Consider the following 72,089-nt stretch of genomic DNA (forward strand, 5'->3'; position numbering starts at 1 on the left):
AATAAAACAAAACAAAAAAAACCTTACTCCGTTTCTGCACTGTGCTGGAAATCTGTACCTGCAAGCCCGTTTTGCTGTGCTCCGATTGGATCTTTCTTCTTGTGGATTCTCCAATCAGAGCACAGCTTTCTTGACAGACAGTAAAATTGACCAATCAGAGCACAGATGCACACAGGGATCGGGAGATTTTGCAAACTGGAAACAGAAATAAAGACTGAAAAGAAGAATCTGCAGCTGTAACTTTACCTAAGAACCAACTCTCAACTTTTGCTGCAGTTTTCATCCCACAGGTACTATACACAGGTACTATACCCAGGTACTATACCCAGGCACTATACACAGGTACTATACCCAGGTACTATACACAGGTACTATACCCAGGTACTATACACAGGTACTATACCCAGGTACTATACCCAGGTACTATACACAGGTACTATACCCAGGTACTATACACAGGCACTATACACAGGCACTATACCCAGGTACTATACACAGGCACTATACCCAGGCACTATACACAGGTACTATACACAGGTACTATACCCAGGTACTATACACAGGTACTATACACAGGCACTATACACAGGTACTATACACAGGCACTATACCCAGGTACTATACACAGGTACTATACCCAGGTACTATACCCAGGTACTATACACAGGTACTATACCCAGGCACTATACCCAGGTACTATACACAGGCACTATACCCAGGCACTATACCCAGGTACTATACCCAGGCACTATACCCAGGCACTATACACAGGTACTATACACAGGCACTATACACAGGTACTATACACAGGTACTATACACAGGCACTATACACAGGTACTATACACAGGCACTATACCCAGGCACTATACACAGGCACTATACCCAGGTACTATACCCAGGTACTATACCCAGGCACTATACCCAGGCACTATACACAGGCACTATACCCAGGCACTATACCCAGGCACTATACCCAGGTACTACACCCAGGCACTATACCCAGGCACTATACCCAGGTACTATACCCAGGCACTATACCCAGGCACTATACACAGGTACTATACCCAGGCACTATACACAGGCACTATACACAGGCACTATACCCAGGCACTATACACAGGTACTATACCCAGGCACTATACCCAGGCACTATACCCAGGCACTATACCCAGGCACTATACCCAGGTACTATACCCAGGCACTATACCCAGGCACTATACACAGGTACTATACCCAGGCACTATACACAGGCACTATACACAGGCACTATACCCAGGCACTATACACAGGTACTATACCCAGGCACTATACCCAGGCACTATACCCAGGCACTATACCCAGGCACTATACACAGGCACTATACCCAGGCACTATACCCAGGCACTATACCCAGGCACTATACACAGGTACTATACCCAGGCACTATACACAGGCACTATACCCAGGCACTATACACAGGTACTATACCCAGGCACTATACACAGGCACTATACCCAGGCACTATACACAGGCACTATACCCAGGCACTATACCCAGGCACTATACCCAGGCACTATACCCAGGTACTATACCCAGGCACTATACCCAGGTACTATACACAGGCACTATACACAGGTACTATACACGGGCACTATACACAGGCACTATACCCAGGCACTATACCTAGGCACTATACCCAGGTACTATACCCAGGCACTATACCCAGGTACTATACCTAGGCACTATACCCAGGCACTATACCCAGGCACTATACCTAGGCACTATACCCAGGTACTATACCCAGGCACTATACCCAGGCACTATACCTAGGCACTATACCCAGGCACTATACCCAGGCACTATACCCAGGTACTATACACAGGCACTATACACAGGTACTATACACGGGCACTATACACAGGCACTATACCCAGGCACTATACATAGGCACTATACCCAGGTACTATACCCAGGCACTATACCCAGGCACTATACACAGGTACTATACCCAGGCACTATACACAGGCACTATACACAGGCACTATACCCAGGCACTATACACAGGCACTATACCCAGGCACTATACACAGGTACTATACCCAGGCACTATACCCAGGCACTATACACAGGCACTATACCCAGGCACTATACACAGGCACTATACCCAGGCACTATACACAGGTACTATACCCAGGCACTATACACAGGCACTATACCCAGGTACTATACCCAGGCACTATACCCAGGCACTATACACAGGCACTATACACAGGTACTATACACAGGCACTATACACAGGTACTATACCCAGGTACTATACACAGGTACTATACCCAGGTACTATACACAGGTACTATACCCAGGTACTATACCCAGGCACTATACCCAGGTACTATACACAGGTACTATACACAGGCACTATACACAGGTACTATACACAGGCACTATACACAGGCACTATACACAGGTACTATACACAGGCACTATACCCAGGTACTATACCCAGGCACTATACCCAGGTACTATACACAGGTACTATACACAGGCACTATACACAGGCACTATACACAGGTACTATACACAGGTACTATACACAGGTACTATACACAGGTACTATACACAGGCACTATACCCAGGTACTATACCCAGGCACTATACCCAGGTACTATACACAGGTACTATACACAGGCACTATACACAGGCACTATACACAGGTACTATACACAGGTACTATACACAGGTACTATACAGTTCTAAAGAATCACTAGCTGACATTAAATTGTTTTTTGCCTGACCTGACATCTATAATAATTTATAATCTCTCCCCTACCCTAACACATGGAGGGTAAGTTAACTCTTTCCCTCTGAAAAAGCTCATTGTGTGTTTATATGTTTGTTGTTGTTTTTTGCACTTACTATTTTTTTTTGTCATTGTTTTGTTCATTTATAGTAAGTTACAGTGGAGCCAATGCTGTGTATCAGTGCCAGTGTTATAGTGCCAGGGCCTGAATGTCTGCCATCAGTACCCACTGCTTCTCACTGTATATAATGTGCTGGGTTTGTATATACAGACTGTGTCTCACTGTATATAATGTGCTGGGTTTGTATATACAGACTGCGTCTCACTGTATATAATGTGCTGGGTTTGTAAATACGGACTGTGTCTCACTGTATATAATGGGGAGTCAGTACCCACTGCCTTTCTTGCTATAAAACAGAAACACATCTAAAGGGGTGGTTCACTTTTAAGTTAACCTTTAGTATGTTATAAAATGGTCTATTCCTAGCAACTCTGCAATTGGTCTTCCTAATTAATTTTTTTGAATAATTTGCCTCTGTTCTGCCTCTATACAGATTTCAAATGGGGGCCAAAAAATATTGCTCTGTGAGGCTACAATTTTATTATTATTATAATTTTGTATTACTTATTTTTCCAAGTAGGCCCCTTAACTATTCATATTCCAATCTCTTGTTTTAACCACTACCTGGTTGCTAGGGCAAATAAGACCCTAGCAACCAGATAGCTGCTGAAATACCAAATGGAGAGCTGCTGAACAAAAAGCTAGATAACTGAAAAACCATTAAAAATAAAAGTGAATTCGATTGCGAACTACCCCTTGAAGCTAACTGATCACAAACACAAATGTTTGCAGATCCCCTCACAGAAGTGCGCGTATGAATACTTTTACATCCTAAACATTTTAGGGTAAAAAAAAGCCCCCCCACCCGCACTTTTGTACAGTATCCCTGGGAGTCAGTGGGAACGGCAAGAGGTAGTTGGGAGGTTAACTTTTTATGCCAGCAGCGAATCCACTAAGTGTCACATTAGCTGTAGGTCAGTCTGTGTATGGGCCATATTTAGCCTCCCCAAACAAAAGTCACCCTCCGCCTATGGCCTGGGGGTTCCATACACAGCCTGTTTATAATAGTGAGTGTAGCCCACTTTATAAACGGTTGTGGCACTACCTGCTGATATGTCACTGGTTGGCGCTTCCAGGAGTCCTGAGCCCCGCTTACTATGGGGGAAGCAGGGATTTCTTTGATAATGGCGTGCCTCCACCCAGGGCTCTGCTATGGGAGAACTACAACTCCCACCCTGGGAACTGATGTAGTGTATTAACCCCTCAATAGGATCCACTGGCTGCAGGCTGATTTGCCCCTCCCTGGGGTAACTCCTTACCAGTTGTAGTGGTCCTGGGTACACACACACGGAATACAGCAGATTGCAAATGAACAGATTGAGCTTTATTGGGCAGACCTCTCCAGGAGTGTATCATCAGACAGTCAGGGCACATCCACAGGTTACATCAATGCACAAGACCCTCGCTCAAAGGTACCCAGGGTACTCACGCCAGAATGATCTCCTCTAGGAGGTCCCTACGGTACTACACGCCAAGAGACCCTCTCTTAGGGCTCTCCCCGGTACTCTCGCCAAGCAGACCCTCCACAGAGACTCACCCCCGGTACTACACCCAGGCTACTCTTTAGCAGGATCCTCTTTCTCTTGGAGACTATCTCTCCCTTACCTACACACTGTGTGCCCTAAACTTCCAGCTGATGTAATGCTGGTAGGATCTTAATCCTCTACACTCCTGGAGGGGCGATGCGGCCCATTCTTACCTACCACTCCCTACATGGCACTCCTAGAGTGTCCTAACACAGGGAAACTACTATCTACTCACAGGGGAGCTCCTCTCTCTAGAGGCTCCCAACTTAAGATGGCTCCCAGCACATGGCTGTTTCCCTTATATGGGCCTATGCACCACCCTGTGGCCATAACCCGAACTGCGGGGATACTCCCCATTAACTAGAGATATACCAGGCTATACCCATTGTACCTTAACCATTACCCTCCCAGGGACCTATCCTAGGGGTATACATCCTGTGGGGCCCATTTTAGCAAACCCCTACATGAGACACAAACTCTGAGCTCAGTGTCAGTCACTTTGCAAATCAGCATGCCTGGGAAGGAACATAGTGTTTGTGCAGAGGTTCCCCTGTACATGTTGTTCTGCCTATACACCTACTGGCACAGTTTGGCCTCTCCCCGTGTGTAATGCACACACACCCCCATGCAACTGCTTCATAAACACTTTGACAGAAGTTGGGGAGAGTGTAAAGTGCATATGTACTGTAAGTCACTGTATTATATACAGCAAACCTTTACAATGGGGCAGTTTATTCCCAGAGGGGCTGTTTGTAACAGCAAAGTGACTGGAACTTTTGTCACAGCTTCTGCCTCTGTTTCCAACCTTTGTAACTTATATTTGTTACACAGCTCAGTATTTGGGATCATTACAAGGGGGAAAGAGAAGCCGCACTAAGGATTCAGCTAAAGTCTCGCCCCAAGCTCAAAGTGCCAGAGCAGGACTTGAGTTTTATAGGGAGCAGCCAGACAGGACTGTGATTGGTTGGCCTGTATGCATGTTTAATAGGGAACAGGCAGTGACTAGAGCAAGCATAGGAAAGAAGAATATTGTGAGTGGATCCCTAAGCTCAGGTCACTGACATCAGCCAAGAGCAGTGATGAGTGAATTTTTTCACCAGGCATAGATTTGTGGCGAATTTCCGCATTTCACCATTGGTGGATAGTTGTGCAAAACTTCCATGAAAAATCACCACAGAAAAATTTGGCGTGCAGATTTTTTTCTTGCAGCGGTCGTGTCAAAATTGGGCGCAGATGACAAAAAAATAGATGCAGGCGACAAAAAAGACATGGGTGACAAAAAAATTGCGCGACAAATGTGTTTCGCAAATTTTTCACCGTTTTCCTAATTTTCTTGCCGCTTCGCTCATCACTAGCCAAGAGCAGACTGAGCATGTGCAGTAGTTGGGCAAAAGATGGAGAGCTACTGTGGGCATCTTCAGGGGCATGGGGCTTTATTTCTATAGAGCTTTGGGGATGTTGGGCTGGTACAGGGGCCCAAACACACAGCTAAACATTTCTAGCCATATTCTTTTTTGGGCTTTAGTGTCACTTTAAGGTATGAAGATCCAAATTACGAAAAAGACCCCTTATCCGGAATACCCTTGGTCCCGAGCATTCTGGATAATGGGTCCTATACCTGTATAAATTAAGGGGGTTGAGTAGCATTTTCTCCTTTAAGCATTCACAGAGAGCTGTTAATGGTGGGGTAGCGGGAATCTACTGGCACCGCACTGAGAGCCACAAAGTGGGTGTTTCACTTGGGGCGTGGCCACATTGTGGGTGGGGGCAGCAGATTATTTTGTCCCTCTTTCTTATTCTCAAAAGTTGAGAGGGAAGGGACTGAGAGTCCAAATCACTGAGGGACTGAGAGGAAAGTCAGGAGGCTGAGTGACCCCCAAAATAAGTATTGTGAGTACTGGTCTGAGCCCAAACATTGGTTTCTGTTACTGATAGCCCACAAGGGGAGCAGTGTAGGGAGGGAACTGTAAGAGGGGAGCACCCAGTAGGCAGCACTTATTTGTATCGTTTGTGTTTTTCATGGGGGGCTGGTAGCACTGGGGGGTCTCAAATAGAATGAAAAATAAACAGAGAGATGGATAAAATCTGCACTAAACCAAACCCACTATAAAAGGTTGGGCCAAGTACCAAACTCAATAAAACACCCTAATTATTATTGTTATTATTATTATTAACCTTCGTTTATAAAGCGCCAACATATTCCGCAGCGCTGAATTCTGATAATACTCCTGTTTGAGCAGAACCAACAAAACTGCTGATAAAATGTTTCACATTATCTGTGAACCAGATCTGTCTTAGTAATTGTCCCAGGGCTTTAACCCTTCCCTGCCATGAACGTAGGTACTACATTGTATTAAAAAAGCCACTTCCTGCCAACACCGTAGTACCTACGTTCTTTCTGCCTAAGCGATTCTCTCTGCACTGGCGGCAAAAGCCGCCAGTGCAGAGAGACAGATGTGCCCCCAACCCCTTCGGCAACGAGCCAAGGGGGTTGGGGGAATGGTCCTGCCATGCGATTGTCATAGGACCATCCTACAATCAGCATCACATCTGCTGCTTGTACTGCTTACTGCTTCCTGCTTCCCCCCCAGAGCCACCTCCCACCTACTGCAGCATGGAGGAGCAGGGAACCGATCTGACCTTCAGGACAGGTAAGTGTGATTTTATTTTTATTTATACACACTTTTAAACACACTTACATACATTTATATACAGTTATACACACATACAACACAATTTAGCACAGGGTTTTCTTTTATTTTTTTTTCTACTTTGCACACCTATATACACTCATATACACACTGTCACACAACTTTTACATGTGCACATGTATACACAAACTCACAAAAACTTGTTTTAAAAATTTTTTTTTCATTTTACTTCTTTTTTTAAATTTTATTTCCCCCATAAACTGTTTATTTTGACAGCGTGACTATTGGATCAGATATTCTGACCACTAATTATGCTGTCATGTGACTTATTTTGTTGTTTCACTGATTTGCACAATTTTGTGATTTTATCCCTATATTAGTATTCCTGATCTGTTTTTAGCGTAGCTTTGCCATGTGTAACTTTGGTGTACAAAAAACTTTATCTATTTTGAATTCATCAGAATGTGTACTTTCTAAAAATATATGGTTTTCTGGGGGTCCCTGTATAGTTAGGGGGGTTACTGCACATAATATTCTGTCAGGTAATCCATATGCGCTATTTTCATTTTGGGGTCAGTACATACCACAGACTTTGGTATATCTATTCATATTGGGCATCAATATGTTCAGTAGACTGTAGGTGTTCCTCTTTGGGGTGATTTGCCTTTGTACGCCAGAAATTGTGTGAGATAAATGCGGCAAACTGCAACATTTTTATGCGATTTTCTGAAATGTCATAAAAACCACTAATTTTAGGAAAGTTTTGCGGATTGGTACTTTGGTGTAGAAAGGACTCTTTAACCTTGTTGGATTTGTCAGAATGTGTACTTTCCAAAAATATATGGTTTTCTGGGGGTCTCTGTATAGTTAGGGGGTCTTATGGCACATAATACACTGTCAGGGGGCTCTGTATAGTTAGGGGGGTTACGGCACATAATACACTGACAGGGGGCTCTGTGTGCAAAAGCTGAGTTGGCAAGAAATCCATATGCACTATTTTCATTTTGGGTTCAGTACACACCACAGACTTTGGTATATCTCTGGTGTTCCTATTTGGGGTGATTTGCCTTTGTATGCAAGAAATTGTGTGAGATAAATGCGGCAAATTGCAACATTTTTATGCAATTTTCTGAAATGTCATAAAAACCACTAGCTTTAGGAAAGCTTTGCAGATTGGTACTTTGGTGTAGAAAGGACTCTTTACCCATGTTGGATTTTTCAGAATGTGTACTTTCCAAAAATATATGGTTGGTTTTCAAAGGTTACCCTACATTTCTGCAGTTTCTATCCCACATAAATCTGCCATGTGTTTATGAATTAGGTAAAGGTAAGCCATGAAATTAGTGGCCCAAGGTATATTTGGGGGTCTCTAAGTGTCATGTGCTTTGATAAACCTATGTACAGTGGGCATCAAACTGTTCAGTAGCCCCCTGGGGTTCATATTTATGGTGTTTTGTCTTGTTACCTAATGACCTGTAGAAAATAAGATGCTGCAATATGGAAGTTTTGAGGTGATTTTTGGAAATGCCATAAAAATCATCAAAGTTAGGAAAGCTTTATGGCTTGGTACTTTGGAGTAGAAAGACACGGGTACCCATTTTAGATTTGGAGGAAAGTGTACTTTCCAAAAATATATGGCTTTCTTGGGTAGGCGTACTTTTTACTAGCTTTATCCCACATATAATGATGTAAATGTTGATTTTGCAGAAGCTGAAATGATAGATCATATGGGGGTATGTTCCCATTGGGGCCCCTACATGCCACATACTTAGGTAAACCTATACATTTTGGGCATCAAACTGTTCAGTGGACCCCTGGCATTCATATTTAGGGTGTTTTATTTGGTTACTTTATGACCTTTATGAATCTGTTTTTTCTAAAAATGTACAATTTTCTGGGATAAACCTTCTGTTAGTGGAATTTTTGGCCTTGAAATCTAAAGTATGCAGCTTTCTGGAGCAGTGCTTTGGGAATTTGGTAGTGTACTGCTGGGGGTTTTTGACCTATACAAGTGAGAAATCTCCATAAAACTATATATATTTGGTATTGGCACATTCAGGAGACATGGGACTTTCCAAATCAGGTGTATTTTCATGCATAAAATAATTTTTGTTTCTGGTATATATGTTTATATTATGGAAAATATAATTTTTTTTCATTTTTTAGACATTTAGAAGCCTATATCTTGTTACAAAATTGGAATTACACAAAAATTCTACCATATTTTAAAAGCTTGGGTTGTCCTGAAAAAAACTATATATTGTTTTCATGGGTAACCTAAAAGTCCCCCCGAGGAAAGGCCCCTAAAGCGAAACAGTGCAAAATGTTCAAAAACTGTCTGGCAGTAGAAGTTCCACTTTGTCCAAATTGGCTGGCAGTGAAAGGTTACTTGACAGTAAGAAAATTCCCATTGCCCAGTTCTGGTGTTTATCATACAATAGCTATGGGCTGTGGGCTTTGTGCTGTGGGCTGTGGGCTATGAGCTATGGGCTGTGGGCTATGGGCTGTGGGCTGTGGGCTGTGGGCTGTGGGCTGAGGGCTGTGGGCTGTGGGCTGTGGGCTATGGGCTATGGGCTGTGGGCTGTGGGCTGTGGGCTATGAGCTATGGGCTGTGGGCTATGGGCTGTGGGCTATGCAGGAGGATCACAAAATGCTAAGAATAAATCCCCATTTATTAAGGAAGGGTCCGGACTCACAGGTGGGCTAGTGGCTCCTGTCCTTATTGTTCAGAAACACCGGCTTTTGATTTGCCAACTAACAATCACCTGACCAGCAAATCTTGGGAATAGTCATGGGAATCAGGGAGGAGCTAATTATAACCATCAGATCTAAGTAATGTTGGGGCAATACAAATGGTCAGAATGTTACAGGGCGACATTGGTCTGAAAGTGCTGAGATTTATCTGAATCTGTAAATAAATGCAGAAAAGTTACAGAGCAGTTACACTATCAGCGCATAAATATCCCAGCAGGCTAAAGTTACGCACAGAGGAATGAGCAATTTGCACAGGGACCGCGTATTTATATATTTGTATTTATGAATCAGAAATGAACTCTGAGTATTTTAGGAATAATTCCTTTCCAGTAGCTTCAAGCCTCACGTAGCAAACAGGGAACGGTATAAATATATATATATAGGCACCGTGATACCCAGCCCCACTGCCCTAATGAGCAGCTCCCTGTCTGTACAGAGACATTATTCATTTAAACTCTCTGCCAACAAGAAGTCGCTGGTCTCATCCCCATAATGTAACGATACGGGCGGCGCCGGCTGTACTGAGACTAAATGAGCAAAATCTGTAAGATTCAATGGCACAAAGGCAAAATATTTTATACCTTATTGATAATTTTTTGGAAAAATCAAAAAAAAAATTCTGATTTTCACTCTTCATTTCTTTATTTTATTTTTTGTGCTATGGTAACTCAAATGTCCCTCTGCCTTCTCCCTCGAGTCACTGCCTACTCACTATTAATCATGCATACACACTAACCAATCACAGTCCTGCTATGGTTCCTTATCCCTCTGCCTTCTCCCTCTAGTCACTGCCTACTCACTATTAATCATACATACACACTAACCAATCACAGCCCTGTCTGGCTGCTTCCTATGGAACTACAGTCCTGCTATGGTTCCTTATCCCTCTGCCTTCTCCCTCTAGTCACTGCCTACTCACTATTAATCATGCATACACACTAACCAATCACAGTCCTGCTATGGTTCCTTATCCCTCTGCCTTCTCCCTCTAGTCACTGCCTACTCACTATTAATCGTACATACACACTAACCAATCACAGTCCTGCTATGGTTCCTTATCCCTCTGCCTTCTCCCTCTAGTCAATGCCTTCTCACTATTAATCATGCATACACACTAACCAATCACAGTCCTGTCTGGCTGCTTCCTATGGAACTACAGTCCTGCTATGGTTCCTTATCCCTCTGCCTTCTCCCTCTAGTCACTGCCTACTCACTATTAATCATGCATACACACTAACCAATCACAGTCCTGTCTGGCTGCTTCCTATGGAACTACAGTCCTGCTATGAAGCTTTGGGTCTCAGCTCATGGTGTAACACTCTCTGTGGGGTCACAAGCAAACTGTGTGGCTTTTCTCAATGTCTTATAATGAGTAAAGTGTTAAACCTCCCTCTCCCTATGTTATCCTGAACCCAGATACAGGGAGTTTACAAACTGTAAAGGAATAATGCTTTTCATTAGACTGCCATGTCTCACACATTATGCTGTATAAATATGCAGAATGCACAAACCCGGGGAGAGAAACGCCATGTTGAGGTAGGTGAAGAGCAAGAATATGTAGTGTTTGCACATATAACAGCAATGAGCCATTTACTAGACCTGCTGTTCCCTATCAGGCACTGGCACCATTAGCCGCACCCTGTAACCCGGTCAGTCAGTAGGAAAATGGCTTCATTTTAGCCCATGTGCCCAACACCCTCACTGAGTATTTGCTTTGAGATTTACACTGATAATAAGGTTTGTATTATTCCCCTTGCCCTGTATGTACCCGCGCCTGTCTGTATCCTGTAAGAACTGCATCTCCTTCCCACTTACCATTTGCCGGGCAAACTAATACATATAATACATAACTAATATAGTCAGTCTCTTCATACTGTATAAAGATCAGCACAGGTATTGATTGCAAGCTCCATTCTAGTTTTTCTAGTTAGGGAACCCTTCCCATTGAATTTGTAGCCAAGTGAGCACTAAATCTTCCACTGGCCAAGGATCTTGGGAAAGGAAAGCTCTAGAGATCTGTCATTCTTTTTGAAATGTATTACCCATTATATTACCCATAATAAGAACTACCCCACACAAGACCTTTCATCCTTAAAAATGAGGTGCTTGACATTATGGGGCCTTAGAGACCTGGCAAAAAGAAGAAATAAGATAGGAGACCTGTTAAAACCCAAAAAGAAGTCAGTTTAATGAGTCTAATGACTGGATATGGGTAGGCAGTAGAAACACACACTTGAATCTAGGAATGAGAATCCAGTCCATAATTGTACAGTTTTGCTTCTTACTAGGACTTAGCAAGAGAGAAGAATGGAAGGTGAGCACCAGTGCCCATTTAGTATTAAAGACAGAGAATAAAGCAATAATAGATGTAAATGGGAAATACAAAGGGTTTGGTTTCTTATACACAGTATAAAGAAGCACATCATTCACACAATTCGTATTTGACAAGAGGCCATTTTTGCCATTGGGCAACTGGACACCCTTGTTTTTTATAGGAGCTATAATTGGCTTCTAATTGTACTTATCATAGAAACACGATATAGAAGAAATATTCTACAACATAACAGCAGAGCAGATTGTATTGTATGTGTGTCTCTTTGCCATGATTAAAAAACACATGAAAGAAATGATCCAGTATGTGGTATCCAGGGGTTTAGAAAGTTGATGGTTGTATCCAGGCAATAGATCAGGGCAGGCAGCTATCAGACGTACTCAGGAGACAGAGCAGAGAGGCCCAGCACCAGAAACCAGTCAAATAGGAATTATACTGCACCCAGGAACCCTCTCAGGTAGAAACTATTTTTGGACATTGAACCTGTGTCCTTGGTGTCCGTTTATTTTCAATTTTCATGGCAAAACTCATGACACAGCGCTACAACATCACTACACACCCATCGGCGCCACCATCTTTGTTACGAAGTGGAGCGCTCCACAATGGGACCATCCTGACAGTTAGAAAATTTACGATTACAGACTTTACATGAATCACAGGAAAAGTGTAACCAGCCATATAATGTTTATAACTTTTTAACTACAGCTACAAATAAAGGAGATGATACATTTTACTTGTAAGTGGTCTCCTACCAGAGGTCTCTCATCTGACCAGCTGGGAGTGATATTGTGCCTGGCAGCCATATGGGTAACTCCCTGCAGTACTGAGCTGAGTGGGTCAGACTCACCGTGCCGTATTCCCCTGACCAAGCCCAAGTATGAATACAAATACATTCAGGATGGAGATATCATCATTGGAGGAGTGTTCACTGTAAACACTGGTGTAGTTCATATATCAGATGACACAGGGAAGCACATACCTCTCTGCATAAAGTAAGTGCTTCTCCTTCATTCCAAAAAATTGCATGTACTTTTTAGGAAAAATATAAGACAATGTTGAACAAAAAAAAAATTAATATGTACTAAAATTAATTGTTTCTGCATAATAAAGCTGTGTAATAAAAGTCCTTTACCAATATAGACATGAAACACAAGTTATTTTCCTATTGAAAACATTGATACCTATTTAGTTTCAGATCACTAATTTCTAAATGCTCACAAACAGCACTGAAGATAAATTCAGTTTTATAATATCTGTTTGAGATTGAGGGGGAGGGATATCACTCCAACTTGCAGCGCAGCAGTAAAGTGTGCCTGAGTCTGAGCTTTCAGCCAGCACTACACATTAGAACTGCTTTCAGCTAACCTATTGTTTCTCCTACTCCCATGTAACTGGAGGAGTCCCAAGCCGGACTTGGATTTCTTACTATTGAGTGCTATTCTGATACCTACTGGGAGCTGCTATCTTGCTCCCTTCCCATTGTTCTGCTGATTGGCTGCTGGGGGGGAGGGGGGGATATCACTCCAACTTGCAGCGCAGCAGTAAAGTGTGAGTGAAGTTTATCAGAGCACAGGTCACATGGCTGTGGCACCCTGGGAAATGAAGAATATGGCTAGCCCCATGGGAAACAGATTACAATGCAGGGTTCTGCTGGAGAAGCTCCATTAACTGATGGGTTTGTAACAAACAGGTTTTCTCATGATAGTATTCCTTTAATTATGCTTTTTTATTTGGTTCTATAAAATGTATTATTCAGTTACAGTATATGCCTGAAATGTTTATAAATAATGTATCGGCACTATGGGAAACATAAACACACATTTATTACAGAGAAGACTAGCAACATGGAGTTTATTCTAGAAAAAAAAAAAATAAAAAGTTGCATTGGAGATTGCCCAGTCCTAGAGAAAAGAAGTTGGAGGTCTCTGCCCCATAGAGCTTACAATCTAGATGGGAGGGGAACTTACAGACACAAATAGGAGGATAATAGTGCTGTAGGTTACATTGGGTGACACTGCAATATAAGTGCCAGTTCCCAGACCAGAAGTCTTTGAGTTGAGTTCTGAAGAACACGATTCCTTCTGCCTCTAAACTTCTCTTAATTATTCTACTTTTTATGTTGACAAGTTTCAAATTTAAATGAAATAATCTAAAAAAATTTAAAAAAACCGTAGAAAAATTTTCAAAACAATACGTATTCATTCCTGGGTTCTCTTTATCTTGAGGCAGTGATTTACACTAGGGTATTCCCATAACTGTCACGGCCAAAAGGAATTTCCCAGGGTCCGAATGCCCCCACCCGAGGGATCCCTGTGTGTTACTTATGTTCCATTATACCCATATACCCACCAACACTTGCCCCTATGAACCATAAAAACCTAGAACATGTTGAAGTAGAAGAACTGGGAAATCCTTGTGAAATACTTTCTTAGTAACAGAAATAATCTTTTCACAGTCCCTATCACGAATACTACACAGAAATTCAGACCTTACTATATGGTATTGATGAGATCAACAGGAACCCGGATCTGTTACCCAACATCACCCTGGGATACCGTGTATATGATTCCTGTGGGGATCCCCGTCTCGCTATAGGGAGTGCCCTGCAGATATTATCTGGCCCTGGGAATGTGGTGCCTAATTACTCCTGTAGGGGCAAAGGGGAAATTGCTGGATTTATTGGAGATCAGTCCTCACTCACATCCCTGCCTATAGCCCAGCTGCTGGGTGTATATGGATACTCACAGGTGTTTGTATACAAGATACTGTACAAATATTCTTGTTCAACTGTCACTGCTATTTATTTAGGAAGGAAACATTGTTTTCTTGTTGAATTTTTATGCATAATATTTCCCAAAAATTTGTTTTTAACGAAATGAGTGACATTTTATAGAACATTAGATCATAATTTGCTAAATAAAACAAATATATTGCACTTTAAAGGACACGGAAAGGTATTTTGGCATTTTACTACCAATAGATTTGACACAATAATGTAAATTAGAACCCTATATTTATTCTGCAGAAAGCTTTACCATACCTGAGTAAACATCCCTAGGAGCTCCCTTTGTTTGTTTAAGATAGCAGTTGCCATTTTAGCCTGGTCTCAGTTGCTTCCTGCTGCAGCTCTAACTGCTGGTAGCTCAGATTACACAGAGTTGGGAGGGGGAGCAAATTCTGATGGGAGGGGGAGCAGGAAAAGGGAGGATGAGAGGAGCAGAGGAGCAAACTGAGCAGGCTTGTGCTTGTGCCCTGAAGGATTTTTCTGTTAAAAGAAAGTTTGGCACTAGTGATGGGGGAAATGTTTCGGCAGGCATGGATTTGCTGTACATTTCTGCATTTCGCCATTGGCGGATTGTTTTGTGAAACGGATGAAAAAATTTGTTACGTGCCCAAAAATTGTTGCAAGAATAGTCGCGCTGCCAAAAATAGTCGCGAGACACTTTTGCCGTTTTGCGAATCTTTTAAAAGATTCGCAAATTTATTGGCGAAGCCAAACGGGACAGATTCGCTCATCACTATTTGGCACAGAAGAACATGTGACACAAAAGAAGAAAATAAATCCTGTGGTTTTTTTTATAGAGGACTAAGCATTTCTCTGACTTTTCTGATAAAGCTTATTAGTTTTTACCTTTCCTTCTCCTTTTATCTAAATCCTCTACATAAAAACATAATTAAAGATGGAAGACCATTCAATGTTACGGTTGCTGGATGAGGTAGACTGGCATTGCAGGAGTTAATGAACATACAAGCTGAAGAAATGGGAGGGACTTTTCTGCCACATGACTCACCTCTTTACTGGTCTGCACCTTTTCTGCCCATTTGGGGGTTTGGTTTGGGTTGCGGTGCCTGGGCCTACTTTGCGTATTAGAAATAACACAACTAGCCTTAACCCAATGGGATCTCTTCAGCAGCCGCAAAGGTTAGAACTAGTGATGAGCACATTTTTTCACCAGGTGAGGATTCGCAGCGAAAATCCAAATTTCACCAATTTTTTCGTGAAACTGCCACAAAATTTTGGAGCAAAACATTCACGTTCATGTAAAAAAAAAGTCACAGTTGCATAAAAACCAGTTGCGCACGTCGCACGGTACCGGCATTTTGCAAATTTTTCAGCAAACCGAAAGGGGACAGATTAGCTCCTCACTAGTTATAACATTCACCAGTGAAACTGCCGTGTATTGTGAATGCTGTTTCCCACAAGCCTTTGCTGGGTTTGAACATAAGTTTTGCTGCACTAGACTTATAACTGGAATACGTAGAGCGTAACATCTCATATCAGCGCAAAGATGGTTCTTCATAGGAAATTGCAGTCCCAGTCATTAGTTTATTGCAAGACCCGTGTAATTCCTTAACATGTTGGATTCACAATAAAGCTGAGAGAGGGAGGCACAAAGTACAGATGGTAACAGCGACATTTACACTTATTTACCCATTGTGGTAAAATTACCAATTTCTATCTTGGTTAATGCAGTCTGCCATTTAGTGTTGTTTTTTAATTAAATAATATGTTATTAATCCAACTTTTTATCAGTTGTTACAATTCCCAACCTAACTGCTCAGGTATTTCCCCACAATTCATTTTTTTAATAGAAATAAAAATATTTAATTAACTGATTTTAACTTTTATGTTTTACTTCAGTCTGTAGTGCAAATCTGCTGCACATGCTTTTTCTGAAGTGGTTGCTGATATGACATTCATTAGGATATTTACAGTGCCCATCAGCTGGAACAGACACAACAGTACTGTGCTTTCTGCCTGAGTTAACTCCTCCTCGTTTGTTCTCATTGACACCCTTACCCACAGTAGTTGGCTCAAAAATTAGTCATGGGCTGCAAATTAGCCCTTTTCTTTTATAAATTTGCCATACTAATCTATTTGCCTTCTGCAAGGTGGTGAGCATAAACCAAGACAGTGGGGATGGGAGTGGATGGGATCTACTTAGATACTGCAAAAGCATTTGCTACAGTACCTCACAGAAGGTTACTGCTTAAATTAAGAAATATTGGCCTGGAACATACTATTTGTACTTGGATAGAGAGCTGGCTGAAGGATAGATTACAAATTGTAAAGATCATTGTGATGTGTAACCAAACGTTTATTTCCTAATTGTGTGAATATAGCGAATTTGGGAAGAATTGTTGTCTCTTTTTAACTTCCTATAGGCTAGTGGATTGTAAGAGAGAAGGTCTTAGAAGAACTTGACGTTTTTAATCCTTTTTCGCATCGATAAACAATACAGAGGTCATTTAAGAAGACCCTTAACAAAATTGATATGCACAACAGGGCACAAAAACACCTCTTTATTGCTTATTTAAAAATGATTTGTGTCTAGTGTAAATAATGTACTCACATAGTACCAATAAATCAGCTGAGGTAGCACGGTCACTGCAATAGGAAAAATAGGATTTATTATTGATATCAAACACTAACATTATATACTGTATGTGCGGCACAAGTGAAGTGGAATCAGCACACAGATCCCATACGAGAGTATATATAGTACATTACCTGTAGCATATTAACCCCTCTAAATGTTTTGTCTCCAATTAGATTTTAGTTCTATTCATTTCAATGGCATTTACATCTCTGTTTCAATGTTTCCAGATCAGTTATGGCGCCACAGACCCAGTACTGAATGACAGAACCCTATATCCACACTATATGAGTACAGGACCCAATGAGCACATTCAGCACATTGCTATAGCAGAGCTGGTGGAACGTCTGGGTTGGACCTGGGTGATCATTCTGGCAACTAGTAATGATGGGGGACAGAAGGAAAGTCAGAACCTCAAGAACGAGATCAACAAACATGGCGCCTGCGTTGATCTCATCGGCACTCTAACGGGAAATAATGACACAGACAATAAAACATTAGAGAGAATACAAAAATCTACGGCAGAGGTGGTTATCTTGTGTGGGGGGCGGTCTTATAACCCTTATTTTGTATTCGTCTTAAAAGAAATTATAAACAATAAGATGGTGGTGGTTCCAGTAACATGCGTTTTCATCCCAAATGACTTTCTATATAGCGGCTCTCTCCAGTTCCAAGATACAAACATGATGTCTTTTGAGGGTTTGGAAGTAAAGTTCACTGAACATATATATGCACCAAGAGAAGATGAGTTACTTAAAGACCTACTGGCAAATGATCATTTATGTTTGACACACGATAAAGAGAAGGATGATTTATTTCAACGGGTTTATAAACTTCTCTATAGAAACTGCTCAAACATAACATCATCTAATCATTATCCGTGTCACAGAGTGACCAGAGCAATCAATGTGTTGGCACGAGCACAGCACAACTTGCTTTCTTCATCTGGGAAACACAGTAACACAGGATTACCCACAATCATTCACAGGAAACAGGTAACAAGTTAGACTTGCTCATATAAGTATAATAGTAATAATAATATATTTCTTAATGTTTATGAGAGATTTGATGGGACTGCCTGACTATGTGATAGGGCTGAACATTTTTAAATGTGAAGTAACGGTATTTTGGCATTTTACTGCCAATAGATTAGCCACATTAGTACAAGCTAGAATGCTATATTTATTCTACAGAAAGCTTTACCATACCAGAGTAACAGCCCTAGAATCTCCCTCTGTTTGTTAAAGATAGCAGCTGCCATTTTAGCTTGGTTTCAGTAGCTTCTGTGCTGCAGATCTGGCTGCTGGCAACTCAGATTACACAGAGTTGGGAGGGGGAGCAAATTCTGATGGGAGGGGAAGTGAATTCTTATGGGAGGGGGAGGAGGAGAAGGGAGGGAGAGAGGGGCAAACTGAGCAGACTTATGCCTGTGCCCTGAAGGATTTTTCTGAGAGCAGAAAGTCAGACACAGAAGAACATGTGACACAAAAGGAGATAAGAAAGCCTGTGTTTCTTTTGATAGAGGACTCTTGTAAAGATGACTTAGTTTTTAACATTTTTTTCCATTTATATTGATGCACTAAAGCTAGGGGTCACTCTTGGCACCACTGAAATACTATGATTAGGCCACAAGTCCAGTAGGAAAGAAACATCAGATGTCTGTCTGCACCATGGTGATCACTTTTGCAAACACACATACATACACACACACACACACATACACTCACACACACACAGTGTCAATTATGAAGACAGATGTGCAAGGCCTCCCCTTAGTGCTCAAGCACTAAACCACTGTATCTGTAAGGTTTTGCCAAATTTAAAAACTGGAAACAAATTTCCAATTACAATAGTTCATTGCGCTGAAATCAAACTGCAGGGATTCATCCCACTAAAACTTTATTCATTTACTGGTATCTTATCTTAAGCTTCATTCTTTCCACAGTTACACCGATACCTACAAAATGTTCTCCTAAATGAACAAAGAGTTTATTATGAGGCCTATCTGATTCTCTCCTTGTATAAAGATTCAGAGTTAAAGGGGCAAGAAATACATGTTGGCGACTATACGTGGACAGAATCTGGAAGTTCTCTTGAAATCAATACTGAAGAGATTGTCTGGAATAAAGACACCAAAGGCCAAGTAGGAAGAAAACACTTATACCTGTATATATTATTTATAATAACAAATATATTAGACCCCTTATCCGAAAACCCTTTATCCAGAAAGTTCCAAATTACAGAAAGGCTATCTCCCATAGACTCCATTTTAATCAAATAATTCACAATGTCATATAATGAAGGGAAAAAAATGCCATCATTATCTCTATATGTAAGGTACCAGCAAGGGGCCTGACACAGTGCTGGGAATCAGCATTCTCATTGGTCACTTCTCTTGCATCTATTATGAAGTTTTCAGTCAGTAGAATTCTCATTGGGGAATTGGGTTCCATGTGTAATTATGTTTTTCATCAACTTCTATAGAGAACTAGGGGGCGCAGTGGGGCAGCTTTACGGTTGGGGTTAGTGTCCCTTTAAATAACTGCTTAGCCCAAAAGGAAAATGGTGCCAAATTACATGTGTTCTTACTTATGTCTCATTATAATATATAATCACCGTATACAAATACATAGCTCCCACTATTAGATGCTGACAATGCCTTTAATTAATCTCCAAGTCTGTTTACATAGGAAATGTGATCAAATGTGTTTCTTGTATTTATGTTAAAGGGACCCTGCCATGATATTTATGGGGCACTTTTTGTTTCCAAATGACCCTGTTACACAGCAAATAATTCCCCCTGCCCTGATACTGGTTCTGCCCATGTCTGGTCTCTCTGGTACCAGCACAGTACAAACCCAACACACAGAACTCACCCAGTACATTTGTATATCCCTTGCCCACAGAAACCAACCAATCACATGTCACAAGGGGGATACTGACCCAGTCATGGATTCCTTTAAGCCTTAATCAGTCTGTTACACTGTGTAGTATTTTGACATAAGGTCCTAAAAATGCCCTAATTGGATTATTATCAACCCCATTGCATGGAGCTGGTTGGCTTCTCTTCTGGCCAATACATATATTTATTGGGGGTTTGCCCCTCTTATAGCTGAATCTCAGATATTATGACTTTTAACCAGGGATGAACCAGCTTTTCCCAAGGTGCAGTTTCAGGACAAAATTTGTGGCTACACCAATTGGGAACGTTTCATGAATCCATGATAGAATTTCTCCATGCAGTCTATTAAGGCAAAGAAAAAGATAATCAACTTATAATAAGCAATTATTATCTGGCTCTTGCCTTCCACATCAACCAATGGGATTGGAGCCCTTCCCTGCCCACCCCTGTATATTTAAGGAGCTGTCCAGGCAGTATTGATGGCAAAGTTGCTGTGTTTTAGATTTTGTTCTATGGTGGGCCAACATTCATTAACCCTCTACCTTCTCCCTCTAGTCACTGCCTACTCACTATTAATCATGCATACACACTAACCAATCACAGTCCTGCTATGGTTCCTTATCCCTCTGCCTTCTCCCTCTAGTCACTGCCTACTCACTATTAATCATACATACACACTAACCAATCACAGTCCTGTCTAGTCACTGCCTACTCACTATTAATCATGCATACACACTAACCAATCACAGCCCTGTCTGGCTGCTTCCTATGGAACTACAGTCCTGCTATGGTTCCTTATCCCTCTGCCTTCTCCCTCTAGTCACTGCCTACTCACTATTAATCATGCATATACACTAACCAATCACAGCCCTTTCTGGTTGCTTCCTATGGAACTACAGTCCTGCTATGGTTCCTTGTCCCTCTGCCTTCTCCCTCTAGTCACTGCCTACTCACTATTAATCATACATACACACTAACCAATCACAGCCCTGTCTGGCTGCTTCCTATGGAACTACAGTCCTGCTATGGTTCCTTATCCCTCTGCCTTCTCCCTCTAGTCACTGCCTACTCACTATTAATCATACATACACACTAACCAATCACAGTCCTGTCTGGCTGCTTCCTATGGAACTACAGTCCTGCTATGGTTCCTTATCCCTCTGCCTTCTCCCTCTAGTCACTGCCTACTCACTATTAATCATACATACACACTAACCAATCACAGTCCTGCTATGGTTCCTTATCCCTCTGCCTTCTCCCTCTAGTCACTGCCTACTCACTATTAATCATACATACACACTAACCAATCACAGTCCTGCTATGGTTCCTTATCCCTCTGCCTTCTCCCTCTAGTCACTGCCTACTCACTATTAATCATACATACACACTAACCAATCACAGCCCTGTCTGGCTGCTTCCTATGGAACTACAGTCCTGCTATGGTTCCTTATCCCTCTGCCTTCTCCCTCTAGTCACTGCCTACTCACTATTAATCATACATACACACTAACCAATCACAGTCCTGTCTGGCTGCTTCCTATGGAACTACAGTCCTGCTATGGTTCCTTATCCCTCTGCCTTCTCCCTCTAGTCACTGCCTACTCACTATTAATCATACATACACACTAACCAATCACAGCCCTGTCTGGCTGCTTCCTATGGAACTACAGTCCTGCTATGGTTCCTTATCCCTCTGCCTTCTCCCTCTAGTCACTGCCTACTCACTATTAATCATACATACACACTAACCAATCACAGTCCTGCTATGGTTCCTTATCCCTCTGCCTTCTCCCTCTAGTCACTGCCTACTCACTATTAATCATGCATACACACTAACCAATCACAGTCCTGCTATGGTTCCTTATCCCTCTGCCTTCTCCCTCTAGTCACTGCCTACTCACTATTAATCATGCATACACACTAACCAATCACAGTCCTGCTATGGTTCCTTATCCCTCTGCCTTCTCCCTCTAGTCACTGCCTACTCACTATTAATCATGCATACACACTAACCAATCACAGTCCTGCTATGGTTCCTTATCCCTCTGCCTTCTCCCTCTAGTCACTGCCTACTCACTATTAATCATGCATACACAGGCACATACGGGTGTGCCTCCCTATCCCATAACTTGTGCATCAATTAGATTGATAAGTTTGGGAGGTGATTGTGATAAAACAACTTTTTTGAACTTTGAGGAAAAATGTTATCTCTTCTGCTATAATGTAAGTGTGGGGCAAATGGTACATCCTGTGCTCATGTCTGTTAAATGTAATGTGTAGCCGCCTGAATTCCTGTTCTCCAAAGGTAATTGACCCCTGCTGTGAGGGCAAATAAAGCCAGGACCCTCTGTAATCCAATACGCATAGTTGGCCCCAACACCCCCTGTAAGGGCTGTGCCCTGTCTGGATCCTGCATAAAGACTAAACTGGGCATGCTCACTAAATGGCACCTCATTGACCCTGTGGTATTAGCTGTGATTGGCCCCTCTGGAAGCTGCCTTTGGGTTGGCAGAGGAATCAAACCCTGTTCTGCATTTACGACAGGGGCTGCTCCCTTTCTGGCTTACAAAGGTGGCTGCCAACAATTCCAAGTTGTTAGTCTTTATTATACACAAGGAAAATCACAGAGACTGCCCGGCTGTAACCATCACAGCTGTACCCACAAGTTCCAGTGCCTGGAAGTAGCAGTGCCCAGCCCTGGCACCCCCCGCAGGTAGAACCGCTAAGTGCAGGCTGGCTACCATAGGAACTCTGAGCAAACTGGCAATGTTGAAGATACAATAAAGAGCCTCATTTTCTAAAGGAATTGTGTGTGTGAGTCCGACCCTATGTCCACGTCCTTCGCGCGGCTCGGTGCCGTCACAGTGATGATGGGGGACACCTATCTACAAAGTCATGTATTTTTTACCTCCTCCTCCCTCCCTAGATGTGTGGGTAGGTTCTCTCCAAGCAACTTCACAAGGTAGGTGAGTGACTATACTATAACCTGCCAGCACTGACTGAGGTGTCACTGATAATGTAACACAAATTGTAGTGTCCTCACCAATTCCTCTTGTTTCATTTAAATATGCAAAGCTGAATAATTAATACATTGATGAAACCAAAAGATTTTTTATTTCTTATTTGTACATTTTAATTTGTAGATTCTAAAGTCCCAGTGCTCTACAAACTGCCCCCCTGGCTACAGGAAAGTCCCAAGGAAAGGAGCCCCACCCTGCTGCTATAACTGTGCCCCCTGCTCAGAAGGGGAAATCTCCAATTTAACTGGTAACTAGATACTGACTGATACAGGCATTATAATGAGAAATACCGTATCAATGTTGTATTGGTCAGCAGGGCCGGAACTAGGGGTAGGCAGAAGAGGCAGCTGCCTAGGGCGCAACGATGGAGGGGCGCCAGGCAGGAGTCTCTCCTGCCTACCCCTAGCGCTACTTTGTCATTGCCTCCGCCGCTTGTCATTAGCGGCGGAGGCAATGACTGAACTAACCGGGGCGGTTAGGTGGGCGGGGTTTGCCGACTGGCTTGGCCCGCCCCTGTTGGTCAGTGGCTTAAAGGTTGGAAAAGGTGCCATGGATTTTCAAGGAAGAGAGTGGATTTGTGATCTGGAAATCCCAGTCTGAATCCTCACAGACCAACTAAAGCAGGGAGTTACTAATTCTGGGCAGAAAAGAAACATTGAGGGTAAGATGTCACAAAAACTTCAAAAATTAGAAGTCTGGCAGAGAATTTTTTTGAAACAAAAGATTTTCAGGAATCAGGGATAAAAGCTGCATCTCCAGAGAGGAGCAAGAGGAACGGAGAGGGAAAGAAAGGAAAGTTATTATACAACTCAGTAATCAGTTGGATGTTGCCACAACCTTTGTAGATGGTGTTGTGAGGTGTTGCCACAACAATTATACAACTAATGCATATTAATTTCATATTGAAGTAAATGATATGTATATCTTACTCACAATATTAGTATTACATGCTGACAGATTTATTTATTTTCTTGCAGATATGGATAATTGTCTAAAATGTGGGGACTATGAATGGCCCAACCCAGAGAAAACTGTGTGTATTGAGAAGCAACTTCAGTTTCTGTCATTTGATGATTGCTTAACTCTAATCTTTATTATCTCATCTGTAATCCTTTTTATAATAGCAGCAGTTATACTGAGAATCTTTATTTCATTCCGAGACACCCCAGTAGTGAGAGCCAATAATCACACTCTGAGCTTTATTCTCCTTGTCTCCATCAAGCTGAGCTTCCTCTCTGTGTTTCTGTTCCTCGGTCGCCCTGTGGATATAACCTGCATGCTCCGGCAAACCTCCTTTGGAATCACCTTCTCCATAGCTGTGTCTTGTGTCCTGGCCAAGACTCTCATGGTTTCCATTGCATTCAAAGCCACCAAGCCTGGGAGTCCCTGGAGAAAATGGGTTGGAGTCAAGGTGGCCTACTGTATTGTTCTTTTTTGCTCAATTATCCAAATACTAATAAGTGTTATCTGGTTGACCATTTCTCCCCCATTCTTGGAGCTAAACTTTCTTTTTGAACCTGGACAAATCATCATTCAGTGCAATGAGGGCTCAGTCATTGCCTTCTATATTGTCCTCTCCTACATGGGACTGTTGGCATCTGTGAGCTTCATTGTAGCTTTCTTGGCTCGGAGCTTACCGGACAGTTTTAATGAGGCCAAGTACATCACTTTCAGCATGCTGCTCTTCTGCAGTGTTTGGATCACAATGATCCCGGCCTATCTGAGCACCAAAGGCAAATACATGGTGGCAGTGGAAATATTTGCCATCATCTCTTCATCCTGTGGCCTTCTCTTCTGTATATTCCTACCCAAATGTTACATTATTTTATTCAAACCAGAGATGAACTCAAAACGATATTTATTGGGAAATAATAAATAGATAATCATAATAAGTAATTGTTGAGTATTTTATGATATTCATACATTATGTGTAATTATTTTTTTAATTTCTAACTCTATTTGCTAGAGGAGACAATGCATATTTAGCTGAAACAGAACTGCCTATATGTAATTGTTATCCAACATCATGTATCAACAAATTTGATTACAAAATGGAATCTAATAGGAAAATTATTAAACCATTACAAGTGAACTTTGATCAGGCAAGTCACTAGTTTGGGGCCGACATTGAACAAACATCAGGATATGATCATTAGCTGACTGGATCTGCCATACATATGTAGGGAACTGGTAAATTGTGCCTTTTCCCACTCTGTGGTCCCCTAGTTATCTGGACAGCTATGAAGGGTCCTAAATGTAATAGGAAGTAAGTCCCTGTTCCTGGGTCATAGCATGACCTTTTGCAGTTCCACAGTTTGACCATAAGGTGGCACTGTGGTAATAAAAGGCTGAGCAGCCATGAGGCTGGAGGCCATTTTGTGAAGTCTCTGCCTGAGCAAGCAGGCAGAGAGTTACTGTGGAATCTGGGAATAGGTAGGGTCAGAAAGAATAGGCAGCTCCTGTTATAGGTCACACTAAGGGGCAGATTCATGAAATCACGAGTTCGCATCCCAAATAGGATAAATTCAGATTGGATATGAAAATTTCTGAAGATTGCAAATATCGCGAAAATGCTTACGAAAAAATCATATTAGTCACGAGCCGTATTGGCGATCCGAAAGTCAAGAAATTTTCGTACCGAATTTATACCTCTAGAAACTTTCTCCCTTTGTTAAAGACAGCAGTTTTTTAAAGGAACAGTAACACCAAAAAATGAAAGTGTATAAAAGTAATAACAATATAATGTACTGCTGCCCTGCATTGCTACAACTGGTGTGTTTGCCTCAGAAAGACTACTATGGTTTATATAAGTTAGCTGCTGTGCAGCCATGGGGGCAATGTAAAACAGTTCATAATAGTCACTAACAATTGTACCAGTATTAGAATCCAGAGATTTGGGTCTACTGCTATTAATGTTGAGCATATGAGAAACTCCAGTAACAGTAACAGTAACACCAAAAAATGAAAGTGTATAAAAGTAAAGGAGAAAAGGCACAGGTTACTTAGCAGATAACAGAAAAAAAAACCATTATATGGGGCTTATCTACTAGTTATCTGCTATGTAACCTGTGCCTTTTCTCCTTTTTTCCAGCTTGAATGGCTGCCCCCATGGCTACACAGCAGCTCATTTATGTAGTAGTTTTTCTGTAGCAAAAACACCAGTTTTTTGCAGAGCAACAGCACATTATATTTTAATTACTTTAAAACACTTTAATTTTTTGATGTTACTGTTCCTTTAAGTAGCTTCCTGCTGCAGCTCTAGAGTTCTTAGCATTATTGTGGGAGGGGAGAGCAGGAGAGAGAGGAAGTCTAACACAGAACATGTTTACACAAAGGAAGATAAGAAATCCTGTTTTTATTTTGATAGAGGACTCAGTGCAGCAGTTCTGTGAGTGCTTATGGCTGTATTTACATAGACCTTTCTGCTAAAGCTTACTGAGTTTTTCCCTTTCCTTCTCCTTTAATGTGGGCATGGTCTTAAATGTTCTTGAGATAACATGGGTGTGGTTTGAAGTGGGTGTGGTTTAAAAAGGGGAGTGGTCAAAACTACCTTCCATTAGCGTCCCTCCACTATGTATGCTAGAGAAATTCCTGCCCTCAGCACCACAGAAGTTGGACATCACTAACCTAGCTTAATATGTAGGGTATTTTATTCAATTTATATGGCGCTCTTTTTTGTAGCAGAACTTTCTCAGCATATGCATATTAATGTCACAGGATGTTATATTTCTATGTTACGTTGCTACTAAAATCACCCCCTAGCTGTGCCCTAAGCTACAAATAACTTGTACCACTTGGAGTTCATTGATCTGAACTAAATATTAGAATCCCCGTTAAACGCCATTGCCACATGTGGAAAGTCATAATCAAAGCCACGTTATCAGGAGCCACACTCCTCTATATTTTCATGTAATATGGGTTTTTTTGCTATCTAGATAGTCAGGGGTATATTTATCATGTTTTTTTTTAAAACGTGGAGTGAAGCATTATCATGATGTTGCCCATGGCAACCAATCAGCAATTAGATTTCAACAGTTAGAAAACCAAAGCAAAGCATCTGATTGGCTGCTGTGAGCAACATGACCGGTAATGTTTCACTCAACTTTTTACACAGCCTGATAAATATTCCCCTCACTCAGTGTAATTTCACCATCCATATGGGGCCCTCTACCTGATCACTCAAGTTTTTATGGCCAGCCTTTTGTGAGATCAGACTTGCAATATGTCCTCTTTGACCACAAGACTTAGGACAACCTTTGTATCTTCTTCTATATATTTCAGGATAAACCTGATGAAGTTGTACAGATGTGGAACTCCCACACTATGAGACAAAGTAGCCAACAAATGACCTATGCAGGGAGACCTGCACTTCTGTACCTGTTACCTGGCGTGTATGGAGTAGAAGATCCACTTAAACCTGTTGATAGTGATGAAGTTAGTTTATGTAGAGAAGAGAGTCTTCCAAAGGGGCAATATCCTTGTGACAAAACAATTTTTTATTTGTGCTGCCTACTAATGGAAGAAAATGCTTGGGAAGCCCCGGAAGACCCTTTTAATGCGAATGACCTTTACATCAAATTGAGAAATGAAATTTACGAGGATATTACAAATATGCATGTTTGAAGCAATGTAAAACAGTTCATAATAGTCACTAACAATTGTACCAGTATCAGAATCCAGAGGTTTGGGTCTACTGCTATTAATGTTGGGCATATGAGAAACTCTAGTTAAAAGATGTAAATGGCTATTAACTGCATCTTAATCACTTCCATTTAGTAGCTAAATTAGGTTTGAATACTAGGGGGCTGATTTACTAATCCACGAATCCGAATCCCAAATAGGAAAAGAATCGGATTGGAAACGAAGATTTTGCGACTTTTTTTATCAATTTTCGCGGCTTTTTCATATTAAGCGCTAGTAAACGGCGGGCAAACCTTTCCGATTTTTTCACGACGGCTACGAAAAAGTCACTAAAATTGTGATTAAGTTATTGCTGAAACTGGATTTAACCAAAGTATACTGATTTTTTTTTTAATTACATCTAATCCCCTCTTTATTTTAACCACATTCTTACACAGCTGCATAACAATAGGGACAAATGTTTTCAGAATAGGCCCCAGTGAAGAACTTTAACTTATTTTACCCAGTTTCCTGTGTCCTATGGAAACCAGGTGCTACCTCTGCTATATTTTGCCATTATTGTTTTCTTTCCTTGCCAATTTAATCACATTTGCTACCTGCTCTCTATATATCAGAAACACATGCATCTAATTGGGTGTGAAACTAGGGCATGCTTAGAACTTTTAGTATGGCCATTGTTCTGAATTTTACCATTCCATGGTGAACGCTGGACATGAGAACATTGCATTGGATTATAAATCTATCCCAAGGTGCAGATCACAGTGCTATCTGGGAAGAGGCTGCCTATACTTTATGTCTGATACATAAAGTGCACAAATCTATAGCAACTTACACAGTTGAATGACACGCAATGTAGTGTGTGTAAAGTAATGCAAGGATATGCCCACATACTGCCCCCCACCTACCTGTACCTAATGAACACTAGACCTAGGCAGCAATATATTTGTCAGAGACACATCAGAAGTCTTTGCAGTGGAACAGAAAGAACTGTTCCCATTGGGGTTATGTACAGCCTGCAAGGCAGTGTGCACCCCATCCTGTGCTTAAGCCCTATAGTATTCCCAAGGATAGTGTCAGATCTTGAGTTTCTTCCACAAAAATGTGTGCTGAATTGCTTCTCATATAGTCCATTGTTGTCGTGCTTATGGCACAGAGGTGGGATTAGCAGCACAATTACTGTTAGATACAATGTAATCAGTGGCACATCTTGTTACTGTGAGGTCTTATAAGGAAAATTTCACTAATTCCAGCACTAGCCTCAATGTTCCATTGACACTAATAATACATCACCAGTGAGTTCTGTTGTATTTAAATAGAACTCTACAGTGATTTGCAATGCAATAAACACTTTAGGCCAATGGCGCACACTGGTTTTATTGTCTGCAAAAAACAAAATACCACGTCGCTGCCCTTAATGTAAACCAGTGTACATTCCTCACTCCTTGTGTCCCCCAGTGCATTTTTGTGTGATTATGTAAAGTGCCACCTGTGGCAATTGACATTAAAAATAATGTATTTCAGTAGCACATTAATGCCAGCCTTTTAATAAGGGCAACAAAACATTCAGGCTCTCATGAATGGGAGTGATTTTCATAGTTTTTGGAGGGTTGGATAGTGACCGTAAGTTATAGGGGCTGATTTACTTACCCACGAACGGGTCGAATGGAGTCCGATTGCGTTTTTTTCGTAATGATCGGTACTTTGCGATTTTTTCGTATGTTTTGCGATTTTTTCGGATTCTTTACGAATTTTTCGGATCCAATACGTTTTTTGCGTAAAAACGCGAGTTTTCCTATCCATTACGAAAGTTGCGTAAAAAGTTGCGCATTTTGCGTAGCGTTAAAACTTACGCGAAAAGTTTCGCATTTTTCGTAGCGTTAAGTTTTAACGCTACGAAAAATGCGCAACTTTTCGCGTAAGTTTTAACGCTACGCAAAATGCGCAACTTTTTACGCAACTTTCGTAATGGATACGAAAAACTCGCGTTTTTACGCAAAAATCGTATTGGTAACGAAAAATTCGTACAGAATCCGAAAAAATCGCAAAACATACGAAAAAGTCGCAAAATGTTCGTTTTCAAGTCGGAACTTTTCCAATTCGGGTCGGATTCGTGGGTTAGTAAAGCAGCCCCATAGTGTGCATAAAACAGATTTTGGTGAAAAGCTTCTGCTCTTCCCTTGTATCATGCTGTCTGGGTGGTTTCTTCATTTTCACACTCCCTGCATGGCCATTGTGTGATTTACATGAATCAGAAGTATTACATATTATTCCCATTTTATACTTGAATTTACCAATCAAAAAAAAAGAAGACCACTCATGCCATTTTGTTAACAAAGTTTAATAGCAAAGCAAATGTATATATATACAGGTATAGGACCCATTATCCAGAATGCTCGGGACCAAGGGTATTCCGGATAAGGGGTCTTTCTGTAATTTGGATCTCCATACCTTAAGTCTACTAAAAAATTAATAAAAAGTTAATTAAACCCAATAGGCCTGTTTTGCATCCAATAAGGATTAATTATATCTTAGTTGTAATCAATTACAAGGTATTGTTTTATTTTTACATAGAAAAAGGAAATCAGTTCTAAAATTCTGAATTATTTGATTAAAATGGAGTCTATGGGAGACGGGCTTTCCGTAATTCGGAGCTTTCTGGATAACGGGTTTCCGGATAAGGGGTCCGATACCTGTATATATATTTCTCCCCCCAAAGAAAATATATTCTCTCTTTTCGCTGGGTTAGGACTGACGCAAGGACACTGCCTTGACGGGGCACGTCAGCTTATACATACTTTGTACAAACCGTGTAACTAAACGTGTCTCTTTTCACTAAAATGCAGACATTTTTCCTTCAGTGTGTGCAAAATTGGTTTTTAATTTTCTCTTGAAGCTTTATAATGGAGTGCTGGTGTAATGTGTATAGTATATATATATATATATATTTTTTTGTTTTTGTTTTTGTTTTTATTATTATTATTTGACTTCTGGGGTCATTGACCCCCATTAAAAAGCTAGAAAGAGTCCAAGGAGGATGACAAAATTCAAAAACTACACAAAAAAATAAAGACCGAATGAATTGTTAATAAGAATTGCCTATTGTACAACATGCTAAAAGTTAACTTGAAGGCGACTATAGGCACTGAAAAACAAATTCTGGCAGACTACGTTACTATAACATGCTTTAGTCACAACGGGGACAAAACAAGACAAAATCACTAGACCCAACCAGGGTTTCCCTGATTAATCTGTTGTGCTCAGGAGGCAGAAGGAATGCTTCATCAGACAAAGCGGAGATGAGAACCCACAAGCCAGTAGCTGGAGCAGGAATAAGGACACATTACAATAGATGGGCAGATGTGTAATTCTGTTGAAGATGATATGACAGAACAATGTAAAGAATTTTTTACAACCAACAGGACTGGCAACAAAATCCAGGTCTACTGCGATATACACAAAAATGAAACAATATTATGGTAAGGGCTTTACAGTACCTTATCCTGGCAAATGATAAAGCTCGTAATGAACACTAGTAATGAACACTGAGTAAGCACAGACTTACACCACTTGCTTTAAAAATGATTTTATGTATCCGGTCTCACCAGAACTCCATGTTGAACTATAATTTCCCTTAGACTGGTCTATCCCCCCCCCCCGACTCCTTTCGTATTCTTTCTATACCCTTACTATATGTGGCATGGGGCACTTTAAGGAAACAAAGGTAAAATCACTGGGGGTGGCAAGTTTTAGGCACCAATATGATATTAGTAACTTACCTGCTGCCCTAGGTTGGTACTCTTAAGGTGGCCATACACTAAGATCCCTTACTGAGAGTGCGACGCAACCTCTCCTTCATGTTGTTTAATTTTAAAGTGATGAATTCTGAGACCTGAAGTCTATCTGCTTTCCATAGTTTGTGTTGCACACATTCTCTGTAGAGCAGAGGGACTTCAAAGTCCCAGAATCCATCACTTTGCAACAGAACAGGATAAGGGTTGAGTTGCATTACAGGGAAACTCTGGGAACACACAGATAGCAAACACGCTGACAGGCTGCTATGGTTTCCAATCTATGCAATCAGGTAAGGCTGTGAAAAAAAAAAATGCATTTATATTTATGTAACCCTATTTTGGCTACTATTGTACTTTTAACACACAACTCCCTGCATGTGGCGCTACAGGAGCCCTGAGCCCCCGCTTATTATGGGGGACAGGTATGATATAAATGAATGGCGTGCCTCCACCCAGGGTAGGTAAAAGTAGAACTATATCTCTCACCCCTGGGAAACTCTATGAGGTCCTCCTTGGACCCGGACTCCCAGCAAATCCCGGTACCTTGCCCCTCCCTTGGGGTAGCTGCTTACCAGGCAGTTGAGGATCCTCAGTACACAAACAGCCAAGACACCTGGTATGATGATGAACCAGATGAACTTGCTTTATTGATTGATGCAGGCAGAACTTTCAGGGGATGTCACACAGACGGCTCAAGTCACACACTCTCTTTGGGCTACCCCCGGTACTCCCGCCAGGTGATCCCACCTAGGAACTCACCCCGGTCCACGCGTAGGGCCCCTTCACTGGGAACACTCCCAGGTGCTGACTTGGCTCCTTTTACTACACACTACAGGTCCTTAACTCCAGCCATGAATGCTGGGGGGTTTTAACCCCTCTCTCTCCTGTTCTCTCTAGCCTGCCTGTCACTCCTAGAGTGACCTATTACAGTACCTCCTGTACTAGAACACCAGCCTGTTGTTCACCTCCTTACAGAGGGGGTCCCAGGCAGAAAGACCTTCACAAAATGGGTGTCATCCCTTTTTATATTGCAGCACACTGCCACCTAGTGGTTGCTGCTAAACAACAGGGAAACTCCCTTTTCACACATAAACAGCTAGGACCACCTTTAGGTGTCCAAATCACATAAGGCCGCCCTCTGCTGCCTGTCTAAAGGGGAACCCATCCTGAAGGGGCCCAATTCTTTGGGATCCCTACATTTATTTATAGAATTTCATGCAATTTTTCTGCATAAACCCAACAGCATGAGGTCATGTCAAAATAGTGGGCATATTTACCCTTTAAAGGAGAATGTAAATTCACTGGGGGTGCCAAATTGTAAGACACCTGTCATTAATTCTAGTCATTTACCTGACACCCAGGCTGGCACTACTCCTTTTCTTACAAACAAGGCACAGCCTGGGGCACCTCTTTCTGATTCCCACCCCACCATCTTGTTATAATCCCCAAGGGATCCACACGAGCCAATTCTAGGAGGGCATATGGGTAATGAAGTCCTGTAACTAGTTCTGTATTGTGTGTACACGCGCTTAGCCCAGTGGGGTAGGCCTGGGGGATCAGAAAAGATGGTAGTGTGGCAATCACAATAATTCTTGTTGTAAGTGACTAGAACCTCTGTGACTGTAACTTTCCTTTTCCATTAGTGCTTGTCAGTGTGACACACATATACCCATATATTAGCTGTGATACACAGACCAAAGCCTCAGTACCGGTCTAGAAGCGATTGTGCTAGAGTTCCTGCCTCACTACTGCCTGACCCCAAGAGCTTGCCTGTGTCTGGCTTTCCCCATGGCGGTACCGACTACTGAAACTGCAGGAGGGGAGGGACCTTCCGTCTGTGGAAAAAGAAAGCCGCCCATTAGTCCAGTGCATTACAAAAGCTACACATGCTGTCCCCCCCCATATGCAGTGCAATAGCTATGGCAAACATTACATTGCCATGTATATGCCCACTGTTACATATATATGTCCATTACTATTTGCAATTTCAGCATTTCATCAAACAGCTTGTAAGTAATCACAATTTTTTACCAGAAATTTCTAGGACAAGCTCATACTAAGCAATAAATAACAAGCCAGTATTTACTAATGCTACATCTATATGCCCAGCATACAATCTCTATACTATGGAGCCACAGGCATAGGTGTTATCTCACATTGCCTGCCTGTATGTAACAATGCAGAGACCCAATAACCCAAGTATTCCGGTATGGTGACAACAGAAAATAGCTAATAAGCACATTAAACCCAGACACGATGGCACCTCTTTTGGACCAGTGGCAACTACCTTACCAACTCTACACTTACAATATGTGGCAGTGGTTTTTGTATGTTTTACAGACAGTAAAGTGATTAAAACGCTGAGAGTTGTACTAAAAAGGGCACATTACAAGTCCCATCATGCAGCGGTGCAGAGAGACACCAATACATAGATTCAAAACTACTTAGCTTCCACTTTGTAAATAGTGTATGTTACCCTGCTGCTTTTCTTACCTTTATGCTGGGGTACTTTAGCTTCACAGTACAAAACAGCTATGTGAGCTCAGCTGCACCCAGGACTGCACCCAGGACTGCACCCAGGACTGCACCCAGGACTGCACCCAGGACTGCACCCAGGACTGCACCCAGGACTGCACCCAGGACTGCACCCAGGACTGCACCCAGGACTGCACCCAGGACTGCACCCAGGACTGCACCCAGGACTGCACCCAGGACTGCAAGAGCAATAACACCTTGTAGTAGGAAGAGTCCATTTTTTTTTTTTACAAAACCTGCTGTTAAAAGTCATAATTCACCAGAATTTTTTTTTTTGGTGGCCCTACTGCTCTTCCATAAATGTCCCTCTGCCTTCTCCCTCTAGTCACTGCCTACTCACTATTAATCATACATACACACTAACCAATCACAGTCCTGCTATGGTTCCTTATCCCTCTGCCTTCTCCCTCTAGTCACTGCCTACTCACTATTAATCATACATACACACTAACCAATCACAGTCCTGCTATGGTTCCTTATCCCTCTGCCTTCTCCCTCTAGTCACTGCCTACTCACTATTAATCATGCATACACCCTAACCAATCACAGCCCTGCTATGGTTCCTTATCCCTCTGCCTTCTCCCTCTAGTCACTGCCTACTCACTATTAATCATACATACACACTAACCAATCACAGTCCTGCTATGGTTCCTTATCCCTCTGCCTTCTCCCTCTAGTCACTGCCTACTCACTATTAATCATGCATACACACTAACCAATCACAGTCCTGCTATGGTTCCTTATCCCTCTGCCTTCTCCCTCTAGTCATTGCCTACTCACTATTAATCATGCATACACACTAACCAATCACAGTCCTGCTATGGTTCCTTATCCCTCTGCCTTCTCCCTCTAGTCACTGCCTACTCACTATTAATCATACATACACACTAACCAATCACAGTCCTGCTATGGTTCCTTATCCCTCTGCCTTCTCCCTCTAGTCATTGCCTACTCACTATTAATCATGCATACACACTAACCAATCACAGTCCTGTCTGGCTGCTTCCTATGGAACTACAGCCTTACTATGAAGCTTTGGGTCTCTGCTCATGACTCACTGTGTAACACTCTGTGTGGGGTCACAAGCAAACTGTTTGGCTTTTCTCTATGTCTTATAATCACATTGTGTTACACTTCCCTCTCCCTATGTTATCCTGAATCCAGATATAGGGAGCTTACAAACTGGAAGATGTCCTATGTAAAGAATTAATGGTCTTTATTAGGCAGTGTCTCGTACATAAATCCTTATAAATTTATCAAAATGGTAGGTTGTCAGGTGGAAGCTTGATGAAAGTGGAGGAGCTGTATTCCCATTAGGGAAGAGCTGCTGGTTTATTTTTTGTTGGGTGCTTTGCACATGCTCATTATGCCTAATCATGCTTCATTCCTTTGCCCCAGCCATTAGGTAGGAGGTATTTTCCTTTTTTTTTTCAGCTGCCAGCTGGAGCCTTACCAAGGCAATTAATGACATTGCACCTTTATACTTCAGAACCCTTTTTGTCTTTGATGTGTGCACCCTGAATAGGTGTCATAGTCCTCTGGGCTTGACCCCAGGCCAAGACTTGGTGGGTCTCACTCTAGCTTCGGCGAAGGTGTATCTGCCCGCACATGCTGTTCATTGGCGAAAGCCTTGGACACATGAGCATCAGAGCCCGTACCTTCGGGTAGGTCTCACAGGCAATGACTCAACATCGTAGAGCTTTGCGAAGTGGCAGTATCATAGCCAATGAAGTCCAACCGAGGCGTGATTATTGTTAATTGTGCTGAAGCTAAAGCTTGATGAAATCGGAGGGGCTGTGTTCCCATTAGGGAAGAGCTGCTGGCTTATTTTTTGTTGGGGGCTTCGCACATGCACCTTCTGCCCAATCAGCTTCCCTTCCTTTGCCCTAGCCATTAGGCGGGCGGGAGGTATTTTCCTTTTTTCTTTCCAGCTGCCAGCTGGAGCCTTACTAAGGTGATTAATGGCATTGCACCCATACACTTCTGCACCCTTTTTGTGTTTGATTTGTACCCCCTGGATGGGTGTCATAGTCCTCTGGGCTTGACCCCAGGCCAAGACTTGGTGGGTCTCACCCTAGCTTTGGCGAAGGTGGATCTGCCCGCACATGCTGTTCATTGGCGAAAGCCTTGGGCACATAAGCATCGGAGCCCGTGCCTTCAGGTAGGACTCACTGGTGATGACTCAATATCATCCTGTATAAATTTGCAGAATGCACAAACCCGGGGAGAGAAACGCCATGCTGAGGTAGGTGAAGAGCAAAAATATGTAGTGTTTGCACATATAACAGCAATGAGCCATTTACTAGACCTGCTGTTCCCTATCAGGCACTGGCACCATTAGCCGCACCCTGTAACCCGGTCAGTCAGTAGGAAAATGGCTTCATTTTAGCCCATGTGCCCAACACCCTCACTGAGTATTTGCTTTGAGATTTACACTGATAATAAGGTTTGTATTATTCTCCTTGCCCTGTATGTACCCGCGCCTGTCTGTATCCTGTAAGAACTGCATCTCCTTCACACTTACCATTTGCCGGGCAAACTAATACACGTAAATAATTACATATAAATTAATCACATTCTCTAAAAGGAAAGAAAATCTTTCACAAAATCTGCACAGGTTCTAGCTGACACAGTTACTATTGGTCTTTTACTTATCATGATCCCTTTTTGGCTCTTTAGTGGTCCTTTAAGTATGAACATAAATATATGAGGCACCTTTATAGGATGCTGGTAGGGACATTGTGGGCTCTATAATGTACATTTACCTCTATAATCCAGAATGCTGGGGTCCTGGGGTTTTCCAGATAAGGGATCTTTCTGTAATTTGGATCACCATACCTTATGGGGGTTATGTAATAAAAGGCATTAAGTTTGCCCAGGAACAGTAACCCATAGCAACCAATCATGTAGCATTTACTGGTCACCTGTTTGAAAGCGAATATCTTTATTTATTACATATAGTGAAGTCTGCTAAAATAATTTAAATATGAAATAAACCTAATAGGATTGTTTTGCATTGAATATAGATTTATGTGATCAAGTACATGTACTGTTTTATTATTACAGAGAAAAGGGAATCATTTAACCATTAAATAAACCCAATAGGGCTGTTCTGCCCCAATAAGGGGTAATTATATCTTAGTTGGGATCAAGTACAGGTACTGTTTTATTATTACAGAGAAAAGGGAATCATTTAACCATTAAATAAACCCAATAGGGCTGTTCTGCCCCAATAAGGGGTAATTATATCTGAGTTGGGATCAAGTACAGGTACTGTTTTATTATTACAGAGAAAAGGGAATCATTTAACCATTAAATAAACCCAATAGGGTTGTTCTGCCCCAATAAGGGGTAATTATATCTTAGTTGGGATCAAGTACAGGTACTGTTTAATTATTACAGAGAAAAGGGAATCATTTAACCATTAAATAAACCCAATAGGGTGTTCTGCCCCAATAAGGGGTAATTATATCTTAGTTGGGATCAAGTACAGGTACTGTTTTATTATTACAGAGAAAAAGGAAATCATCTTTAACAATTAGAATTATTTGCTTATAATGGTGTCTATGGGAGATGGCCAGTCCATAATTCGGAACTTTCTGCATAATGGGTTTTCCAATAAGGGCTCCCATACCTGTACTAGCAGAGACATGTTTTAGGGTCTTTAATTCAGTCCATAAATCTTTGCGTGGTGCCAGAACTACCGAGGTTCATTCTTTCAAATAACTTGGGTGCCAGTGGTTCCTTTAAAACAAAATGATAACTCTTTATTGTACAGATGACACACAATTTCTCTTGGTGGGTGCTGTCTCAGACCATAAAGCAATAAATGCTTCTAGTAATTGCTCACATCAGATGTTTCCCGTGTAAATACATGGCAAAGTATTGACAGCACCAGATGTAGTACTGACTTGCCTTGGTGAAACCATCCCCAGTACTAGCAGAAGCCCACAGAGATGTATTACTCCAGAAACCTCTCTATTCCAGAGCCTTGAACCCTATACTGGCAGCATAAACACCAACAAAATATTCAAGATCATATAACCAGGTGTCTTATATGCAACAAAATCCTGCAAACTACACATGGCACTTGTGTTATGAACCAACTCGGCCATGAAACAGATTGCAAACCAACAGTGAAAAACTACCACTGACTGTGAGGAAAAATTGTCATTGATGGTCATTGTTGCTTTTAACTCTTAATAAACTATGAACTAAATGTCGCCATTTTAATCAAAAAAAGAGGTTTGGGTGTCAATTTGGGGTGACTCCTGCCTTTGGAACTCCTCTCTGACTCCCTGCATGAAGAGGCTCTGCGTAAATGCAACAGGTCAGGCCCAACACTTTCCAAGTTACTAATCAAAGGCATGCTGGGAAATATAGTTATAGGAACAGCTCCTGTAGATGCATGGGCTGAATGGTAAAGTTTGTGAAAATTGAGAAAATATGAGTTTCTGATCTGGCGTGCATTTCCTGGGATCAATCACCTTTCTCTCTAATCTTCCTGAGATTTTTAATTTTGGCAAAAAACTTCAACCCCTAAAAATCTTACTAAATATGCTCTTTTTATATATCCAAATACATAAAATGGAGAACTAATAATAGTATTGGAAATCTCAGTGATAATTGTTCCTAAATAAATGGGATTTTGTATTTATTTCAGATCTAAAGAAAACTGTGTAACATTTGGGCAGAAATATACAGGCTAAAAGGCCCGCGCTTGAGGTGAGTATGGCAAATATCTCCACACACACAGTGTTTTTGCCTTTGGTGCTCAGATAGGCCGGGATCATTGTGATCCAAACACTGCAGAAGAGCAGCATGCTGAAAGTGATGTACTTGGCCTCATTAAAACTGTCCGGTAAGCTCCGAGCTAAAAATGCTAAAACAAAACTAACAGCTGCCAGAAGCCCCATATACCCAATAACTGAGTAAAAGCCAATAGCTGAGCCCTCATTGCACTGAATGATGATGGTTCCAGGGGAAGTGTGAATGTCCAGTTCCTGAAAGGGAGGAGAAATGGCCAACCAAGTCATGCAGATGATTATTTGAATGGATGAGCAGAACAAGACTACAGAATTGGACAGTTTGACTCCCAGCCATTTTCTCCATGAGCTCCCTGGCTTGGTGGCTTTGAAAGCAACACAAACCATGATAGTCTTGGCCAGGAGAGAAGAGACAGCTATGGAGAAGGTGATTCCAAAAGTGATGATGCGCAGCATGCAGGTTATATCCACAGGGCGACCGAGGAACAGAAACACACTGAGGAAGCTCAGCTTGATGGAGACAAGGAGGAGGAAGCTCAGGCTCCGGTTGTTGGCTCTCACTATGGGGGAGTCTCGGAATGTGATGAAAATTCCCAGTATCAGGAGAGTTATAATATAGAACAGAATGGTTACTGGTGATAAAAATGCAGCAATGGTACAATCAGTAAATGAGAGAAACTCTTCAGTTCTTGCAATACACTGATTCCTTTGTTCATTGGGCCATTCCAAGTCTGGGCACTTGAGGCAATTATCACTGTCTGTAAATTATAACAAAACAATTATTAAGTCTTCACCAGGCCCTTTGGCATCATTAATAGGTTTAGCAGACAAAAAAACAATGAGATCCTCTACTCACTCCCTTCTATAGTTCTTAGGGCCATCCTATTATTCCTGCTTTTCACTGCCACTTACTACAATTGGTAATAACAGTTGAAAGATATAAAATACTTTATAAACCCCATTTAACATAGCACTTTGCTTATTAAAAGGTATAGAGGAAAGCCACATAGTTTGCTTGTGGCCCCACAAAAAGAACTGCTGTACTGGGTGATGAGCAGGGACCAAAGCTTTATAATTTGCAATAGGCTAGAGCTTCCCTCACACCCCTTACACCACTTACACACCAGGTAATCAGCTTGGAAAAGGAACTAAGATGTTCTGAAAGCTTCCTATGGTTATCTGAGTTGGTTATCGCCTTTATACAACTTTTGCTATTGTTTATTTCAAAAGGGTTGCCCTGTAACAAGTAGAAGGCAATAATTCAAATATTGTAAAGAACCAGTTGGGTGATGTAAATGGTTGGCATAGATGTGGGAGATGTGCCCGGTGTAATTACTGTCCCGAAAATGTGCAGTTGTCTACGTTTGGTAAGTACCATCTCGAATACAGAATAAGCAGCTTTATTACCAGTTCTTCCTAATTTGTGATTCATATAATTAAATGTATTGTCTTTGCATGAGTGTGGCCAGACTGCAGCCCAAAGTGCTCTCTAGCTGGGCTCCTAATAGGGGGTCATGCACTAAAATACTTAGGTGAAAATTTAGGTATAAAATCCCAGAATTTTTTTCATTAAAAAAATTATATGGTCCAGTTTACAGGATTTAATATGAGGAGATTTCCTACCAGTCTGATTGGAGATCTCTCCTTCAGAACACCGGACACAGTGATAGCAGCAGGGCTGGGCTCCGGGCTCTAGTGCCTTCCTGTAGCCGGGCTGGCAAGCGTCTGTGCATTGGGCTCTTGGCATCTAAAAACAAGAGAAATTAAACGCACACAAAATCAACAAAATCCGAGATACAGTACATTTATAATTGCACAGTCACTACACATTGTCACTAAAGGCATTTGCTTGGGAATAATTAAGCCCCAGGCTACTGAGATGGTGTTTGGCACAGGGGTAAATCTCCAGTGGTGTCGAGGCTGCAACAGGGAATGGTATAAGCTGAGAGGAACCTACATTTTCACACCAATATTCAGTGCATTCTCCTACATTTCTATCCTTCTCCTCTTTAATTGTGGGTCTCCATCCCTGACTATCTCCAGAATAAACTGGCCTTTTCAAAATTTATTTCAAATTCAGTCTTGGCATCTATAAGCCAATGCCCCATCCATGGTGAATGGCTGCATTTGCTCTTCAGGGCAGGGTACTGATTCTTTGTATTTTTAACACTTGGCATGTAATATTTCATGTAAGTTTAAATGTATTTATTGCGTTGTTGTTCTCCTTCTGTTTATTGTCAGGGTTGGGGTTGGTTTCTCTAGTGAAACAATGCTTGGGAGGGGACATGATTACTCTGTACAAGTGCATTAGGGGGAATTATAGGCAGATAGTGCAGGCTTTTTTCTCCAATAGAAACGATAAACAAACAAGAGACCACCCCTTTACATTAGAGGAACAGAACTTCCATTTGAAGTGGTGTAGGTGGTTCCTCATGGGGAGGGCAGTGAGGTTGGGGAATTCCACACTGGGAGATGTTGGGAGGGTAAATTCTATTAATGCTTGTAAAAGGGTCTTAGTGATTTCTTGAACAACTGTAATTTCCAAGGCTAAAGTGATCTCAAGATCGACATCTAGTTTAGTATAGGAATTTATATATTTATAGTTACATATGTGAGTGTATAGTTGTAGCAAATTTTTTACCTTGATTAACCGATTTCATAATCTGATCTATACTATTGATAAGTGATTAAAATCAAGGCTCGGGTCGGCTGAGTAATAAGTACAATCAGAGTTACAAAGAATAACTGCTTTATTTCTTTATCTATGTCGTATCTCTAAACTGTTTCCCTAAAGTAATGCTTCAGGCTAGTGATGGGCGAAATGGTTCACTAGGAATGGATTCACGGGCCAATTTCCGTGTTTTGCCATTGGCAACAAAAGAATAGTTGCGCGTCAAAAGAATTTTCACCGTTTCGCAAATCTTTTGCAAATTTTTCGGTGAAGCAAAATGGGACAGATTCACTCATCACTACTTCAAGCTACAAGAGTAACCATAACCATACAAGGTGAATCTATACATACTCCAGAAAACATTATACCAATATCACTTTTGTATAAAGATTTATACAAAAATTTTACTTGACTTCTTAACGTACTCTTCTATTTAGTGGAAAATAACCTGGTAGGATTCATAAGCGGTAGACAAGCCCCAGAGGACACATGCAGAACCATTAACCTAATTCGTATGGTTGTAAATCAAGGATTTTTGTTGGATGCAAAGAAGTCTTTTGACAGTGTCCACTGAGGATATCTCTCTCAGCTTCCAAATAAATTTTGATTTTAAAACTCAAACTCAAACTCAAATCAGGTCATTGTGGTCCTATTTCTTCCACCTCATTGAGAATTTTTTTTTTTATTCAGAACTTTAGACTCACCACTAATAGAGTCAGGGTTCCCCCATGTCCAAGGCACCCCATGCCCATAGGTCCTAAACATCATAAAATCAGCTTCTTTTCTGAGTTGCTTGTCTTGGCAGAATAAAAAAAAATCTTTCCCAGGAATTGAAAAATATCAGGTAAGTTTATCGTTTTTACACAATTTTTTATGCTAAAAAGTTTGATTCAAGGAAAAAAAACATGAATGTTAATCAGCCCCTAAATATTTAATTTGGAAAATGGGAATTATTATTAATTATATTAACTCTGACAAACAAAAGCTTGAAAAGATACATCATACAATCCTTCCACAAACAGACAGAACCTTATCAACCCAGTATATATTTAATTTTTTTCAATATGAAAGGTATATCGATTGCATATGATATGTTAAATCATAACAAAGCTTTTCCAAAGACCAAATCAAAGATAAAGTGGGAGGGTCACTTTCAAAGCACTATCACAACTGAACAGTGGTGGGAGGCTCTCAATTGACCCAATAAAACAACTAGATTTAATAATCATGTGGAATCATTGAGGAAGATCTTACTCTAATGGCACCTGATTGGCCAAAATGAGCACCAATCAATCTTACTCATGCTGGAGGTGATGATGTGGCCTACTGCCGACACCTATCATATATGGTGGCCATTGTTTCCAGCTTATTTCAACATTAATAGGTACAACGATCCAACAAACTCCAAAATGAGTCTTAGAAAATATCGACATGATGCTAGAATGATAGTTTTACGTGTATTATCGGTGACAAGCTCGCTCATCACCTCAACCTGGAAATCCAACAATATTCTCACAACAGAAACTTTAACAAACTGGATAAAACCCAAGACTCATATGAAAAGATGCTTTATTAATATAATGCAAAGCTCAGAAGTGCTAGTCAACTAGTCAAACATATGCATGTCTATAAATCTACTGCTTTCTCCGCCACTTTAAGTAGCAGTCAAATGTTTACATAAGTATCTTTTATATGGAAGTCTTCAACAATATGCACGGGAATGCAATATTTGATGTAACTCCTTTTCACAATATTTTCTGTAATTATATACCTTGATTTTAATAAAAACGGTGTAGTCTTTCACTGGATACTAACATGGAGTAGGCGATAACGGAGATGCTTAGGGGCTCAACAGCAAACTAATCAGCTGCTGTTCATACAAATTAGTGCCCAGGTGAAGCAAATAAAGCTGATCAATAACAGTGGGTTAATCTTGATTTATAACAGGCAATCCAAGAGATTGCTAAGTAAATACAGTGCAAGCACAGTGCAAAGTGGTGTAAAACTCTACAAAAGGTGACTCCCATGGATGATGTTAAAGCCTAACTGGAATTGTTTGAAAGAGCTACAACAAGGGAAAAATTACCCAAGAGGAATGGACAGAGGTCCAAAATGTCTACTATGTCATAAAAGAACAGAACTTCCTCAACTATTATAATAATAAGCCTGGAAATCCTGGCATACCTTGGAGAGATACTGACACTAAAAATTAAACCTTTTTTTAACTCTTTAATAACACCGTCTTTGCATGAGCTTTAGAATTTAAGCATAAGAAAACCCTAAAACTACCACTAGTGATGAGCAAACCTGTCCCATTTCACATGGCTGGAAATTTTGTGGAACTCTTGGAAAATTTGCAAAACAGTGAAAAAAAATTGCAAAAATTGTTTTTCTCGGCTACTGCACAACTTTTTTGTACATGCTTGATTTTTTTTTACATGTGAAACATTTTTTCTCACTCCAAATAAATTAGAGTTAATGGGCGTTTGTTCTCCCTCTCACTGTGCAACTTTTTTCCTGCATACGATTTTTTTTCCACACGTGACTTTTTTCTCACTCCAAATACATTAAAGTGGACACAGAATTTTGGAAAACCACAGCTTCACAAAAAGATTTTCATTTAAAGAATTGCATAATTTCACAGCAAAGCCATGCCTAGTGAAAATATTTGCTCATCACTACCTGGTCACGAGTTGGAGGTAGCTCCAGGGTTTCATTACTTCAATAGTCACAGCAGCGATAAGTAGTGATGAGCAAATCTGCACACTTTTGCTTTGTCAAAAAACTGGTGCCCCTGTGAAAAAATTCATGAAACGGCAAAAAATGAGTAAAATTTGGATACCATGCAACTTTTTTTTCACAAACCAATACGGCAATGGTGAAATGCAGAATTTCACTGCAAATCCATGCCTGGTGAAAAAATTCACTCATCGCTAGCGCTCAGTTTGGAACAGAAGGCAGGAAGACTAAACAACGCCAAGCATAACTAGACAGAAGTGCAATGAGTGCAATTTTATGCAAGTAACTTTAATGAAAAGGCTTTTACTCACTGCAGGGAAAGGTACCAGACTGCAACTGAACCTACTAATAGTGATGAGCGAATCTGTCCTGTTTTGCTTTGGAGTAAAATTCATGAAACAACAAGAAAATTTGTGAAACAGCAAAAAATCTGTGAAACTCGTTTGTCACGCAACTTTTTTGTTGCCCACGTCTTTTTTTTACCCGACTGCGCCTATTGTGACGCATTTTGCCATGACCGCGCCAATTTCAATGCGATCATGCCCATTTTTACTTGACCACACCCAGTTTGCAAAACAATTCACATATGGCAAAATGTAGAAATTTGCTGCGAATTCATGCCTGCCCAAAAAAATTTGCTCATCACTACCTGCTTATGTAAATAAGTCCTGGGGTTTCACCATGCCCATGTTCTTCAGGAAATCTCTATCAAGTTTATAGACCTAATTAATGTAGAAAATGCTACAGTATTTACAAGACTTACCCCCGGGTTACACATTTGGTTGATAAATCAAACCAAACCAATTTCTCAGGGAGCATCATGCAAATAATGCAAATAATTCAGACAAAATGAAACATGTTGGTTTGGAAAGATCAGAAGAGGAAAGGGACTTCTAACCGTTTTGTTCTTCATTTCCCATGGAATTTCATCTGGATGGATTATTAGTTTATAATCTGAAGGTGCCGATGGTATCAACCTGCTCAATGTGCCCAAATACGATGCATCATTTACATTGGGAAAGAAATAGATCGTATATCCGGTGTCCATCTCTCCTCTTCCATTGAAAGAGACCTCTCCCCCATACTTGGTTTGATAGGGATATTTTTTCAAATAGTGGTGTAACTGTTAAGAGATATATAATTATTAGAATTTAATAAAGCTGAAATAATTCCTTGAAATAGGCTCAAAGTATTTGTCTTTAAACTTGTTTATGGTAACCATTATGGTACGGGAGCCATCACGGCTCATTCAGAATTTGATTCACAGATTGTATTTTCTTCCTTACAAAATGCTTTATAACATTGAGACCCTCTAGTTATTTTCCCATAGCTCTCTTGATTCCTCTCTAGATATGTCTCTTTTTTTCTCTCTTACTGTCTGTCTGTCTATCTTTCTTTGTTTATCTCAACCCCTTCCTCTTTCTCAATATGTCTCCTTTTTTGTCTGTCCCTTTCCTCATATTCTGTTTGTCTGCTTGTTCATCTTTCTCTCACTGCCCACAGCACTCTTTTCCTATAGTTTGATCTCCCTGTACTTCTTATTTCCTAATGCTCCCTCTCAGTCTCTCTCTCTCTTACTCTCTCTCACTCTCTCACTCTCTCACTCTTTCTCTCTCTCTCTATATATATATAATTTACCTGTTTCAACCTTTCTATCTATTGGGGGTCTCTTTTCATTCCTGTGTATCTTTCAATATGTAATACTATGTAGAAAAGGGTCTGACCTGTACTTCAGCTTAGACTGAGGAGTAAGCAATTCCCTAGTAGAGATTATGTGTTACACAAGACTCTCCCTCACTGTGTTGGTGAACGAAAAGAACACCCCCTTTAAAACAGGTTATTTAGATTATCATATCACATTTTCATATAACATTATAACACCTACAGTACCCACATTTGTTTACAGTAGCCCTCAGATTATGGTAGCCCTCAGGGTAAGGTAGCCATAACAACTCGCGGATTGTATTTTCTTACAAATTGCTTTTCTAACATTGAGACCCTCTGCCTCATTTTTTCTGGTGTCTTTTCTCTCTTCATTCCTCTGTAAATACCTCTCATTTCCTCTCTCACTGCCTGACTGTCTCTTCATAACTTTTTACCTATCTCTCACTTCCTTTCTCTTTCTCAGACTGTCTCCTTTTTTTTGTCTCATGTAGAGATGTATGTCGCATGTAGAGAGCCCACAATGGAAATACCATAAAGAACAGAGATCCCCAAAGAGTAAGAGGACCCCAGAAAAACAATTTATTTGGAAAATACACTATTGCAAATGGTGAAAAATGTCTATTTGTGCTCAATTGCCAAGTTTTAAAAGTCTGTTCTTCATTTTGTCCCATGGGGGGAGCTGCAGTAACATTTACAGAGCTGTGGCAGGCAACTGGTTAATATCAAATGAACTGGTAAACGTTTTGAACTAATTGAAAAGAAGATATTTTATAATGATACTTCTACACAAACAGAATGCTAAAATAAATGTCAGAATTCACCTGATATTGATAGCGCTGAGCCTTTCTACCCTTCTCACTGAGGGAACGGTGCATCTCATGAACTGCCCGGGACATGATAGTGACTGCCAGATGCACGTGGGGAGACAGCGCCCCCAGTACAAGAGATTTCACAAACAAAACACATTCGGTGATGTTCTTGTCTTCGCATTCTGAATAATTTTGTTTGTATAAACGCCCATAAAGCTTATTCTTATATAGGTCTTTTGATGGACAGTTACATATTAGCAGCAAAATATCTTCAAGTAACTTATCTGTGGGATCCTTAGAAGGATGGATGGCATTTATAAGTTCTATTAATTCATGAGTTTCTCTGGGATATACAGTATATTGTGTTAACATCAAACTGCCATCAAATGTAGCCGCGATAGACTTCACATTGTGACCAATAACTGATGCAGAAGGTGAAAGAATGAAAGTCTTATTAATCAGCATTTGTACGTTGAGTTTGTATAATGCCAACATAATGTCATTGCTCAATTTTCCACAAAGTATAATTATATCAGTAGTGAATTTTTTAACGATGTTATTAATCCTGTTAATTTCTTTGTCTCTTGAAGGTGCATCTATATAAGCATGTAACGTGTGTGTAAATTCAACACAAATTCCATCTCTGGAGAGATAATCTGTCAGCACATGGACTTCATTTTCTCTATCGCTATCATGTATTCTTATAATTCCAACCCACGTCCACCCAAAATGTTTCAGTATTTTACTGATAGCGAGTGCAGATCCACGAAAACCTTGTAATGTCCGGAAAAAGTATGGAAAACTGACTCTGTCACTGAGCAAAGGGTCTGAGGCTCCGTAACTGATCTGTACATATAGAAGTAAAATAAGAACTGATAAAACCTGTGTTTTTCAAACCCAGCAACACCCTGAGATAGAAGTTGGAGCACCCTAAAGACCCAACACCAAAAGACATCCCATGACCATGAGTAATATGGCCTATGCCCCCCAGTGTAGTGAGAGCGCTCAGACCTATACATCGGGGAGACAAAACAACCTCTCTGTAAGAGAATGGCCCAACATAGGGGGGTAACTCCTCAGTGTTGTGTATAGTGTAGCTGTAGTATATTATTACAAATATACTGGATTTTCCAATATTTACCACAGCCAGGTAAAAAGAAACAACCACGGTTCTTTTCCAGAGATGAAGCTAATTTATTTCAATTATCCAGCCCAGAGACAGCAAATGATACAGAGTTCCTTTAAATATGCCCACAGGATCTGTTCTATAGGGATCAGCCTTCAGGACTTCTCCCTAACCTAACTTCTATATCTTTGTGTGTGTTTCTACGTTACTGTCCATCCATGTGTGTATCAGAGTTTCCTTAGTTATACTCTTAGAATCTCACTGACCAAAGTAGGGATGTGTTCTGATTGGCTGACAAGATAATCAGGTATCAGAATCTTATTGTGTTAGTCAGTCGGGTAGTTCCCATAAGGAGCCGTCTCACCATAAACAACTGTACACACAATTCAACTTTGAAATGCAAAAGACCCTCCAGTTGGCTTCCTGGGATATCTTGGTGTTGATCACCCCCCTATAATAAATACCAAGGGAACCAACACAAAGGCACTTCAAAGCTTCCCAACTTAAGCAACTTAATTACCATCTGACTGACTCACTGTTTAAATCTATACAGATATCTTGTGCACTATGTACATTCATACAATTAAATGATACTAAAATTATACACTTGCAGGTATGTACTGTATGCACAGTCCCCAAACATATTACTACACTCAGGACAAGGCTCAGCAGTCTATCTACTTCTCAAGGAAAAGGGACACTCCTTTGGGGACAGAATTGTGTATTTTTTGGACTGAGTAGACAGATGGTTTGAAAAAGGTGTGAAAGAAGCCATTTATGCCAGACTGGAAAAACCATCCCTGAACAGAGGAGGGGGCCTGTGACACCGCTTGTCACCTACATACAATGGCGCGTTGACATCCTTACCTCGTTGGTTTCACATCAGTTCACACTCCCAGTTGTGACTGGATCTTCCCTTCTTACACCTGTCAGTTTCAGCTAACACCTAACTGAACAAGTTCAATGGAACCATTGTGATTGGATGTCTGTGACTGTACTACCATCAAGGGTTTAAATACCGGGGAATTCCCTACCAGTCATTTGAACTGAAGAAGCCACTCGGATAAGTAGTGAAAAGTTTTCAAGAAAAAACTCAAGAAAAGTCCAGTTGCTTTAGACTTAATTCTACTAGATACTGTATAGCATGACCTGGGGGATAGAGACATAAAACAGACAAACTAAATCTTCTTAATACTATGTGGGATTTAAAAGTTCAGTTTAGAGTTCTCATTCCCTACCTCCTCTCCCAGTAGGAGATGTGCTATCTGTATTACACAAAATTTAATCTTTTAATCTTTAACTACTTGCCTGCTGGATAAAAGACTCTCACTGCAATGCATTTTACATTTTGCTATCTTTGGCATTTAAAGGTTTGGATGTTGACTAACAGTTTTTTTTTGGTAATGTTTTTATTTATTTTTGTGCATGAATAAAGACATATAATATATGTAAATGTACAATGAACAGATTCAGCCCAGCAAGTTTTCACATTTTGTCTCCCCATGTCCAGACATCATTTTTTGAGTGTTAAATCCTGCCTCTAGATGGTGCTAGAGTGCAGAGACAAACACAAGGCAAAACACAATAGAAAACACCACATACCATGTCCACCCATGCCCACTTGGTCGCAAATTTAGTTTTCTTTTACCCCCGTGTTAACTGTAAGAGACATTACGCACCAACATGGTAAAGGATTTTGGCTGCATTTTTATGTTTCTTTTGGCCTAAAAGGTTACAAAAAGCAACTAATGAAACCAGTCAATTTATGCAAACATTGTTCAGTATTGTTATATATATATACAATGTTTACCAAACCAGTGTCCATCCCAATACCAGGTATCATGTAGTAAAGCTGTTAAGTTGTACTGTATCTAAGTTGTATTTTTTCCCAAGTGGAAGGCATTGTAGGGGCTTCCCAGTCAGCTGTTATTGAACACTGTACTCCCATCTACTGTACCTTGTCCAGAGCCCCCTTGGCAATTAAGGTCAATTCTTTTAAATTTGCACTTTGACATTTCCTCCATGTATTAGCTACAGAGGCCATCCAACACAATATGGTCTTCTATATCAGTTTATATACTAAGAAATATACATTGTCCAAAATTCAGTGTTTAAATATTTACAGTCTTATCTATAGGGTACTACTAATATAAAATACAGACAGTTTCCGCAGAAACCTTGTCACTGTGGGGGCAGGGGCACTGTCAGGAGCGCTCCACTTTTTTGCCATGATGGCAGCAACCATGGCTGCAATATCACGTTAGCATGTTGTTTCCATGTGATGTCATCATGTTTCACTTTGGCGTTACAATTCAAAATAAATAGACGCCAAGGACCCAGGTTCAATGCCCGTATATAGGTCTTACTCTGTGAGTTCCTGGCTGCGTCTAAATTAAATTATTATTTTGGCTTGATCTCCTGAATTCTGACTATGTTCATTGCTGTTTCGTCAACCTTTTGCCTAAATATAACCCCTTGGATACCATGAATCGGACTATCTCAATTCTGCTTCCTCCTTAGTCCAGACTTAAACCGCCATTGAGCTTTTCCTCTGAGACTATTTGTGACTTTCTTAGCCTCGCACTAGGAATACTTGCGACAGGAGACAACAGACGGATTCTTTGCTCTTAAGAAAGATTACGAGACCCTAGGAAATAGAATGACCTTTAACCCTCAGTTCTTTGTGGAGTCTATTTTAATATTTCTTATGGCACATATTATTATAGGTATTGTTTTCGTAAGGGTACCTTTTGATTCTTTTTGGTGCTTTATGCTACGGAACTTAGTACTTAGTACTGCCCATGCTGATTGCTGACTAGCTTTGCCCCCACCCAGGGATGTCAGGCTTGATGCAAGGAAATATATATATATGTACATATAGACAAGACCATACAAGACATGCTGTTAAGTTTGCAGAATCTTGGAGTCGGTAAGGCATTTCCCCCTTTGAGGCAATTCATAGAGGCTCCATATTGGGGTTTCTCTCATCTTATAAGGCATATTGGGCAAAACCATAGAAAAACAGGAAATAAAGATGTTCTGGACCAAATTTATATAAATGACAATTTGCCACAGTGCATCACTATCTGCACCATATAAGATTAATGTTAAGGTAAACTTACCTATTAAGACAAAGATATTCTAAAAGCTGTTTATTAAATTATATAATGAGGTAATATACAGTATGTATCTATTGAAATGAGTTACTAACAGCAGCCAGTTAGAACCTTGCGCTTTGTTCTTCTCACCTGGGAAAAGCCAAACAGACTCAGTATCTGGGCACTGATTATAGTGGTTTCTGATGTTAAATCCCCAATAAAACCAACAATCTTCCTTTTCCTTCCACAGGAGTAATTGGGAACCGGCTCCCTGGTACCAGATAATATCTGTAATACGCTCCTCACAGCGACCACCGGATCCCCACAGGAGTCGTATATATGGTACCCCAGGGTCAGGTTGGGTAACAGGGACGGGTTCTTGTTGATTTCCTCGACGGCAAGGCGCAACTCCACCAGCTGTCTGTAATGCCGGAGCTCTAAACTAGCAAGTTGTTTGAGTTGATATTATATTTAATTAAAACAAATCTTTTATCCTAAGATTTTAATACATAATCTAAAAAGAATCAAAACAATGTGGTTGTATAGAAAATCTGTAGATATGATAACGTATCTGTTCCCATGGTAAATAAATGTGACTACACTCAGTGCTCCATATCCATCCCTCCTGAGACAGCAGCGCATGTGAGATGTAGGAGTTATAAGGAGTATTTGCAAATACTGTTCCCTATCAGGTCAGCCGCCCCCCCTGCTCATCCAGAGAATACAGCCAGCAGGAAGTGGAACAGATGGGCGGGGCTAGTGGGGGTTTGGGGGAAATTTCTGAATAAATCAGTCCAAATCAGTCCAATTCCAGAAAGAGTTAGTGTTACATAGTTACATAGTTACATAGTTACATAGTTACATTGGGTTGAAAAAAGACCATTGTCCATCAAGTTCAACCCATCCAAGTAAACCCAGCACACCTAACCCCCACCTACCAATCTATACACTCACATACATAAACTATAAATACAACCACTAGTACTAACTGTAGATATTAGTATCACAATAGCCTTGGGTATTCTGATTGATCAAGAACTCATCCAGGCCCCTCTTATAGGCATTAACAGAATCTGCCATTACCCCATCTCTAGGGGCATTCCCCAACCTCACTGCCCTCATCGTGAGGAACCCCCTACCCAACATCCCCCGGCAGGGCATTCCCCAACCCCCTCACCGTGAGGAACCCCCTACCCAACATCCCCCGGCAGGGCATTCCCCAACCCCCTCACTGCCCTCACCGTGAGGAACCCCCTACCCAACATCCCCCGGCAGGGCATTCCCCAACCCCCTCATTGCCCTCACCGTGAGGAACCCCCTACCCAACATCCCCCGGCAGGGCATTCCCCAACCCCCTCACTGCCCTCACCGTGAGGAACCACCTACCCAACATCCCCCGGCAGGGCATTCCCCAACCCCCTCACTGCCCTCACTGTGAGGAACCCCCTACCCAACATCCCCCGGCAGGGCATTCCCCAACCCCCTCACTGCCCTCACCGTGAGGAACCCCCTACCCAACACCCCCCGGCAGGGCATTCCCCAACCCCCTCACTGCCCTCACCGTGAGGAACCCCCTACCCAACATCCCCCGGCAGGGCATTCCCCAACCCCCTCACTGCCCTCACCGTGAGGAACCCCCTACCCAACACCCCCCGGCAGGGCATTCCCCAACCCCCTCACTGCCCTCACCGTGAGGAACCCCCTACCCAACATCCCCCGGCAGGGCATTCCCCAACCCCCTCACTGCCCTCACCGTGAGGAACCCCCTACCCAACATCCCCCGGCAGGGCATTCCCCAACCCCCTCACTGCCCTCACCGTGAGGAACCCCCTACCCAACACCCCCCGGCAGGGCATTCCCCAACCCCCTCACTGCCCTCACCGTGAGGAACCCCCTACCCAACATCCCCCGGCAGGGCATTCCCCAACCCCCTCACTGCCCTCACCGTGAGGAACCCCCTACCCAACACCCCCCGGCAGGGCATTCCCCAACCCCCTCACTGCCCTCACCGTGAGGAACCCCCTACCCAACATCCCCCGGCAGGGCATTCCCCAACCCCCTCACTGCCCTCACCGTGAGGAACCCCCTACCCAACATCCCCCGGCAGGGCATTCCCCAACCCCCTCACTGCCCTCACCGTGAGGAACCCCCTACCCAACATCCCCCGGCAGGGCATTCCCCAACCCCCTCACTGCCCTCACCGTGAGGAACCCCCTACCCAACATCCCCCGGCAGGGCATTCCCCAACCCCCTCACTGCCCTCACCGTGAGGAACCCCCTACCCAACACCCCCCGGCAGGGCATTCCCCAACCCCCTCACTGCCCTCACCGTGAGGAACCCCCTACCCAACATCCCCCGGCAGGGCATTCCCCAACCCCCTCACTGCCCTCACCATGAGGAACCCCCTACCCAACATCCCCCGGCAGGGCATTCCCCAACCCCCTCACTGCCCTCACCGTGAGGAACCCCCTACCCAACATCCCCCGGCAGGGCATTCCCCAACCCCCTCACTGCCCTCACCGTGAGGAACCCCCTACCCAACATCCCCCGGCAGGGCATTCCCCAACCCCCTCACTGCCCTCACCGTGAGGAACCCCCTACGCTGCTTCAAATGGAAGCTCCGTTCCTCTAATCTAAAGGGGTGACCTCTGGTGCGCTGATTATTTTTATGGGAAAAAAGAACATCCCCCCATCTGCCTATATCCCCTCTAATGTAAAGTGTTTGCAATATCCAACTTTTATTGAACATTACTGACTTGATTGCAGCAGGAACAAATGTCAAGTAAATAAACTCACTATTATACCATTTATATCCTTAAAACAAAAGTAGTAACCATACATTTTTTGGGGAACAGATGTATCATTAGTTATAGATTTAGTGCATAGTTTATCTATGCCAATTATCCTTTAGGTATAGCAGAAGTCAGTGTTTATGTTTACCAAAGTGTATGGCCTTGCATTTACCAACACTGAAACTCAATTGACTATTTGCTGCCAATTCCCTAATTCCATCCAATCTCACTGCAAAGCGGCACATCCTGCATGGAACTTATAGTTTTGCACAATTTAGTATCATCAGCAAAAATAGAAACAGTACTGTCTATGCCCCCCCCCAGGGCATTAATAAACAAGTTAAACAGCAAAGGACCAAGGACTGACCCCTGCGGTACCCACTAACCACACTGGTCCAATTAGAAACTGTTCCATTTCCCCCCACTCTGTGTAATCTATCCTTCAGCCAGTTCTCTATCCAATTACAAATATTATGTTCTAGGCCAATATTCCTCTATTTAATCAGTAGCTTTATGTGTGGAGCTGTATCAAATACTTTAGTACAGTTGAAGTAAATCACATCCACTGCCATCCCAAAGTCTAGACTCCTGTTCAATTCCTCATGTAGGCAATAATATTAGTCTGGACAGATTCATTTTACATTAAATCATTGCTGGCACAAATTCATAATATTGTGATTTACAATGTAGTCAAATTATCTTTCCCTTATTAACCCTTTCCTACCACTGATGTAGTAAAATAAGTAAATATATGTTCACTCCAAAATGATTATTTTGGAGTTTTAATTACAAATTGATTTATTCTGCTTACTGCGCTACATTAAAACTGTATAAAGTACATGGGCGTCCACAGAAGGGGGCAAGAGGGGGCACTTGCCCCCCCCTGGAAAAGTAGCAAAAAAAACAAAAATCTTACTCCGTTTCTGCACTTTCCCCTCAAGCCCGTTTTTGCTGTGCTCCGATTGGATCTTTCTTCTTCTGGATTCACCAATCAGAGCACAGCTTCCTTGACAGACAGTAAAATTGACCAATCAGAGCACAGATGCACACAGGGATCGGGAGATTTTGCAAACTGGAAATAGAAATAAAGACTGAAAAGATGAATCTGCAGCTGTAACTTTACCTGAGAACCAACTCTCAACTTTTGCTGCAGTTTTCATCCCACAGGTACTATACAGTTCTAAAGAATCACTAGCTGACATTAAATTGTTTAATTTATAATCTCTCCCCTACCCTAACACATGGAGGGTAAGTTAACTCTTTCCCTCTGAAAAAGCTCATTGTGTGTTTATATATGTGTTGTTGTTTTTTGCACTATTTTTTTTTTTTTTTGTCATTGTTTTGTTCATTTATAGTAAGTTACAGTGGGGCCAATGTTGTGTATCAGTGCCAGTGTTATAGTGCCAGGGCCTGAATATCTGCCATCTGTACCCACTGCTCCTCACTGTATATAATGTGCTGGGTTTGTAAATACGGACTGCGTCTCACTGTATATAATGGGGAGTCAGTACCCACTGCCTTTCTTGCTATAAAACTAACATAAACACATCTAAAGGGGTGGTTCACTTTTAAGTTAACCTTTAGTATGTTATAAAATGGCCTATTCCTAGCAACTTTGCAATTGGTCTTCCTAATTAATTTTTTTGAATAATTTGCCTCTGTTCTGCCTCTATACAGATTTCAAATGGGGGCCAAAAATATTGCTCTGCGAGGCTACAATTTTATTATTATTATAATTTTGTATTACTTATTTTTCCAAGTAGGCCCCTTAACTATTCATATTCCCATCTCTTGTTTAAATCACTACCTGGTTGCTAGGGTAAATAAGACCCTAGCAACCAGATAGCTGCTGAAATACCAAATGGAGAGCTGCTGAACAAAAAGCTAAATAACTGAAAAACCATTAAAAATAAAAGTGAATTCGAATGCGAACTACCCCTTTAAGCTAACTGATCCCAAACACAAATGTTTGCAGATCCCCTAACAGAAGTGCGCGTATGAATACTTTTACTACTAATACTAAACATTTTAGGGTAAAAAAAAAAAGCACCCCCACCCGCACTTTTGTACAGTATCCCTGGGAGTCAGTGGGAACGGCAAGAGGTAGTTGGGAGGTTAACTTTTTACGTCAGCAGTGAATCCACTAAGTGTCACATTAGCTGTAGGTCAGTCTGTGTATGGGCCATATTTAGCCTCCCCTAGTATCATCCTGCAAAAAAAAAAAAAAAAAAAAAAAAAAAAAATATATATATATATTTATCTGTTGCAGGATGATGCTAGCTTACTTGCCCCCCCTTGGAAAATTTTCTGCGGACGCCCATGATAAAGTAAACAATTATTTTCAAAGTTATTGTGGGAATTAAATTGCAACTCAACACATTTCATTATGCCAGACTTCAGAAGGAGTGTGCTTCTCCTAAAGCAAAATCGTCACTTCCCACAATGCCTTGCATGGTCCTGTTATTCTTCTCAGGTTAAATCCCTTTAACTGTCTGCATAAATTACTTAATTGCTTACATTTTAAAGGTTCTGAATTTCACCAACCACAACACATAAATAGCATGTTAAATAGTATAAATAGCGCACGTTTTATCGCACTTTAGTGAATCGGCCCCTATAATCCAAATCTTTGATATACTTAAAGGGACACTAAACCCTGCTGCACAGCGCAGCTCAACCAAACGTTACTCAGCTGTTGCTGGGCTACAAATCCCAGAATAATGTAACATATAATGAAGGGTGAGGCATGCTGGGAGCTGTAGTCCAGCAACATCAGGGTTGTATTCTTAAAGCAATATTGCACAATAAAACATTCCCCCAAATCCCCTGCATTAAAATGCAAGAAATCCTCCAATGAGAATCCCAGCTGATGTGAGTAAATCCGGCTCCCTGTTCTCTGTTCCTGCAATTGGAGTTGGGAGCAATAAGCACAGTTTCCCAGCACTGAACAAGTCTGTCCCTTTATCCCCATGTCTGATTCCTGTGCCATATAATGACGGGAAAATGCCATCATTATCTCTATATGTAAGGTACCAGCAAGGGGCCTGACACAGTGCTGGGAATCAGCATTCTCATTGGTCACTTCTCTTGCATCTATAATTAAGTTTTCAGTCAGTAGAATTCTCATTGGTTTCCATGTGTAATTATGTTTTTCATTAACTTCTATAGAGAACTAGGGGGCGCAGTGGGACAGATTTACGGTTGGGTTTAGTGTCCCTTTAAACACAGTTTGTATTGCCTATAGGGGACCTGACTTACTTAGCACACAACGTTAGTTTGTTGTTATAGTTATTATTCCTACGCAGGAGATGCACTGTATATGTATTCACAGTCAGTAGCCCCCCAATTATGACATCTCCATCCTGAATGTATTCAAAGTCTTCAATTAATTTGGCCATTCCCAGATTACAAGCAGGGTTGGTGGGGTGAGCAGCAGGTTGTCTTATTCGTAGAGCAAACAGATAGATCAGTATTGGGAAAGGATTATAAGTAGCCCAGAGCATTGTGCCCACAAACAGTATAGTGCGCCCCAATGATAGGGTGTGGGTTAGAGAGGTTGCCCAGAATAGCAGCACGGGGGGCCCAGGTCTCCCCACATTTCCAGAACGCTGTGAGGGAACGGCTCATCCAACCCTCATTTTATAGAGCAAAGGGAAGGGTTTTCCAACAGGCTGAGAATAAACTCCCACGTTGGGATTTGCTTTCCTGCAAGAAATGTTGCATTTATAACTCTACTCGACAGGCAATTATGAAACGAAAACGTTGTCTTTTTGTTATTTTAAGTTTCCTAATAATAATAATAATAATATTACTGGGCAACATATTCATTATGAACCACATGATACAGGTATTGTTTTATTCTTACAGAGAAAAAGAAGATATGTTTTAAAATTTAGAATTGTTTGATTAAAATGTAGACTATGGGAGATGAACTTCCCATAATTTGGAGTTTTCTGGATACAGGTTTCCAGATAATGGATCCCATGATGTGCAAGGACTCCCTTGATTTCTAAATCCAGGATTCTTGAAACCTCCCCTTTCGGCCATTTGTCATCTCTTATAAAAGGGAGGGAAGTGGCAGTTTTCTCTCCCATTCTTAATATTCATTTTTGTAAATATTGTGCGCTGTGAACTCCTTTTATCACATTTCAATGAATAACCCTATTGGCTGATGTTAAAGGGACAGTAAAGCCTAAAAAAAGACTATCGCTAGAAATGTTTAGCTGTGTGTTTAAGCCCCTGTACCAGCCCAACATCCCCAAAGCTCTATAGAAATAAAGCCCCATGCCCCTGAAGATGCCCACAGTAGCTCTCCATCTTTTGCCCAACTACTGCACATGCTCAGTCTGCTCTTGGCTGATGTCACTGAGCTTAGGGGTCCACTCACAATATTCTTCTTTCCTATGCTTGCTCTAGTCACTGCCTGTTCCCTATTAACCATGCATACAGGCCAACCAATCACAGTCCTGTCTGGCTGCTCCCTATAAAACTCAAGTCCTGCTCTGGCACTTTGAGCTTGGGGCGAGACTTTAGCTGAATCCTTAGTGCGGCTTCTCTTTCCCCCTTGTAATGATCCCAAATACTGAGCTGTGTTAGTGTTTCCCCCTCACATAATCTGGGGTTCAGTTGCAGAATGAATATATTAGGGATGCACCAAAGGATCCCTAATATATTAGGGTTTTAGGGATTTGGATTTGCTATTCTGGGACTCGGTCGAACCTCAAATCCTTTGGGAAATATTTGGCCGAAAACCAAACCAAATAATTATTTGCATATGCAAATTGGGACAAATGAGGAAGAAGGAGAATTATGTGTGGCAAAAATGAGCAATTTCAGTGTTTATGTGAAAAAAGTCACATGGTTTTAAGGATTTGGATTCAGTTCGGCAAGAGCCATGGATTTGACTGATTCTGAATCCTGCTGAAAAAGGTCAAATCTTGGCCGAATCCCTGTACACTTGTATAGGGGCGGAGAGAAACCATATGCAGTACTTGTATGTGGGATAATTGGATAGGGCATGTGGTAGAGTGACCCAACAAATGAGAGAAAATGTGAGTTGTCCCTTTCAGTTTTTAAGCTCACCTATTGGTATTTATTTGTATGGAAAGGTGTGTAACAGTCTCTCAGAGCAGGGAGGAGACCTCTCTGTGTTAGGACTCCCAGAGGGACCTGGGGGGCTACCTGTCACTGCAAGGAGCAGAGGGAGCCATTCACTTGAGAAAGTGACCAAGAGACTGAGGATCTAAGGAGCTGAAAGGAAAGCCGGGAGGCTGAGCTAATCCCCCAGAAGTATCGTGAGTATAGGGGTGATCCCAACGTTTGTGTTTTCTCACTGGTAGTCCACAAGGGGCCCAAGTTAGTGAAGGAACTAATCTAATGTGTGAAGGGAGTGCCCGGTGGGCAGGATTTACTTTTATGATTTGTGTCTGTATGCTGCAATGGGCCCCTGTGTTACATAAACTGCCTCAAAGGACAACTAAAACCTAAAAAGAATATGGCTAGAAATGCTTAGCTGTGTGTTTTGGGCCCTTGTACCAGCCCAACATCCCCAAAGCTCTATAGAAATAAAGCCCCATGCCCCTGAAGGTGCCCACAGTAGCTCTCCATCTTTTGCCCAACTACTGCACATGCTCAGTCTGCTCTTGGCTGATGTCACTGAGCTTAGGGATCCACTCACAATATTCTTCTTTCCTATGCTTGCTCTAGTCACTGCCTGTTCCCTATTAAACATGCATACAGGCCAACCAATCACAGTCCTGTCTGGCTGCTCCCTATAAAACTCAAGTCCTGCTCTGGCACTTTGAGCTTGGGGCGAGACTTTAGCTGAATCCTTATTATGTGACTTTTCTTTCCCCCTTGTTAGAAAGGTTGGAAACATTGACAGAACTTAGAGAAACTGAATTCAGTGCAATTATTTTAAAACATAAAAATAGGTTGATTCTATCACTTATATACCATAGAGTGAAAACCCCATATGCCCCTCCCACATAGGGGACAAACATAACATAAAAACACAACTTATTGTATACAAAGCAAAGTCAATGGAGATTCCTGCACTGAGCGGTTATTATATAGAGAACACAAGCTGTGGCTAAAGTTTCAGTCACTTTACTTATACAGAACAGCCCCTCTGGGAATAAACTGCCCCATTGCAAAGGCTTTTCTATAAGTAACATATTGATTTGCACAACATATTATAATCTCCCCCATGCCCAATGTACAGAGCATTATTGGCTTTAGTTGTGGGGATACAAACCAATAACTTCTGTCAAAGTGTTTATGAAGCCAGTTGCATGGGGGTGTGTGTGCATTACACACGGGGAGAGGCCAAACTGTGCCAGTAGGTGTATAGGCAGAACAACATGTACAGGGGAACCTCTGCACAAACACTATGTTCCTTCCCAGGCATGCTGATTTGCAAAGTGACTGACACTGAGCTCAGAGTTTGTGTCTCACTATTATAAACAGGCTGTGTATGGCACCCCCAGTCTGTATGGCACCCCCAGTCTGTATGGCACCCCCAGTCTGTATGGCACCCCCAGGCTGCTCAGCAAACTCCTGCTTTGAAAAGTGCTTTGGTTGAGTTATAACTCTCAGCTGAACATAAATGTCAGTGTAAGATATTTGTAGAATGAGTGTCCAGAAGCTTTTTTTGTTTAGAAAGTACAGTAGCTTTCTGCTAGATTGAGGAAATTATGTATATGATGTGCTATAATCCCATGTGTATAATAGGGCAGCACTAGTTTATATGTACCTGTACCCATGATGCACCTGTGTCTCTGTGCCAATGGGGTCATTTGGCCAGTATAATTTATGGGAGTCCCCCTAGTACTCTATAGAGGTTGAAGAAAATATTATAGATGCAAGGGAATTGACCAATGAGAATGCTGATTCCCTGTGTCAGGCCCCTTGCTGGTACCTTACATATAGAGATAATGATGGCATTTTCCCGTCATTATATGGCACAGGAATCAGACATGGGGATAAAGGGACAGACTTGTTCAGTGCTGGGAAACTGTGCTTATTGCTCCCAACTCCAATTGCAGGAACAGAGAACAGGGAGCCGGATTTACTCACATCAGCTGGGATTCTCATTGGAGGATTCTTTTGCATATTTATGCAGCCACTGGCTTTGTGCTGTTGTTTTGATAATTTACTACGTTCCCTAAGCTCCGCCTCCCAACAGCAGCCCAGAGCAAACTGAGCATGTGCAGGAGCCAGATCTTATAGAAGATGGTCTAACAAAGTAACAAGATGGCAGCCCCCTGTGGACAAATTTGAAAGCGTAAATCATTACTTTAATTGGGTTTCTCAATCCCTGGGCTTGTGCAGTAAGTTCATAATGTTTATGTTCATTATACAAAATACAGCATTTCTAATGATTTTCTATTTTAGACTTTAGTCTAAACTCCTTTAAGCTAAGAACGTGTCTGTCATAGGTCCCACTAGTTTACAGGCTTTATTGGGCAGTAAGGCTGCAGGTCCCTATCAAGCATTGCCTTGGGGTCAGGGTATCAGGTTCTACACTGTGTTCCACCATTTTCACTGATATAAGTTAGTGGATGGCTCCAAAGGTTGGAAACAAACCAGAACTTAGAGAAACAGAAGTCGGTGCAATTACTCAAAAGCAATTTATTCTTAATTAAATACTGTAATAATACCTGGTGGTCCAGTGGCCAGACGAGAACGTCCGCCTCTTCGTGCGCTCCGATGCGCCCATCCTGGGAGTGTGGCACGCGGAAGTGTGCATGCTTCCTTTTAAACTCGGCGTGCCACATGATGTCATTGCGCAAGGTGCGAATTTCAAATATTTAAAGGCGCCTGTGCTGGTTTTCAGCGGCCAACTTCGCCTTTGCTTCCTGGTTCCTGCTTTGCCTTGTTTTGATTGCTGATCCGTGTTTGCCCCTTGCCTGACCGTGACTTCTCTGTTTTGCTGCCTGAACTGACCCTTTGCCTGTTTACTGACTACGCTTCTGGATTATGACTCTGTACTTCGCTGCCCGCACGGTTTTTGACCTCAGCCTGTTCCACTTCACCTCCTCTCCCTAAACTTTTCATTAACGCTAGGTTTCCTTGCCTGCTCAGAACATTTGCCCTGGTCTTCTCACAATAAGTCCTGGCGGCCCCCGAGTAGCGGAGGGCTCCTCCTGAAGTGAAAAGCGGCTGTTATAGGCAGAAGAGTGAGCTCAGACCGGGATCTTGGCTTTTGTTCTGGGTTTGGGATACCGAGCGTGACAAATAGTGATGTAGCGAACTTCCGCCGAAAAGTGCGAACTTTTGCGAACTTTGCGAACCCCATAGACTTCAATGGGAAGGGGAACTTTAAAACCTAGAAAAGCCATTTCTGGCCAGAAAACTGATTTTAAAGTTGTTTAAAGGGTGCCACGACCTGGACAGTGGCATGCAGGAGGGGGATCAAGGGCAAAAATTTATCTGAAAAATACGTTGTTGACACAGCGTTGCGTTTTGTGCTGTAAAGGGCAGAAATCACACTACATTCCTAAACTTGTGTAATAAACTGCTTTAAAACGTCCGGCGTCTACATGCCAATCAAGTCGTGTAAAGGTTACGGCCGGTTCACACGCAAAGACAAAACGCCGCGTTTACTGCAACGAAAAAAAACACAAAGAGCTTTAATGATAACGTCAAGTGAGCGAATAATAGTTTTTACTAGTTGCTTGTTCGTCCTGTCGGTGGGAATATTTCTGTAGTGGTGTGTTTAGCAGTCACCGTGCTTGTGCGCACGTGCACGGTCAGGCAGAGGTAATTCAATGTACAGTGACGTGAACCAAAAAACACTGATTCTGCAGTGCGGGCCCAGTTTTGGACTACTTTATTGATCACCTGTGGTGACCATAAAAGATACGATTTTGCCGCTGTTGCAGAACCCTGAAAAATCAGGCATGTGTACATTCCTGAAAAATTATGTTTTTTTTGTTGCAGCCACTGAAGCACAGAGTACAGAAAAAATATGGCATATAAATGCTGAAAATATTTGTTTTTTTGTCGCAGCCACTGAAGCACAGAGGCCAGAAAAACTCAGGATTTACCTGTCCAAAAAGTTTGGCTTAAAATGAAACCAGTAGGATTTGCACCCTAGTTTGTATGGTGGTGGAGGAGGACGCTAAAGGACAGCTGTGTGTGGAGTCATGCGGCGTGCAGAGAAGGACAGCTGCATGGGGAGTCAGAATAAGTCTTCCGGCGTGCAGTAACCCTTCGAGATCCATGACTCATTCATCTTAATAAAGGTCAGGTAATCCACACTTTTGTGACCTAGGCGAGTTCTCTTCTCAGTTACAATCCCTCCTGCTGCACTGAAGGTCCTTTCTGAGAGGACACTTGAGGCGGGCAAGACAAGAGGTTGATGGCAAATTGTGACAGCTCTGGCCACAGATCAAGCCTGGGCACCCAGTAGTCCAGGGGTTCATTGCTCCTCAGAGTGTTGATATCTGCAGTTAATGCCAGGTAGTCCGCTACCTGCCGGTCGAGGCGTTCTCTGAGGGTGGATCCAGAAGGGTCCTGGCGCTGCCTTGGACTGAAAAAACTTTGCATGTCTGACGTTACCGAGTAGGCAAAGTGCATTGTCCTTGCAGGTGTGCTCGTGGGAGGATTACCGGCACCTCTGCCCCTGGAATGTTGAGTGACATCACCCTTAAAAGCATTGTACAACATGTTTTGCAGGCTGGTTTGGAAATGCAGCATCCTTTCGGATTTGTGGTACGTTGGTAATATTTCTGCCACTTTATGCTTGTAACAAGGGTCTAGTAGTGTTGCCACCCAGTACAGGTCCTTCTCCTTAAGCCTCTTGATACGGGGGTCTTCAACAGGCATGACAGCATGAAAGACCACATTCTCACAAGGTTGGATGCAGAGGTATCCATCTCCCCTTCCTCGTTATCAAGGACTACGTCATCCACCACGGTCTCCTCCCCCCAGCCATATACAAGACCAGGGCTCAACAAAAGGTGACCAGAAGCCCCCTGGGAAGCCTGCTCCTGTTGGTCTTCCTCCTCCACAAAGCCACCTTCCTCCTCTGACTCCACTTCCGACACCTCTCCCTGCGTTGCAGCAGGTGCCTGGGCTCGTTCTGGTGATTCCACCAGAAATTACTCTTCCTGCTCCTGGTCATGCTGGTCTACGGCCTCATCTGTCACTTGTCGCACAGCACGCTCGAGGAAGAAAACAAAGGGTATTAGGTCGCTGACTGGCAAGTTGTGCCGCCGCTGAATGTCCGCAAGGCATGCCATGGCTGTGTAGGAACATCTGAAATGGCCAGACACCTTCCTGGACTGCCTGAGAATGTCCTGCAATCCTGGGTACTTCGAGACAAACCGTTGGACTATCAAATTGAGAACATGTGCCATGCAGGGCACATGTGTTAAATTGCCCAGTCTCAGTGCTGCCAACAGATTGCTTCCGTTGTCACACACCACTTTTCCAATCTTTAGTTGGTGTGGGGTCAGTCACCGATCGGCCTGTGAGAGCAGAGATGACAGGAGTGCAGATCCGGTATGGTTTCTGCTTTCCAGGCACGTCATGCCCAAGACAGCATGACAACGGCGTACCTGGTACGTCGAATAGCCTATGGGGAGCAGGGGGTGCACAGGTGTGGAGGAGGACACAGCAGCAGAGGAGGAAGAAGCCGAGGAAGAAGCCGAGGTAGAGAGCAAAGAAGGAGTAGAGGTGGTGGCAGACCCGCATGCAACCCATGGCGGTGACACCAACTCCACTGTTGTTGAACCACGCATTCCCTGCTTCCCAGCCATCACCAGGTTCACCCAGTGGGCAGTGTAGGTGACATACCTGCCCTGACCATGCTTGGAGGACCATGTGTCAGTAGTCATATGGACCTTTGCCCCAACACTAAGTGACAGTGATTCGGTGACTTGGCTCTGCACATGTTGGTACAGGTGTGGTATTCCCTTTTGGGGAAAAAAATTGCGGCTGGGTACCTTCCACTGCAGTTTCCCAATTGCTACAAATTTGTGGAAGGCCTCAGAGTCCACCAGCTGGTATGGTTAAAGCTGGCGGGCTAAGAGCACAGACAAGCCAGCTGTCAGACGCCGGGCAAGGGGGTGACTCAGAGGCATTGGTTTCTTACGCTCAAACATGGCCCTCACAGAAACTTGGCTGGGGGCAGATGAGCAGGAACTGGTGGTCAAGGTGGAAGGCGGAGTGGAGGGTGGTTGAGACGGGTCAAAGACAGCAGAGGTAGAGCAGTAAGATGCTGGACCAGAAGGAGGGTGGCTTTGAGTTTGGCTGCTGCCTTTGAGGTGTTGCTCCCGTAGTGCTTTGTGTTTGGCGTTCATGTGCCTTCGCATAGCAGTTGTACCTATGTGGGTGTTGGGCTTCCCAAGACTCAGTTTCTGACTGCACTCATTGCAAATTACAGCGCTTTTGTCAGAGGCACACACATTAAAAAAATGCCACACTGCTGAGCCTTTTGATGCGGGCTTTCTAGCGGTAACAGTAGAAGCTGGCGGGTGCGTTGGCTGGCTGACCACAGGTAGGGATGTAGCGAACCTAAAAAAAAAAGTTCGCGAACAGTTCGCTACATCTCTAACCACAGGTGCCAATTCATGTTGTTGCCCTACTGTTCCCTGCGAGCTGTCCCTGCTTCTTCTAAGTCTTATTCTCCTCCTGCCTCTCTGACTCTCCGTCTCTCCATCTGAACTATCCTCTTCTTGCTCTCTTCTGGGCACCCACAAAACATCAATCTCCTCATCATCATTCTCCTCAGATGCATCAATTTCTTCTGACAGCTCACAGAAGACAGCAGCAGCGGGGACCTCATCACACCTTATGTCCATCTCTGTTGGGTTGCCTGCCTGAGTTATGATATCTGGTGTAACGTCCTCATCTCCTTCATCTTCTTCTGGCAATAATGGTTGCGCATCACTCAGTTCAACAAACTCATGTGAAAACAACTCCTCTGACAGTGAAGAAGGGGCAGCGGTGGTGGAGGAAGTGGTACGTGGGGTGCCCATAGCAGAGGAGGATGAGGATGTTGTGGCAAAGTTAGAAACGGTAGAGGATGGGGTGTGCTGTGTAAGCCAGTCAACTACCTCTTCAGCATTTTGGGAGTTCAGGGTAAGTGCCTTCGTAACACTGGGCAATTTCCTAGGGCCACAGGATATCATAGCAGCACGGCCCCTAGTGCCTCTGCGTGGCGGCCTGCCTTTGCCTGGCATTTTTTTTTATTTTTACAAAACAACAACAACTTGGGTGATGTTTCTGGACACGGAATTATTATTGTTATTTAGACAGAATGTGAAAAAGCTCACACAGCTAGGTGGCACTTGGTTGAAGAAGACAATGGCAACAAGGCCTGCAATGGCAAAGTATACAGTAGTGGATATATTATTGCTGGTGGAAAAACGTCACTCAGGAGGTCCAGGAGGGAGAGCTGCCTGATTGGCTGCCATGTATCCGCTGGCTGTGGGGTGAGAGGTCAAAATATGGCGCCAGCTAAGGCGAACCCAAAATTGCGAACATCGCTAAAATTTCGCGAACTTGCGAACACCCAATGTTCCCGCGAATTCGTTTGCTACATCTCTATACACTTATATACACTCATATACGGACTTGCACACTTGTCACACAACTTTTACATGTGCACATGTATACACAAACTCACAAAAACTTTTTTACATTTTTTTTTAATTGTACTTCTTTTTTTGTTTTTTTCCCCTAAAAATTGTTTATTTTGACCAATAATTATGCTGTCATGTGGCTTATTTTGTTGTTTCATCGATTTGCACAATTTGCACAACCATGTAAACCCATGTAAATGGGATTTTTTTAAGAGTTTGGAATTCATTCCCAGAATTCCTTTTGTTTGCTTTTGTCTGTATGAGTCAGTCTCCTCAACCTTATTTATTTGTTTAAAAAATATCACAAATTTTTATAAAAAAACAATTAATTTAAGAAAGCATTGCAACTTGGTAGTTTGGAGCAGACAGACAGTTCTACCTATTGGGGATTCCCCAGAATCTGTTGTTTCTAAAAATGTATCATTTTCTGGGATAAACTTTCTGTTAGTGGAAATTTTGGCCTTGAAATCTAAAGTATGCAGCTTTCTGGAGCAGTGCTTTGGAAATTAAGTAGAATATACTGCTGGGAGTTTTTGACCTATACAAGTGAGAAATCTCCATAAAACTATATATATTTGGTATTGGCACGTTCAGGAGACATGGGACTTTCCACATGAGTTGTATTTTCATGCATAAAATAATTTTTGTTTCTGTTTTATGTGTTTATATTATGGGAAATATAATTTTTTTTTCATTTTTTAGACATTTAGAAGCCTATATCTTGTTACAGAATAGGAATTACACAAAAATTCTACCATATTTCAAAAGCTTAGGTTGTCCTGAAAAAAATGATATATTGTTTTTCTGAGTAAACTAAAAGTCCCCCCCGGTGAAAGGCCCCTAAATTGAAACAGTGCTAAATGTTCAAAAACTGTCTGGCAGTAGAAGTTCCGCTTTGTCCAAAACGGCTGGCAGTGAAAGGGTTAATATTGAGTATAACGGTAAGGCAACATGTCCAAAAGAAGTAAGAAGGGAAGAGAGGGAAAGAGAGATGAGAGATAAATGGAGATTAATAATATATTGGTGAGTTCATCCAAGTCACAAGAGCACTAAACCTCCGCTCTCTCTCTTTCCCTTCCTTCTTTTATTTCTTCTTTTGATGAGCGAATTTTTTTTTGCCAGGCATGGACATTTCTTATTTACTTTTTATCTACATTAATTAGCAATTGTGGATTTAATAACTGGAAGCAGGAAATATCAAAATATTTTATTTGGTTAAGTTGTCTTTTCGTTGAATATCTTTTATAACGCTATCAACACTCTTTTTGACACTTCTGACAGTGTTTCCATTCCCTATGATAATGATGATCATTCACATTACTATGTAGTTGTGTGTGGCATAAACACATTTTACTCAGACTGCATTAAGAACTTTACACTATGTTACACTTACTATGTTACTATGATATATTTATAACCGTATCAGAACTGGATTCTAAGCAAGTGGGATTTTGTGTTTATTTCTGGTCTAAACAGAATAACATAACATTTGGGCAGAAATATACAGGCTAAAAGCCCAGCGCTTGAGGTGAGTATGGCAAATATCTCCACACACACAGTGTTTTTGCCTTTGGTGCTCAGATAGGCCGGGATCATTGTGATCCAAACACTGCAGAAGAGCAGCATGCTGAAAGTGATGTACTTGGCCTCATTAAAACTGTCCGGTAAGCTCCGAGCTAAAAATGCTAAAACAAAACTAACAGCTGCCAGAAGCCCCATATACCCAATAACTGAGTAAAAGCCAATAGCTGAGCCCTCATTGCACTGAATGATGATGGTTCCAGGGGAAGTGTGAATGTCCAGTTCCTGAAAGGGAGGAGAAATGGCCAACCAAGTCATGCAGATGATTATTTGAATGGATGAGCAGAACAAGACTACAGAATTGGACAGTTTGACTCCCAGCCATTTTCTCCATGAGCTCCCTGGCTTGGTGGCTTTGAAAGCAACACAAACCATGATAGTCTTGGCCAGGAGAGAAGAGACAGCTATGGAGAAGGTGATTCCAAAAGTGATGATGCGCAGCATGCAGGTTATATCCACAGGGCGACCGAGGAACAGAAACACACTGAGGAAGCTCAGCTTGATGGAGACAAGGAGGAGGAAGCTCAGGCTCCGGTTGTTGGCTCTCACTATGGGGGAGTCCCGGAATGTAATGAAAAATCTCAGTAACAGCATAGTTATAAGAAAGAAAAGAACTGCGATTGATGAAAAAATGACAGCAATTATATCATTGGTGTATGAGAGAAATTCATCTGTTTTTGCAATACACTTAGTCCTTTTATTGTTGGCCCATTCCATCTCTGGGCATTGAATGCAGTTTTCTATGTCTGTAAGGGAGGAGATAAATATAAAGGAGGCAATTGTTAGCCATGCCATAAAATGTAAATATATTACACTCTGATATTGTAATCTGAATACACATATTTAAACATTATTTTTCAAATGTATGTAATTTAGCTTATCAGACAGACTAAACACTGATCTCTTGCAAACTTCCTGGCTTAGCTTTATGGATATGAAGAGAACGAGGAGGAAAATTTCAGCCCCATTTATTTCTGATTAGTGATGATTATTGAATCATCACTAATCAGAAATAAATGGGGCTGAAATTTTCCTCCTCGTTCTCGAGGCGAGTTCCCGCGGTTCGTTATTGGCAGATTTTTTCTTGAAAAGCAGCACGTCAAAAAATATTTGTATGCATCAAAAAAGTTGTGCATGTAAAATAAATTGTTGCACGCGTCTGTTTGTTGTGCGTCGCACTTTGAGAGTTTTTTGGCGTTTTGCTAATTGTTTCACAAATTTTTCAGCAAAGCGAAATGAGGCAGAGAAAATGTGTCTATACAAACTCTTCAGATACAGAATGTTGGCTCAAAACTGGACCATCGCAACAAAAATTATGATGTCATATTTGATTACTGCATTATTTTTGTGATGGTCCAGCTTTGTTCCAGCCTGCCATCTCTAAAGAATAAGTAATATACCTCCCATAAGCTAAAGATTCGGGGCCCGGGCACCTTGACCCCTGCTCTAATCAGTATGTATTGTTCCATTTCTGTACTTTAAATTTTATAATATGGCCAATAGCCATGATGTACTCACATTTCTGAATTAATGGCCACCTTGAAGAGTAATATCTATATATAGGGGCAGTTAATTTTTTAGTTAACTGCTGGGCTTAAAACCATGACAAAGGGGTGCACATGATGACATTGCGTGTTGTGTGATGATGTCAGGGGCGGAGTTATTATTAGAATACTAGTTGCTATGTACAATTAGCTATAGTTCTACACATACACAATGACCTCACAGCTTACAGCAGTTCTTCAAACAGGCTGGGTTTAGAGCACATATTCATTTTTATATTTAATGCTCCCATAAAGTGAGCGGTGCATATGGATATGTTACAGTAGACAAAATAGTAATACAATATCAAAAGACATACAATTACAGTGCATACAAAATACAAAATAAAATGGATAAAAATAACACAGAAAGCCCTATGCTTTACCAAGTTGTCAGTGATCAATGTCCCTTCAGGTAAATGTGAATAGTGACCATAAAGGTGAATAGTGACCATATAAGTCACTTAAAAGATGAATAGTGGCCATACCCCCAACAGTATTGGGGCCTCTATAGCCTGATGATGAGAGTTCCTTCCAATATTTATATTGAGTTTGAGAAATACTCATTACTATGTATGGAGGCTGGGGGGACACAGGGTTAATTAATCCATAATTTGTTATATAAACTGTCCTCTGTCCTCATTTATGATAATAATCATTGCTACTGCCCTGTGCCTGGTGTAGGGATATTAGTGTAATATTGTGATTCCCCTTAACTGTCTGTTTCTTTTGATATCAAATATGATATGTATCCCATGAGCACATACCAAGCAATGCACTCCTGCTAAACACAATGCGGGAGTAGGGTTGTAGGGTTGCCATCTCTGTTGGCTTTTTTCTCCAGGCAGGGGGTGGGCAGTTATGTCATAGGGGCAGAGAAGAGGTGGGCCGTGAGTCACAGGGGCAAGAAAAAGGCAGGGCAGTGACATCACTGGGTGGGGCAATGGCACAGGGATGGGTAATTTGCAGATCACCGCGTCAATCTCAGTGAGTCTTACCCGGTTATCCTACCCGGTTATCCTATCCTCTTGAGGTAACATAGTAAGTTGGGTTGAAAAAAGACATACGTCCATCAAGTTCAACCATAATGCCTATACCTAACCTGCCTAACTACAAGTTGATCCAGAGGAAGGCAAAAAACCCCATCTGAAGCCTCTCTTATTTGCCTCAGAGGGGAAAAAATTCCTTCCTGACTCCAAGATGGCAATCGGACCAGTCCCTGTATCAACTTGTACTAAGAGCTATCTCCCATAACCGTGTATTCCCTCACTTGCTAAGAATCCATCCAGCCCCTTCTTAAAGCTATATAATGTATCAGCCAGTACGACTGATTCGGGGAGGGAATTCCACAACTTCACAGCTCTCACTGTAAAAAATCCTTTCCGAATATTTAAATGGAACCTCCCTTCTTCTAAACGGAGTGGGTGCCCTCGTGTCCGTTGGAAGGACCTACTGGTAAATAAAACATTAGAGAGGTTATTATATGATCCCCTTATATATTTATACATAGTTATCATGTCACCTCTTAAGCGCCTCTTCTCCAGTGTAAACAGAGGTGTAAATGATTTATTTGATAAGGTTCAGTGGAGTCTTTAAATCAGTGGGGAACATAGAGTTTCCTTATTAGTGACCAGGTGTGAGATCTCTGCTCATTCCTATCTGGGTTTCAGAGAAAAGGGGTCTCCAAAAGATGAAAATATTAACCCTTGTGGTAAAGGTGAACTACCCCTTTAAGATTTAGGTGAAATGACAGGTGGGAAGACATTTTCTATGGCAATTCTCTGACCTGAGATTCCGCTTGATGGGGGCTAGTCAACTGTCCAGCAAGAAATTTGACCAGCACAACGTGATGCAGCGGGGCTTAGCCCCTGCATGTTTATTCAAAGTATAGCAGCAACGTTTTGGGGGCGTAACCCTTCGTCAGGCATACAAACCAGTGCAGTGAACATGATTAAATAGTCTCACACTTCATTAGCGTACACAATTGTGCCTTTAGCATATTTAACATTAAAACAATCTTAGAAAACATTTCTAAAGTGTACAATGCATAGTTACTTAATAATCAATTAATAATCAAAACAGTGTCCAAAATTGAAACTTTCATGAAAGGGGCATCATTCCAATAGTGTTAATCAGCCTGTAAAAAAATTCATGAAAAACAAAATAAAAATTCTTAAAAATAAGTCCAGATATACATCCCCAGTCACAGTTACTTCAAAGCATTTTCCCACCTGAGCATTTTAATCAAATTTGCTGTTGTCCTGCAAAGCTGAAA

General features: G+C 41.8%; 1 protein-coding gene and 1 pseudogene across 1 annotated transcript; both read left to right on the forward strand.

The window, feature by feature from the left end:
• Positions 1–24,633: 24,633 nt before the first annotated feature.
• Positions 24,634–34,636, forward strand: LOC116408397 (vomeronasal type-2 receptor 26-like; the record flags this gene model as incomplete). The annotated part of the gene is made up of 3 exons (XM_031895177.1): positions 24,634–25,146; positions 27,747–27,899; positions 34,412–34,636. Coding segments are annotated over 3 exons (891 nt in total), but the record flags the coding sequence as incomplete, so codon positions are not given.
• Positions 34,637–36,129: 1,493 nt separating this feature from the next.
• Positions 36,130–36,296, forward strand: LOC116408561 (annotated as a pseudogene).
• Positions 36,297–72,089: the final 35,793 nt, after the last annotated feature.

This window comes from Xenopus tropicalis, chromosome 1 (assembly GCF_000004195.4).
Source record: "Xenopus tropicalis strain Nigerian chromosome 1, UCB_Xtro_10.0, whole genome shotgun sequence".
In the NCBI taxonomy this organism is placed as follows: Eukaryota; Metazoa; Chordata; class Amphibia; order Anura; family Pipidae; genus Xenopus; species Xenopus tropicalis.